This window comes from Planococcus citri, chromosome 1 (genome assembly GCF_950023065.1).
Source record: "Planococcus citri chromosome 1, ihPlaCitr1.1, whole genome shotgun sequence".
NCBI classification, from domain to species: domain Eukaryota; kingdom Metazoa; phylum Arthropoda; class Insecta; order Hemiptera; family Pseudococcidae; genus Planococcus; species Planococcus citri.
In genome coordinates this window covers 49,656,421-49,723,352 of record NC_088677.1, presented here as the reverse complement: position 1 = coordinate 49,723,352, position 66,932 = coordinate 49,656,421, and the positions used below count along the sequence as shown (strand labels likewise).

Genomic DNA, 66,932 nt, shown 5'->3' with positions numbered 1-66,932 from the left:
GATTTTGTTCTAGCAGATGTGAAATATATTCATCATATTTTATGAGTTTACGTAGGCATAGGTACTCTTTTATTTTTTAAAGGAGGGTTGCAATACTTATTATGGCACCTTTCAAGTTTGTTTCTGTAATAGATTTCAAGCAGTGAGCAATGATGAGCTTATGCAGTGATATTTCAGTGATTTTGTTTCACGAATGAGTCTCTCAGAGCTCTTCGAAGACGTGATGTATTTGGACCTTTAAAATACCTTTATTCCCACTCATCTCGAAAATGACCCTCAAATTGTGATGGTAGTTTGTGATAGAAATAAAATAAAAAGATTGTCACTCTACGTCCTTTTTTAAATGGTGATTTCTGTGACTTACCAATTTTTAATCTTGACTGATAACTATTGGTCTCTTCATACCATTCTGATAAGTTTTCTCAACTTGTTTACAAATAGGCTCATTGACCTTACCTGCAGTAATCGCGAAGTGTGTATTGGAAACTGCGACATTTTTCGACCTCATTTATATACGTAGAATGATATGAGAAACCCGCACCATTACGAAGTTCATAGGAAAAAAAAGACCAAAGAAAAAAAATTCTTAGAAAAGAAAATACATACATACACCGTGTGCATCGGGTGAAGTTCGAGAAAAAAGAGAACATGGGCAAATCTGGTTATTCCTATGTTTGGGAAGTTGAAAACGACGTATCTGCGCTGTCTGACGAGAATAATTGAATATATGCAATGTGTGTATGAGAGTGAATACGTATATCGTAATGTGCATTTACACGCATACTTACGTGTGCGCGGCGCGGTACGTCTATGGTCCACGCAGTACACAGTACACAGTACACAGTATACACACAATGTGAACCTTATAAACGGAGCTACCGCGCGCGCCGCCGTCGGAAGGCCTATGTCAAGCCAAGTAGTCAAGCTGGGTAAAAGTTGAACGAACTCTGGACTTACATAATATTCATCCTTCCATCGCAGGTTCCAACTTTCATTCACTATAGTATATACCTCTACGAGAACCTACGAGGCTACAACGACGACGACGACGACGACGACCAGCCGTTTTCAAGCGAGTAGAAATGGAGAAGCTATATTCAAGTTTGTAATGAGTAGGGCATTCCGTAGTTTAAAATGTGTATCCTGGTTCGTACACTACTTATCCCTATAGTATTCCGATTCGATTTATCATCCGATATGTAAATTTTTTATTAATTCGGTAGGTATCGATGGTCGGAAATTTACTCGTTATAAAACCGATTTGTTGGGTATTAAATTCTCCAAAGTATTACTTCCATAGGCCTATAGGTAATTAGGTATACCTACGTTTTTGTCGTTTTTTTTTTTTTTTTTTATTTGACAAATTGTCGCGAGCTTTAGAGAATTGTATCGAGTCAAATTGTCCTATCTTGCGTTTCAATTTTTGAAAGGAATGGCAGTTTAATTTTGTATCTCTGCTTCTTCAAAGGAAAACAGAGTTGAACTTTTAGAATGAACATGAAAATGAATACAGACGCATTTTTCAAGCTTTTTATCGCTGTTATTATTATTTTTTTAATTGCCCAAATTTCTAAGCTTGTAAACAAAATCAAACTTTGCGTTTAACTCGCGTGAATTACTGATCAAACTCCTAACAAAGAGCGTCGGACCGTTGCGATTGCGAACCAGCTTATTTTAATTTTTCATTTGTTGAAGTAGGTACCTAAGCAGGACATTTACGTCTTTTTTTAAAAAGAAAACTGAAAACAGTAGGTATTACTCCGCTCAAGTGATGATTTTTACAAGTTCTCAAAGGGTCCCAGGAATTTCAACCCTGCAAGTGCGTGGAAGATCAAAAAAATATTTTCAGTGAATGGGAAAAGTGTTAAAAAGTGTTCTGTATTATTAATTTAAAAGTAAGTAGAACTATATACATAAACTTTCATAATATAATACGAAAAAACCCCTAAAACTCTAATGTATCCAATATCCATACGGTTTCCATGATTTAAAGCCCTCCTGGCTTCAGTCTCTTCAAAAAATTACTTTTCATAACAAACTATAGGTATACTTAAACAGTAAAGTAAAGCCCATGACTTCTGTTTTTTTTTCAATAAATGAAGTATTTTTTCAAAAATACCACCAATGGGGGAAAATGAAACATTTGTGGCCTATGAGAGCCAATACTTCAGAGACCCGAGGAAAAATACCCCGCTCCCTGTCTATACATTCCAGATTATGAACTTCTTGAGAAATGAGAAGAGGAGGGGTGAAAATATGAAAAAATATCTCAAATGATGAAAAAAAAAGTTTGAATAGTTTTCTTGCAAGTACATACATTGTACATATATATCAATATCTACTTTTGCAACGTTATGGCACCATTTAGTTAAATGTCGTTGTGGCACCAGGTAGCAAGTGAAGAAAACTTAGTCATTTACGCGAGCGTTTTTCCGGCAATGGTTAATTCATTAATAAAAACCAACTGGCGCCTCTATATTATACGAGTATAGAGTTATGATTAAGTGTATAAGCAAGAGCGCCATCTAATCGAAACATGTTATAACGAATTTTTACAAATGAATACTTCGAAAATCAATGAGACCTGAAATGGTGCCACAACGTCTGTTGACTATATAATTTTACCAGTATATATAAGGGATTTTTAAATGTCGTTGTGGCACCAGTACAAAAATTTGCCTAAAGACCCCTGGCAGTGCCCTGATGACATTCCACACGATTTTAGATAAAAACGTTGTGGCACCATTTGGTGGTGCCACAACGTAAATTTTGGTGCCTGAACGTGTGTAAAGCATATAAAATGGTGCCACAAGTACATTAATTATGAGTACCTACATACATACATATGATTCGATTTGGAAAATGGTTTCTTTTTGTTTGTCGAAGTTCTTTATTGCAGTGGGTAGGTATAGGTACAGTTCGTAAATAATTAAAACTGATCTCCAACTAAGCAGGTATCCCAAAAAGCAAAAAAAAAAATTGTTAGGTTGGATTAAAACACTCCAAGAGTGCATGGGAAAGCTCATCGTCATGCAAAATTTTAGGTACTTACGAAGCTTAATTTTCTGATTTTTGATGAATTTTCAAAATTTCAAAAGGCTTATCCACCAAAAAAACAAAATTTTATCAACTTTAAGCGTCTTTTGGCAATGGATTTAGGAAAAACGTCGATAGATAATTCTGATCGTGAAGACCCCATTGCGAATATTTCTTATTTTTAAACGTTGGCACATGTTTTACAAGAATGATTTAAAAAATAATACCGATCTCTGATCAAAATAGAGCAATTTTCTCAGACACGTGAATAAGAAAAAAATTGGACATTTATTCTTTTAGCGAAGGGAGAAGCGATTTCCCACTAACTTGTAACCGCTGTCGTATGCCTGATGTCACTTTTTAAAAAACCACACACATACACAATAAGTACAACAAAAAGAACTTAACAATTGACAAATCAATCTTTGGTACAGACGCTAACGCCTCCGCTGACTAGTGAATGTAATTCTGCTAAAAAGCTTTCCCCTTCGATGAGTCTTTGCTACCAACGATCAATTTCTGGTTGATTTTATAAAAGCAGAGATATCAGTAGCGACACATCGAGATTTACAATGTTCCAAAATCTGAAAAAAAAAGTCAAAAAAAAAGAGAAAAACCCCCGCAAAATTTGCAAACAAATCCCCATATTAAGTGAGTATTTTTTTTTTATAACAAAAATCCGATCGTTGACGTGTATACTAATACATTTCTTAGAGACAACAGATGATAATTTACGACACAACTCAGACGCGGAAGTTTCTCACGACTGTGTCTTTTGTATATGTATTGTGCATTTTAAGAAAAAAAGATACCCGCCGCATTTGCATGTATTCAGATTTAGCAACATGCAATCGCTTCAGTTGTCTCCTTTTAGCTTCCTACTGCAAATGCTGCGAGCTCTTCGTTGAAAGGTCAGTAATTCGCGTGCTTATGCTCGAGTTCAAAAAACGTATTTTTCACACTGTCTTTTTTCTGTGCGGATAGCATACGCTTAATACAAGTGACACGATTATAATGAAATTCCCTCGAAGCCCCGCAGATACCAAACCAATACTTAGGTATACATATATGTTCAGCCTAGGTATATATAGACAGAATAAGCCTGTGAATTCGAAAGTGTAAGTTTTTCGCTTTTGTCAACATTTTGACAATTTTATTGCCAGCGATAGCGAATTTTCAATGCATCTTCCCAGAATGTTGTTGTACCTACTATACTCACGTCTCACTTGCGTAATTTGTTTACGCCAATGTTTTGTATAAAAATAAAAGTTTTCGCCACAGGTTTCCCTCAGATTCTCAGTATGATAGAAATGAAAAATGATCTTATTCTACCAATGCAATGCAAATACACGTTTACTATAACTAGGTATTTTAGCCAGAGTCTGTTGGTCGAGGGATGATGACGACTGATGTGTAACGTGGACAGTCGACGAATTAAACGTGCTGTTTCTCAATTTCATTTCACCAGAGACAAGAGAAGACAACGAACCAGCAACACGAGTTATAATCGCAATAACCGATAATACGAGTAGCTAAGCTTGATAAAATCGAATGATTTGGAATAATATTTACTGTGTAATCTCTCTTGGGATGCACCGTGCTGTAACTTTTTAGTGTAGGTAGGTATACTAAGGTTGTTGAACCTGTATGTTAATTCATCCAAAATATACCGTCATCGTTTTTCTATTCTATGCATCGAATTAGGCTATATTATGCGGTAATCGAATTCTTGTCTTCTAGTAACAGCTAACAGGTGCAATTCAAAGTATTAAAACTATAATTTGAAGCAAAAAAAAAAAAAATAGGCATAAATACTGTATCTATTCAACACTCATGTCAAGTAGTTACTAACTTTAAGAAACAGTAGAAACCTAAAAGGGCATAAGGATCAGGCACACTTGTCAGATGAGATATATAGGTAATTAGTAAATTACTCATCGTTAGAAAGGCATGAGCGAGAGTTTGGAGGATTTTCATAAATTTTGTTTCAAAAAGACGTAAGAAGAATCATTTTCTTTGAATCTTGACTATTTTTTAACTTTGCTTCGCCTATTCCTAACTTACTACAGTCCTATAGTTAGAATAAGTGCCACTGACGGTGGAAAGGTAGGTTACTGGCCCCTGGTCCACATTTTCTAGAGGGTCCGCTTTCTTAAAACAGTTTATAAACTTCATTTTCAGAAGAGCAAAATAGATAAGAATGCAATCGTCACTTTTGAAAATAAAATGAAAACTTCATGACTGAAGAGAAAATGAAAACCACATTTTGTTTTTGAAGGGAGAACCAATGCAAACTTCATTTTTAAATGCAAGCTTGATTTTAAAATGAAAATTCAACCTCCATTTTTGAAGGGAGAAATACACACAATTCTGATTTTTGAAGAAAACCTGATAACTTCATGTTTAAAGTGAAAATAGAAACTTCATTGAACAAAAGCTATATTAAACTTTGCTTTCAAAACAATTCTTTACAAGGGGAAGAATTTCTTTCAAAAATTGATAGTAGCGAAACAAAATTTGTTCTCGGATCTCATTGTCAGCTGAAAAACTTACGAAATTATCAATTTTTTTGGGAAAGGGACTTCTTCATACTAGGAAAACTTGTGAAAAATTCTATTTTGTGAACAACTCACTTTCAACCTCAAGTTGTAAAAAAAATAAACATATCTACGAGTACTTGACTTGCTTTAGAAGAGGGAGGGGATGTGCACAATTTTCAGGAGGTCCTTATTTTTTGCACCAAGCTTACATTGGCGCTCGGCGGCAATGGTCAAAATTGCCTAATTAAATGACCTGTATGAAAAATCAAATAAAAAAGATACGGGAATTCAATTCATTTAAACAAAAACTAGATACATACCATATAAGTAGGTACTTATGTATTAATTAATGAGGTCCAACTATGATAATTTGGAAACATTTTCATTTTGACGTAATATCGATAGGCTGGGAACCTCCTGTATTTTTTGGACAAAATGACTTCAAACATGAGAGCTTAGGTAAATGAAGCATTGATTTTTGCATCCCGTTAAATTATTCAATTTTATCATTAATTCGTGCAATTCTTATTTTATTTTGGAAAATTAAAAACTGTGTACTTAAGACTCATCATAAGTTTCTGTTTGGGCAGCTAAAAAATTTTTGATAGCTGTCTGTTTCCCTTTTTCTCATTTAGGTATGTTTTCTATATTTGCAATGTAAGATCAAAAAGTAGGTACCTACCTAATAGTTTTGAGTCAAGAAGCATAAAAAATCGCGACGTTGAAATTCTGATCAAAACTCTCACGATAATATGTACTTTTGCTTTTTTGACAAAAGTTTTGACTCAAAATCGTAAATGTCTCGTGTCTCCGCAACAATTCTTGATATTTTACTCGTATTTACTTACTTACCGATTTTTCAATTGACCAAACTTGATGGCGATCTGATTGCATTACGAATTTTCTATTCATTTGTAGTCAGAACTACCCAAACAAAGCAAACTGCCCGTTAAATTAAATATTGCCTGCCTTGGTAGGTAGCTATCGACATTCCTTACCCTTCTTAAGGATGAAAATCTCACCAAATTTATCGCATCATTAGACTGTAAACTCATAATTAATTATCCAAGTACTCGCCAAGATTACTGCATGTCACCTCATAAGCTTCGATAGGTAATTATAATACCTATCTACGCGTAAAAATCACATTTCGACATCACGTCGACGAACACAGTTTGTTACACGAAGATCTTTTCTATTCGTTATTCTCTAAGATGACCAACAACTTACACAACAGTTGGCGAGATCATTTTTCTTATTTTTTTTTAGGTACCCAAATTCTCCAGCACTTCCTAAAACATAATGTAAACAATAGTTATATTATGCAGTTTGACTTACGGCTACACTTGTCTCGTTCAATTAGGTGATCTTTACACAAAAATACTTCCTGGTTGCGAACAAAGCGGATAAAAAGAAAAGGCCACTTTTAAACGCTTGGTAGCATTTTTTAAAAAGACAACGCCATCGAAGAAGACTACTTGTTATAATATTCATGGATGGACTGCTGGACATACGCATAATATGAATGCTGTTTTTGTCTCGACGACCGACGCTGCAACAAAGGTCGCCAAAAGAAACGAATAAATCTCGTGTATTCTGCTGTGCGTTTTTTTTCGCACAATGCTTTTTTTTGTTGCATCACTCTTGAATATCTATCGAACTATCTCCGAGAAAACTACTGTGTTTTATGTAATATAATGAAAAAGAATAAAAGAAATTACGATTTATTGGCTCTTCGAAGGTGGTAGTTTTATGACCTTTTGTCGAAAGCCTGTATCAAGGAGAAAGACATCTAGATGTAGGATGTGACAAATTCGGGTATTATTTCTCCTCAGTGGTGGGCCTTTGCTCAGATGCAGGAAAACGTAACGTAAGTATTACACCACTGGCGAGAAGACGAAACACTTTGCAGCGACTAGCGAAATTAGCTCATCTATTTTTAAAGACGTTAGAAGACCATCGCCGAGATCGTGACATTATAATCTAAATTCGGCTCGAATCGAATACCTAGCTGCAGACCGTCAAATAACAGAAAATGATCGATAACGTTATTTTAATTTGAATAATGGTAAATCGGCGTGGAAAAACAAACGTTATAACCTAATTTAGCGCCGCGAATCTGAGACGATGAGCTAAAACAGGAAGAAATTTTCTCCGTCGATTTTCACGTGGAGAAGAAGAAGACGACGACGACGGCGACACCTGACGCTCCTGAGGCGTTAATTTTTTTTATTAAACTCACAAAAGATCCGTTGTGTAACTGTTCGACGACCGCTGTGCTCGCTGATCCACAAACGTCGTTCTTATTCGCTTTGCAACATTTATTAAAACTGAGCACGAGGAACAGAGTCTTTGCCTGGGCACGTCGACGTGGGCTTTTTGCTCGTTCGCCTCCGCTCCAGCTCCATTACAAAATGTACGTGCTATTATTCTCGCTGGCTGCTGGAGCTGGAAATTACGCCTCCGTTCACCGACGCGAGCGCCGCGCCGCCCATCGTCATCATCGCGATCGCGAAATCTAGATCACTGGAGCGAACTCGCGCTGCAAGGTAACGTTGCTGACGTCATTAAATAACAGTTCGTTCACCTTTTGTTCTCAGTCATCTTAGCAAAAGTTGATTTTTTTCCTTTCTCGATCCGCGTCGCGCGTCTTCAACGCGTTCGCTCATATGAGAGCTTCAAGAGTGAAAATGAAGCTTTGATTAGCCTCGCAAAACACATCAAGAAAGTACTTTCTGCGTTGGAATTTCTGATGTGTGATGGCGACAATGGGTTTATACGTCGTCGTCGCGTCGCGTCGCCTCGTTTGGTGCGTCGGCATCGCCGCCGCCTTCAAGTTCAACTTACCGTTTCTTTGTCGATTTTTCAACATTGGTGATTGGATCGTTTATCGTCGACTCGATGAGTAATTTTTTCCAAGACGATTACCTACTTTTTAGGCAGAGAAGACTCATTGATTAGAGAGTACCTACATGCAAAAAATGATTAGAAAAAAATCGTAATTTTTTTGTGACCTAGCCTTAAATTGGTATTGGTTTTATTTTATGAAAAGATGACGCATAAAAAGTTTCAACCCAAATGATGCATAATAACCCAGCATTCCAGCATTCGTGGGCTATCTTCGCACAAAACGAGGCAAATTAACGTGCAAGAGCCTAGAACATTTCAGTCGTCGCAGTCCGTTCAACAAATTATTCTAACAAGGAAATTACCTCAGCCATAAGACTCTAAAAATACAGAAAAATAATAACATTTTTCCAATAAGAGAACCTGTTAGTCAGTTTGTCTAACTTATGGTTTTACTCATTTCTTCAGTAAAGCATGAAAATCTCCTGGGTGGCTCAAAATAAAAAAAAAATGTGATCGGGCAGCTACAACTCTGAAAGTTCTGCATTTTTATCATTATACGTTTTGAGAAGATTCGTTTCTGACGTTTAGCAAGAGAACGTTTACTTTTTGAGCCCAAATAAAATCATACAACGGTCTATAATCACATGTTCCAAGATTTTTGTGCCATTTTTTGAAAAATTAGAGTCCCGGAAATTTCTCATTCATGTCGAAAGTGAGCCACGAAAACTCCATTGTAGTTGGAACATGCCACTTTAGATATTCCTAGAGTTGTAGCTGCTCATATTGCTAATCACACATTTTAATATTTTTTAAAGTAATTATTTCTTTTGTAAAATTTAACGGGGCCTTAGGAATCGCAATTTCTCATTCCAAACACTCCGGAATTTCACACACGTCTTTTTGAGAAATTTACTTTATTCCGCCCTCTTCATAAAATGCTATTTTAAGCTCTGATATTGAAATTGGGCCTCGAATAATAAATGTAGCATTCCGCTAGCAAAGGGCTCATATGGTAAAAACTGAGTTATTGCCATAGGGTAGCAATAAAATGTAAAACGTGGGAAATCGAATAGAACTGATCCGAGCTCGAAAAACGCAGAAATCGCTGAGAAAAGTCATTTTAAAAAACATTGGCTAAAAATGGCGTTTTTAGAAGTGATGGCCTGTCATTTAATTTTTTCATTACATAATTTACACAATTTTCAACTTTGAAAATCAATTCCTATGACCTCTTGGGTAAAAACATAAATAAATACTTACCTAAATAGATAATGAGCAAAATCGGTAACAAACTGAGTGCGACCAATACGTTCTCTTGTAAGATCAAAAGAATATCACTTGAAGAAGCTTCAAATTCCTTTAGTTCTTAAAGTTAACCAATTGTGAAATTTAAAATTTTTATCGAATAGTAAAACTGAAATTTTGTTGGAAAGTCTAATTTCTTTCAACTGGTGAAAAAGACACTTTTCAAGCAGTCATCACTTCGGATTCGCGATTCACCCCCTTTCCACTTTCTCCTTGCATCCTAGTTGATTCAAAATATCGAACTCATAAAAAATTTACTTAATTAAGTATACTTATTTCACTTTCAGGAACAATCCCAACGTGTTGAAAAAAAAAGTCTATGTTGAGAAATTTGCACCAAAAAATCATAAAAATTCCGGAAAATTTCAAACAAAAATATCATATAAAAAAATCACTAGGTATAGGTATCTACCTTTTACTCATCAATAAATATTTAGAAAATCGAAAAATATGTTCTCAAAATGCAAAAAAATTTTCATTTTTGAGAAAATAGATTTAATGCCTAAAATATACCACAATTGATGAAATCGAATTTTCTGGATGGATAAAAAAAACGAAACATAACAAAACCAAACAACAGTGTTAAATTTTCGAGACAGAAACCTGAAATTTGGCGGGTAGCCGATTTTCAATTTCAGGAATCAATTGATGATGATTTTGAGCTGATCAGGAACTTTTTGGGCATTTTTGTTTTGAAACAATAACCCATTTGCAAAGATATTTTTTGTAAAAATTGCAAAAATTTATCGACAAATTTTCATTTTAAAAATCCATTTGAGGTTTCCAGAAATGTCAGTTTTGGAGTCGACAACGCAAAAATAATTCCCAGCTTCTGATGAGCCCACGAATATGTTTCGCTTTTAAAATTGTAAATGTAAAAATTGACCAAAAATCCCTATTTGTAGGTAGGTTAAAAATTTCAGTTTTGGAGTCGATGTAAAAAAACATGATTTCGGAGTTTGGCGTGAAATTTTATTCCAATTTTAATTTATGTGCTTTTTTCGAAAGTGTATTTCATGTATTGCTAAAAAAAAATTTCGCAGTAAATGCAGATTTGTATAACGTTGTTCATATTTTTCTATCCCTATTAAGTAATGATAAAATCGAGAATTTTTGGGCATATACAATTTGGGCACAAGATAAGCAAGCACACCAGAGGGTCAGTAATGACACATACAAACTGGGCACATAAGAAAAAAAGAACGAAAGGAACACATACAAATTGGGCACATTAGAATGAGCGAACGAAATCGAAAAGAAGCCATACTATTTCGACACACTAGAAAATAATCAAATAGGTAAAATAGATAGGACATGTATCCACACATATGTTCTCAATAGATTTCATCCAAGATGTACAATTGTACATATGTAGGTACTCATCAACAAAGTAGGTACCTAGTACCTACTCTGCTAATTCATGTACTTACAATACTTACAAGGAAGGTGCCCCTGGTGACATTCACCGATTTCAACGATTTTTGCACCATTGAATAGAGGACATCGGACATAGCCTAACCCCAAATTTTCAGCTGCTGAAGTAGATATTTCAGTAATCCCAGGGGATTTTTCGATTTTCACTTGGCAATTTTGAAAAATTGCCCAGAAATTGTCGGCCCAGGTCGCATACCAAATCTTCTCGTATTATTTGGGCATTTTAATACATATCATGAGACTAGCCCGTGGTGAAATTTTCAGCTGCTGAAGTTGATATTTTTTGACTAATTTTTATTTCAAAATATGCAATTTGAAAATCGAAAAATCGCCCTGCACGGCCAAAATATCAACTTCAGCAGCAACAAATTTCACTGCGGGTTAGTGTCATCATATGTATTAAAATTCCCAAATAATATGGAAGTTTTCGATATGCGACCTGCGCCGGCTATTTTTGATCAATTTTTCAAAATTGCTACTCGGATTTATACTTACAAGATGTGAAAAATCGAAAAATCGCTCTCAAAAATCGTAATATCAACTTCAGCACCTGAAAATTAATTGTGGTTAGGCTAAATTTGATGTCCTCTATCTAATGGTGCAAGAATCTTTAAAATCGGTGAATGTCACCTGGGGCACCTCCCTTGTTAGGTACATAAAATTAAACTGACATCCATCCCTATTATCCGTATTAGAGTACTGTACCTACTACCTAAACTAGGTACCTACTTGCGTATTTATGCGCAGGTTAGGTGTGACAAATTTTTTCCATTCAAGTTTTTAAATAAAAGTTTTAAATGCGAGGTTCATTCTTTCCTGTGTGCCCAGTTTGTATGTGCTCTTTTCGTTCTTTTTTTTCTAGTGTGCCCAGTTTGTATGTGCCCAATTTGTATGTGTCATTAGAGGGCGATTTCTAGCAGTGTGCCCAGTTTGTATGCCAGGAGTGAGAATGTGCCCAAATTGTATATTATGCCCGAATTTTTAGGCCCTACTTTGTAATATTCGACCTTGGATCAGCAAATTATTATTTCACCTCTCTCGCAATCTAGATGTACGTACCTAGGTTGGTAAGCATATTATCAAAATTCAGCATACATTTTCTGTCACTGAAAAATTATCAGAATCTACCTTCCAGTGCATCTTCTTTGAATTGGAGTGTCGAGCGATACCTATAAAAATGTATACCAAATTTATGATATCCGAGGAATAATTCAATTTATGTTTTATCGACTAATATTTTTTGCTGAAATCGGCGATAGGCCATGCATACTGATTTCAAAGCTGGAAAATTGTCGATCAAAAGTAGGTATCTAATAGGTATGCTAGGCTAAAATTCTAGGCTAAAGAGTCCAATAAACCTAGACAAAAAGTAGCAGCATTGTAGCGTTATAATCATGATTTTAATTACAAAAGATTAGTTGTAATCGTGTCTCACAACTCTCGTACTGCTCTAAAGGTTCACGTCATCGGCATCGCTGGTACGCCGGTACCGTAGCACCCATGAACGCGACAAAGCAACGACCAAACTGCGAGTATTTTCATTTTACCTCTACTTTTACACGAAGAACGCTCACTTCCTATATTGCACAATCTATCAGTCTAGGGCAAGAGAAGCGAAGAGAGGTAGAGAAGGTGCAATCACCGAACTTGACTTGATGCTGTATACACGCTCTTGACCGCAAACAATCTTAGTTAAATAACGGGCCGGTTTTCGTCTTGGTAAAAAAATTCAATTAAAATGCATTCGCATTCCTATTGTTTATTTTAGTAAACGGTGTTTTTTTTTCGAGTTCATTCTAGATAGGCACTATTAGGAAGATGTTTTATTAGCGTGAGTGAGCTCGGCTGTAACATAAATAACACCGTTACACCCTATCAAAAGTAATCGGAATGAATTTGTCATTTTTATAATTATCACGTTTATGCCCGCATTTGAGTTGATATCGAGCTTCGGTTAATGCCATTTTCATCCTTTGAACAAAGCGTAGGTGCGATCAGCGATGTACATTATTTTGAATGTGACCTCTCTTTTCTATTAATTTTTCGACAACAGTGAGAATAGATCTTTGATGGAATTTTTCGTTTACCTATCTATAGAGAATGTATGAAATGGGCTATCTCACCCCCCCCCCCCAATCAAATTTTCGATAAGTGTGCGTACAAGAATAATGATTTAATTTTTAAAAACGCAAGAGTTTCTGAAGAAAAAATTGTTGGTTGATTTTTTTTGACCTTTTGATAGGTCATAAAGTAATAGGTCGTTCGTAAAATCTAGATCTGAGACTCAAATTACCTAAATATCACCTCAAATCTTTCTAACCCTCTCCCTCTGCGCTTCCTTTCTACTTCCCAAACGATACAATACAATATGTCATTTGCTCACCTGGTGATAAATATAGGTAATATTGAACCCAAAATGTTGCAGGAAATGGACCAGAAATAATGGAATTAACTAGTGAAGTAATGTTAACTGTTCTTTTCCTACTTTCAACTCAAGAATTACGGTTTTTCCTATACCTTTTTTTTTCGCCACAATCGTCTATATTGTCGGTGATACGAGTGTAACACATCTCTCTCGCAAGCTGAGTAAAATTGAGCGAAGCAGTTCAGGAGTATTCAGATCATTATTTCAACTGGACCGATTTTTTCCTGGATTTTGATTTTTGGAAGCTCCTATTAAAATGTATCTTCCTTCGCGTGAAAATGTTATGCTCAAAAAAATGACATTGAACCGCAAAAGGAACCAAAATAGTCCTTGATTTTATTAATTTCTGTACCAACGGTAATGAAAACCAGTAACCACAATGGGGACTCAGTGGATAGACTTCACAAAAATGGGGGGGGGGAGGTAAAGTTGTCGCAATGTTGCGATAAAATGTCCCCGTAACTTCATTTTAAGATATCATACTTACACTATTGAAGACAAATTAAAGCATAGCTGAAAATTTTTTCGTTAAAGGGACACAAACACATACGACTTTCACCAAAGCTTTATATATCACCGCGGGTATCACTTACGTTTTTTTTCCAAGTGCATGTAAAAAATATACGTGTTTCCCAATTAAAAAATATTTTCAACTACGCGTCGCAATAAGACGAAACGAACACTTATTTTTAAATCAACCAAACCGGTACAGTGCTCCATTTTGAAATCAACCAATCTATATTTACATTGGTCAACCTTGACTCGATACAACATTATAATTAGTTAACAGATGAGAAAGCGGAAAATAAGACATATTTAAATTCCCAACCAACAGTTACCAAACCACATTTTAAAGATTCTATTGACTCATTCGTGTTTATAATATCACCTATTCGTGATATAATTGTGACGTAGGTCAACGTATAGTGTGTTCGATGCGAGGGTTAGTTCAGTTTGGGTTTGGAGAAATTTTCACTTGTTGAATGTCAACGTGTTGGGTGCTACCTCGACGTTGGGTAGGTCATCTTTTGAAGACGGTTCTCAAAAGTTTGATTTTGTAGGTACCTATTTAGTGCGATGAAGGCAGCAATTGTGTAGCGTGAATGTGATCGTGATGATTTTAGATTAGATGATAAGCGGAGGGAGAGAGGTGGCATTTATCGATAAAGTCGGAATAAAAAAAAAAACTTCAATCATTAGATCTTCAATCTTCATGAATTTTGTTTCAAGTTTAATTAATGATACAGAATATTTGAGTAATATTTGAAGAGTCCACGGAAAGAACCAGGTAAGTCACTTTTTTTCAAAAATGAGTTTAGGGTTGAATTAAATTCACACTGAGGAGTAGAAAAATGTAGTCCATTTACATTTTGAAAAAAATCGATTTTTCGTGGTTAAAATGGCCTTTAAAAAAAAGAGGAGAAGAGAAAAATGAGCCGAGACCAAATCTGAGGCGACAGGAAGAAAATTTCAACATCGTCAACTATTTAGAATACAAAAATTTTTCATTATGTCATCATAATAATCGATTTTCATCGAATTCAAGTTGTTGCAAAACACTGATTTTTCGATTTTTTGCTTGATTTTTTCACGAAAACAGTGACTTTTCAAGTCGTGACTGGCTCATCTCTTCATTTTTTTCCTACAATGCCTCAAGTTGTGTTTGTGGGATGTTGTGTGATGTATTTCCAGTCATTACCTTGATGAAATTCAAATTCGCTACAAAATTGGAGCCTTCTGATACTTCAAAACGCCGTAACTCAGAAGTTTGAAAAAGTGACTTACCTGGTTCTTTCCCTGGACTCTTCATTTTCAAACGTCTTTTATACATATAACAATGATTCATGTTTTTGATAAAAATTCAGTTATTTTAAGATTCCTACTTTACTCATAGTCTTTATTATCACAGCTATTTTAAAACGTAAAATGAGAGAATTAATCAAAACGTTTCCTAAATTGTTGGCAGTTTTTCAAGACCTTTTTTCCAAAAAAGTCAATACTTTGAAAATTTTCAAACTTTTTGACAAAATTTTTTCAATTTACGTACAGTTTTATTGTAGAAAGGAAGACACGAAAATTGAATTTTGTTTTCATCCCTCTCTCGAAATATCGGCGAATAAATGAATCCAAATAAAATTTCAATCAAAAAAATACTTGTGAATTTTTACCGAAAAAAAAAATGCATCAAAGGGTCACATTTTCCAACTCCATAATGTGTTTTTCAGTTTGTATCCCTCTTTTCTTTACGCCAAGATATTTTTAGTAAATTTCCATCTCATTTCACCGAATTGACCTAGATAGCTGAAATTTGGTATGATATTGTGTACTTAGGTATCTTATTTTTAATTTAATCCCCGAAAACTACATAATATATAGTTTTGAAGCCTGTAGATGTTTGGAAATTGAAATACCTACACTGAATTTTACTCAATGAATTCGGAAAACTAAAATTTTTCATTCATACCCCAATTTCAACATGCTGAGTAGGTTCGACGTGGTTCCAAGAATCTCTAGTCATTCTTTGGGAATTTAAAACTTCTGTGAAAATTTCAATTTTCAAAAATTTGCTCGAGGCTTCAAAACTGGTCAAAACAGAAAATATCAAAAAGTAATGGACCATCAAAAAACGACAAAAATTTCACCCAAATGTCTCATTTGGGTGAAATTTTGCACAGACTGCTTAGATTATTGCAAAGTACCTATACCAAGAATTAATCGGAAATTCTCAAAATTGAATGATGATTTGTCAAAACTGCAGAAAGTGTGATAATACATACACTTGTCAAAATTGAACCAAAAAAAACAGTTTTTATTTTCAAAATTCAAAGAACGAATTAACATAGAAAATTTAAAAAAAAAAAAAAAAACTCAAATACCACAAAAATCCTTGTTTTTGATATTTTCGAATGATTTTCACATTTTTCAAAAAAGGTTTTGTGTACTTCCACGATACATAATGTCATTCAAAATTGAATTTTTAAAAAATGAAATGAAAATTTTTTCGAAAACATGAAAAAAAGTAGGTAGAAGCAATCTGAACAAATTTTCAAATTGATAAAATCCTAAAATCTTGTATAAAACTTGAATCATGTACCCTATCAGCGATCTGAGGGCATATTGATGATTCTAAATTTAACCCCTTGACTACATTATACAACTTACTGCATCGATATGTCCCCCTATAAAACACCATTTGGGCATAAATTCGCGGAAACATTTTCGTGACACCTTAAAATTAGCTATTTTTGTACTTTCAAGGACTTGTTGTAGACGTAAAAGGGACCACCGAACAAAAAAACGAACTCCACAGGGAGATTCAGCATCTCAAACTCTACAAATTGAGTGCTAGCCGTAAATTTTAAAAATCGATTTTGGAGCTTTAAACCTGAAAAAAGTGAATTTTTAGCTAAAATGGCCCCACGTGGCTCAGCCCCATGGTGCCGCGGGGGGCTAAAAATTTTTTTCGGATGGTTTCAACTCAAAAGGAACCACATATGTGAATTTCAGAAAATTCCGAGACCTATGTTTTTTTTCGACCCGCCCTAATACTTATGCACACTAAATTTTAGCTTTCCTTGATAGATTTGGTAAAATGTTGATTTTTTCTCATTTTTGGTTCGAAAATTTTCAAAAATTCACTAAAAGTCGAAAAATGCACTTACGCCTATGACATTTTGGCTGAGGATGTATTTTTGTGTGCTCGTCTGATTTAGCCTTTTCCGGTTCAAACAAATTTCCACCAATTGGAATACCTTCCTTGTTAGTAAACATTTGAGATTTTATGGCGACTGAAGATTTATTTCTTTTTGAAAATTCAAAATTTCAATAATTGTGTACCTAATATTTTTTAGCTTAAAAAACGCACATTTGAAGAAGTATTAACCTGAGGGAGAAGGCTTGAATGAACGGTTAGAACACCTTCATGCAATTTTCATCACATTACTTTTCATGATGGATTTTCATCAAGTTTCAAAAAATTAAAAAAAAAATTAAATCGTACGTATCCAAAAATAAATCCCAGGCCTTACAAAAACATCTCGCAAAATACTTTTTTATTCCCATATGAGACCAGAATAAAGCTCAGCATCGTATCAAAAAAAATGCCTAGCCTATCTGCACAGCTACACCTAAAAAACGATAGCCGGTATTACTTTCGGTGGCGGTAGCAGCGGAGTATGAAAGTGGTATATAAAAAATGAAATACCAAGGTGTCAACGCCTTATTGGTAAAATTTCATTCACAGGTCTCGAATTAGTTCACATGTTGAAAACGTTATTACACAACAATATGCTAATGAAAAACCGAAAGAGAAAAACGTGTTATTGTTTTCCCACTTGGAATACTTAGGCCTGCGCTAATGAAACTGTTAGAATTGGTGAATTTCATTTCTCGTACAATTCGATGCATAATTTTAGGTCATTGCAATCATTTTACCGTTGCGCGAGAGTAAGAAAAATTTTTCAACCAATAAACTCGATGATTAAAAAAAATTATTAAGTAGATCACCATCTCTCCCACCGCGTTGTTGGTCGGGCTCGAGCTCGAGCCCGACGACGGAAGAGATGTTCAAGTTGGAAAAAATAAAGGTAAATACGCGTAAGCCCAAGAGTAAGTACATAACGGAAAAGTGTATGGGACACTTACCACTTTTTATTTCGAATACACACACAAGAAAGGGTATAACGTTTCGATACTGGCCTACCACAAACACTCGTGTACAAGAAAAAGAGTGAATTTACCTTCGCTTATGTGGTAGTTCACTAACCTCCAGATACCGTTGTTCGATGTGCCAGGTACTCGCTAGAGTTCTCTTCGATCTGAAGGTTAAGTTGAAGGAAGCGTTTCTTCGATACACCTTCAGCGCTTGCTTAGTGTCAGTGTCATCACATTTCCATGTAACCTGTTCGAGTGGCGCGCGTGTTGACTGTGTGTCGGCTATGTGTCGATGTTGTATACGAAAATACGACATTTTTCCACGTTTGTTTTGAATTTTTTCGCCATTTTTCGCGTTATGTTTAGTGTACTGAATTCATTTAGTGATCTAGTTTAGTGCATTTATCAATATACTGATCGATCCAGTGTGGAACATTGTTAATTAACTGGAATACCCCTTCAGGATTAACCGAAGATAATTTTTTTTGGTGAGTTTTTGTTTTTGAATTTTGACTTTACTTTAGTGCTTATATAGGTACTTATCCGGTGTTTTGTTAAATATTCAGATACCTACTTGGTACGTAATTACAGGGAACCTTTCTCAACTTCTCAATTTATTTTAGGATTCAAAATTGCAATGATTGAAACTTCCTCATACTCGTATTCGAAACATTTTTGGAACATAACCATATCTACAAGTAGATACTTGATAATTTAATAACTAGATTACCAGTTCACACTATCAAAAAGACTCTTTTTTCACGCTACAGTTGCAGTAAAAGCTCGCATTTCCAAAATTGCTACTTTTTGTTCAAATTGTCAAGCCTTTGGATGAAAATGTTTGCTTTTTAGTAAAATTGATAAAGATTTTTATTCTTTCACTTTTTTTCAAAAATTAATCAACGAAAGTATCGCATTTTTAGCATTGCGGCCAAAAGCCAAAAAGTCTGGCTTTTTTGACATTGTCAAAAACGTTAAAAAGTCCTGCTTTTTGCTAAAATTTGTCTAGTCTTGCCTTTTTCTAAGATTGCTAAAGTCTCGCTTTTAGGCAAAAATTGTTTTTTTTTTCACCAGAAATGTGAAAATTTCAATTTGTAATGTTCAAATTTTTGTAAAGGGGGGGGGGTGATTTTTATGCATTCGTTTTGTAACTTTTTTGATCATCTTTTCAAGCATTTTTGGTTACTTGACTTACTTTTTTTTGTGGAAAGAAATCTCAGAGCACTTGCTTATAGTTATAGAAGATCCTGCAAGTACTCGCTTGACACCAACATACCCTAGCACCTACTCTTGACCGTGGCCTTCATTCTGAATATTTGTGAAGACGAAAATTAATTATAAATATCTACCTATGTTTTAATCATTCTCTAAAATTTCAAGCGCGATTTTAAAATCCCACGTGACCTTTAGAAACACATTTTCTGCTCACTTTGGCTCTTTTTTTTGAAATCTTATACCCAGGTATACGATTTTTTAAAAAAAGAAGCATTCCAAACATTTCGATATCACACTGAACATACATTCGTACGTGGTTCCTGATTGTTTGTTGATCTTTGATTTAGTGTGTTTGAAATTTCATTAATGATTCTAATTTATCTCTGAATGTGTCGCTTCTTCCTTTGCTTCCATTTTTTCCAATATAATCAGTGAAGTGATAAAAAAACAAAATCATTGTGATAACACTTTGGCATTATTAGTGCAAGCTGCTGATGACTTTTGTACTTCATAAGATTGCAAACCTCCCTCCATGATTGCGTATCGCGTAAAACTAACCTTTATTTTTTTAATTGCTTCTTCGAATTTGTTTTTTCGTTTGCTACGATCGAAAAGATAAGTGCAAAAGAACCGAGGGTCATTTTTCAAAATGTCTGTTGATATTATAATCTGACTATTCCTCATTTTGATGATTCTCTATTTCTACAAATTTAATTGGAATTATTGTACTAGTTCGATTCGTTTTCAGCCGTAAATATGTATTTAAAATCATTTTAATACAGCAAAGACGAAAGAAGTAAAAACTACATTCCTACATTTTCTTGAAAGATTTATGATACGATTAGGTATTATAATATTAAGCGAGGTATTCATAGTTCTTACTCAGATACTTGAAGATAAATTACACCCCTAAACTGGAGGGCATATCGATAATACATCGGTAAATAATTTATTAATACATCAGAACAGATTTCTATACAATTAGTACCTATATGCACTACATGTTTCAATAACTCCCCCTAATTCCACTCCCTCTGCTCTAAACCACTAACAACTTGTACTTACATAGATCTCAAAAGATTTTTTAAGACGATCCCGATTCTAAACACGCGAGCATTTTTTTCTCATCACCAAACCAAACGTCGATTCATTTCACTTGAAATGATAATGAAATATTTGTACAGCCCTTAACGGTACAAAAATCTACTCATAACTTTCCTTTTCCACCTGTCATTTGTAAAAATCCATCTTTTACGTTTCCGGGAGACTTGATAAGAGCTGGGAATTAAACCTCAACAAAAGCCAGTTATCTTTAAGGGTTCGAAAATACGATAGTAATTAAGTATTCAAAGGAAAGGTACCTACATCTCTTTGTGCGGGTTATTTGGGAAAAATTACTATGAACGAGTTGCACTAGGTATACCATATAATAACGGTATGGAGTATTTTTTAAAAGTCAAGTGACCTGGCCAGTCTTGGTCTGCGGTTACCACCAACGGTGCCTCTCAATCTTTTGAAATCACACAGATGGGAAATAAATACGAACATTTACCATTTAGTCACCTAGACTGAGATATCGAGTCGTCTTGTGAGGTTTTTCAAATTCAATCCTTTCGAAAGGAGTGAGAGTCTTCGATTAGAAAGTACATATTTAGCCTTTTTATGCATGTAAAGTAGGTATGAGAATGTTTCTTCTTTGTTTTTTTGCAATAGCTTGAAAGGGGTTTCTCTCTCTTGGGAAGATTTTTATAACGGTTTCAGATTATCTGATAAATTTGAAGTTTTATTCTCAAGTTGATGTTAAGTTTTCAGCATTAAGTTACATGGTGTTGACACATCTCTAGAGATGTAGGTATGCTATTAATAATAATACTTAGATACATAATTTTTAAAAATTATGAGAAAATATTGGAAAATACGATAGGTGGTTTTGGGATTGCATAAAGGTCTTGACATTGAAATTGCAGACATTTTTATGTACATACAAACATAAGTTTCTGGCATTTTTTTGTATTGCTACTACCACTGCTTAATATTTGGATCCTTTTGACTTTGCATTGATGTAAAAGTAGCAAATGGTATCGTTGGTCTTGGTAATAGGCACTTTTGGCATTTTTTGTTGCAATATTGATTTAGAACTATCGAAGTGACCATTTTGATATTTCTGGCACTATGATGCTTTAAAGCTCTTGACATGATCATTATTGCTTTTGAAAACCAAAATAGATTTTCTTTGTATTGACATTTTTTGACGTAATCAGGTACATATACCTAGGACCTACTTTGAAAACGCCAAAAAGACCATCTCGGTATTTTTTGTGCAGTATTACTTGAAAATTGTCAAAAAGTCAATTTTGACTTTTTTTGGTTCCATATTGTCTCAAAATTTTCGAAAAGTGTTTATTTCGGTACTGTCCATCAATCTCATCATATCAAAAATTTTCAGATCTTATGACTTCATTACATAAATGAACTCAATCAAGCCATAAAGGGAACTTTTCTTTCCTTGATTCTCGCATTGGTTTCCTTATAACTGCCCTTCTCCACCTTTACATGGTTTTTCGCTTGATTTTAACCATCTTCGAGCTTCTCAGATACAATTTTGACCTCTGCGATCGAGTTCAAAACCCTGTGCAATTTTGCTGCCATCTTCAACCACCTCCAATATAATCAATAAATCGTTCAAATGGCTACCCACGTTGCACAAAACACCTCGCCAAATTTTGATACTCGATTACACAGCCCACAAAGTTTTGGCTACCCGTGTGCCCAAGAAGAATGGCGATCAGTTGCAAATTCATAGGGGAACAAACGGCTGTACCGCTTATAGGGCAGTGAACTGCGGATCATTGTCTTGTACAAACGTTCACCTTCACCTAGATAATTATTGCTAGAAGTATCAGGCGTGTATGGATGTTGGCTTTCGACGAGCATTGCCAAGTATCGCAAGTAACTAGAGCTCGCTGCTTGCCAACGCTTCTAGAACGTTGCTGTCGGCAACGGCGGCGTTCATCTTGCTCGGGATCGAAGTGGAAGGAGCATTTGATCGCGCAATTTTCGTCGTGGCATTGACCTTAACTCTTATTCTGCCATACAACTACCGCTTCCTGTGCGGATGATGGCGTGCGCGTTATTTCTTCGAGGATTTCTTTCTTTCTTTGATTCTTTCTTTATACCTTATTGTTCGCTCCAAGTTCGATAATCTGGCTACCAAATTATGGATCAATTTACAGAATTTTTTCACAGAATTAAAAGGTATAGTCTACCTACGTCAATTGTAATTCCAAGAATATAGAAAAACAAATACTACTGTGTGATCTGTGTATTTAACGATAACATGGAATCGCAATTTATCACCGTCTTTCATTCAAATATTAATAAGGAGACGTACAAAATGTAAAGGATTCCTGGTCTATTGCGAGTCCTAGACGAAAGATCTGTATTCTAGGAATTTTATATTCAAAGGATGTTTTGTGCTGATAGGTCTACTTGAACTGATTCAGTGATCTGACAAGCAACTAATGAAACCAAAAGTGAATACCCAATTCATAACGCATTATTCCTACAGACTAGAAAGAGAATACAATGACGAGACATTCATTAGTATTCAGTACGCAAGTAAAAAAAAAAAAAAATTAAACCGAAACCTACATCTACGTGTAACTTTACGGAGCAAAGTGGTGAGATTTCTTAATACCTACTTCTTTCCACGAAATTTCTGCTGCAACAAAAGTATAACTACAAAAATATTTCATAGGCATAATATAATGATGAAGTTTGCGAAAACGAAAATATTCCGATACGAAGGAGAAGAATGCTCCGAGAGATGGCAGCCAGGCCTTAAGTGTCCATTGCCCTCAGTCGCTATAGCGTTCGGTTTCACGCCCAAAACTACTGGAAAGAAGGCGGTAGCGAAAAGCATTTCTACTACCTTGTTTTACCTTGGCTTGTCCGGTCGTTGAACCGAGGTCTTAGCGTTCTGCCTAGCAAGATCTTGTACGTACGACCAGTGCCGGCATCACTAATCTGTCTTCGTTTTTATTGTTTTCTCGGTTCGGTTTTTTTTCTGCCTCTTCCTCTTCTACAACTCTGTCTCTCATTCCTCCGAGTCTATCTTGTGTTGCCTCTCTTTCTTGGGTATAGGCTTAGGTATACCTACTCCTTTTTGTACTCGTATCTCGCTTCTTCACTCTATTCGTTATTTTACTCGGTTTTCCAAGCTCGCGTGAGATTGTAGAGTAGTGTATACTATTATTGATGTAATACGATTGTGAAAAATGCAATCGATTCTGCCCAGGCTCTGGCATTCGACCAGTGTTGCCAATTTAGCGATTTTCCCGCCATTCCTAGCGATTTTGAATATAGAAAACCGCCATAAATTGTCAATCTAGCGGCTAGCGGGAAGTCTAGCGTTTTTGACTTCATGACCACTTTTACCATTTCAACTCACTAATTCAGCATTTCAGCTAAAAAATATTGAAATTTTGAGAAAAAAAATCAATGAAATTCAATTTTTGTTAAACCCATCCACTCGATTTCATCTATTCTTAGGTAATTTTTGAATAATTTCACTGTTTTCCAGTTTTCAGTTATTTTTGTACAATTTTCAAATTTTAACAAAATGAATCTTCATCAGTTTTGTATTTTTTACATGGCTTGGGGTTATAAAAAATGATGAAAATCTAGCGGGAAGTCTAGCGATTTTGCTATAGGGAATTTAGCGGTTTTTAGCGGTTTTTTAGGATCAATCTGGCGGGATTTTTCAATATGACATTGGCAACACTGCATTCGACGACCAAGAACGCAGAGAATTCGCGTTCGCTGTCCGAGCTCCGAGAGCGGTCATTACCTTGAATTTTTAAAGCTTTTCAACGTTACGATAGCGGAAAAAATACCTACGTGGAAGAGCGATCGTTGAGCAACAGTGTGATTTACTTGCACGGGTTGGTGTTCATGATTTATTCCAACGGTTTTTGGAGATTTAATTGAAAGTAATGCTGCCCATGAGGCTAATTGCGTATATCAAGGTCAATGGCCTATTGATGCAACTCGGTTTGAAGAAAGAAGAGTGAATCTCATAATTCAACACCAAATTTTAGCGCATTTTCATTTGTTTTTTCAATTTTTTTCTCAATATGTACGAATAGAAAAGAGGAGTTTATTGTTTGTCAGAGTAATACACATCTTTCACAAGTTTGATTTTGTTACTTTTTTTTGTTTCAATTTCACGATACACAGCGGTCCAGGAGACCGCCTCCCCAAAATGTCTGAAATTCAGTGTTTAAAATGTTCGCCGATCGCAGAAAATATTATTAAAAGTTTACTTGCCGTAAAGTTCCTTAGAATACGGGCGTCCAAGCTAGAAAGCCCTTTTCTCAAAAATTAATGACTTGAACTATCAATACAACTCCATGTGCACTAATGGGCATTGGATTAGCTTTTAAATCAACCATTCAAAACAAGTATGAAGTAGGCTAACAGCTACGTTGATTTGAAAACTTTAGTTGCATTCTTCTTAGAACTATGATAATAATTATGATTTAACAATAAAGTCTCTGTTTAGAAAAATGTTTCAATTTTTAGTGAATATAAATTTAAAAAATTTTTTTTGTTCAATAATTAGTGTGGTTTTCAGGTAAATTTCACCTAACATTTTTTTATTTTTTTTTTCACCAAAACAGACTAGGTATGCAAGCGTTTATTTTTCAAATGAAGGTTTTCCATTTTTCTGAATTAGGTATGTAGCTCAATCCTTCGCCTTATAAATCTGACAAAAAAATCTCCATCTTCCCCAACTCTAAATGAATCTGATTTACGATACCTAACTTATCTCTCTTGTCAACGATCTCGTCTCTCTTTTTTCCCTTTTCTTTTCGAATACTTCCTAACGTAAACTTTACAAGATTTTTTAAAAACCAACATCTTTTTAATTCCACCAACGAACGGAGATACAAACAAAACGTACAGAGCACGATGGTGGATATATCATACGAGGTTGAGTCTCTCTCCACGTAGGTACATTATTACTATACTCGTATAGTTATCTGATATAAGTAATTATTCAAACCGGTTTTATTATTTTTTTTTTAGTAAATCTCCATTGGTCATTCTTGGTTCGTGGTCAAACACCTCAACATACGAGTAAATTATTTAACGAGCTATGTACCTCTACCTACTAGGATGAGCAGGGATCTATAATTACATTAACTTATAGGAATAAAGAAACAAGTAGGGAGAACGGAAGAGAAAAATTAAAAGTGATGAGATTATGGAAATGTGGGCCTTGTTTTTGATAACAAAATTCATCGGTAAATACGTCGAATGGGATTATTTCGTGAAAAAGTAATACGTATACGTACGGAGGAATAAATAAGGAAACCAAACAATTGTTATGAATTTTCAAAACATTATTCGTTGATTTGAAAAACAATTCTGATACGGTTACTTTTGGTAAACCAAGTGACGATGGCGAAAAAGTAAGGGAAAAACGTCTTATATTGTGTTTACGGTATTACGTAATTTACCAAAGTGTACGAATAATGTTGTGACTGTGGAAATACATACATGTCTATGCGAAATATTCATGGAAATGAAAATATGTATTACCCAAGCTAAGAACGTTTGCTAACGTAAACATTTTTCATAACGGTAAACGTCCGCCTTGTCCGACGACTCGAACCATATATTATAGTCTCCATAATAATTGTGGTAGAATTAGACGAAATGTAAACTAAAAAATCAAATCAAATCAAAACGTTTAGATGTAAGTACTCTGAAAAAATGTACACTTGCCGTAGCCTAGATTTACGCCTATTCCTATTACATACATTCAGCTAAACCGATAAAACAATAGGCTAAAGACTAAAGATAAAATTCTTAAATCACAGCAAACCAAAGTACTGAGGTGACGAATCCTTCTCCCAAAAAAACACTCGCACTATTAAATTCGGCTGGTTCGAGGGCCGAAGTCCCGTTAGGAACAGGTAAAGAACAGGTGTGAAACATACAGCAACGTTTAACTCCTACAGAAAGAACAAGTTGATAGCATATTTCCATTCTTCGCCTTGTAACGGGGTTTTTATCAAATACACTCTTTGTCTGCTTTATCGTTTTATTCGGCGGTACCGTTATTCTTAAAGGGGCAACACTCGGATTCTGTAGAGGTTGAGGTACCCAATACCTTACTAGAGAAATACGAGAACTTTTTATATCTATAACATGCGTATGTGTAATTGTGTACACCACAGGTATATGACTTGTATTAAAATATACAATAGTGGCAATATTTGACCTTCGGTTTCCTTTCACATGCATTTTACTAGTATTTTGATCGATATGAATCCTGGTCTCTGGTTCCCCTATTCATTCTTCAGGTGGAGATCTTGTACGGATCCCAAGACTCAAACTAAGGTTTGTTTTCCTTCTCTGTCTGAATGTCTTGCGAGACAACGAAACTCCTTCCAAGTATTTTATTATGTTGTTGATTTAATGCGAATCGTTTTTGAAATGTTTAATCACGCGTTTGTTATTTTTTTTTAGCTAGACGTATGATTTTTTGGATTTTTTTATGCTTACGGATTAACATACTTGAGTCATTAACCCAAAAAAATTTTAAAAGCGAGAATAAACTGTTAGGTGTTTTTAATAACAAAAAAATTGAGGTTAAATATTCGACTAGTGAGTTGGTAATTTCCAAAAAAATTATGTGTACTTGAATAAAAATTGTTCGAATGACAAAAGTCGCGTAGGTAATACATGGAAACGTCATCATGTCCTAAATTATATCAAGTATGAAATCATAATTCACTTCTAATACTTACTCATGTTTGTGAAAATTCACAATGTAAAATCTCATAAAAGTTTGAATAAAATAGGCATAAAATATGTTTAATCAGGTAGGTTTTGTTGTGTAATGTGTAGATTAGGTTGCGATTCCATTTAGGATGCTATAAATACATACTTATATCGCAATTATCGAAAAAATAGTTAACCCGTGTTAGATCGATTGGAATTTTTGATCTCTAGTACATGTCTATTCTGCTCCTTACAGATATCTACCTATATTCTTTCTACCCAAAGCCACTGTTGAAAAATATCCAAAAGTCCACAAACTCCAACCATGTTCCAACGATCGTGAAAATTTCATACCTAAACAACCCATTCACCGACAAACACCAAACACCCTTTTATAAACCCTCTCGTTTTCCATTACAGTAGAAATGAAAGCCTTTATTGCAATGTAAGATTGTATAAACTTGACCATTTCGCGTAAAAAGCATTTTTACTGCACTACCTGAAATATATCGAAAAAGAAACCCTTTTATAGCCTCGAAGTAGCATTAAAACCGTTATCAAATACACTGTCTTTTGAAACGAAAAAAAAATTCACCGACTTACAAGTGATCTATCTATAGTTATTCGGCATTTCAAGTACAAAACAGCAAAAAAAAATCGAGGAGAGGACAGACAAGACGGTGTATTACAATCAATCACTTTGCGCAAACACAATACCAAAATTCTGCCACAGTCCAGTTCTAGTTGTAATAAAAGAAAAGGACAAAAAACCTAATAGTTTTTTCGGTTGTGCATTCTTTTTTGTCGTCTGCACGCAGCCTTGAAAATAATTCATCAATAGAAAGGGAAAGGTACACAGACGTCGGTTGCCTTTGACCTTTGTTTAGTGGTTTTTTTCCACCCTCGTACATTATCAATCTTTTTTTTACGCGACGGTTTTATGATGGCAGAACGTGTCTGAAGAATGTACTCGAGGATTTTTTGGGAGACGTCTGCAAAAAGTACATTAATTTCACTTTTTTTTTTTGCTTCATTTACTTTGTAAAGTCCAAGACGTCAGAAGAGAGATGTGTGTTCTGGGATTGTATTTATGGTGATTCATTTACATGAAGTCATCATTACGCCTTCGAAGAAATCTGTCTAAGTTGGCACTTGTTGCGAATATTAAAATTCTAATGGTGATTTTTCATTCGCAGTGATTAATGCGGTATGTGTTTGAATTTTTCCCACCTATTTTAGAGTGTTTGCTGACAAAAGAATTTTTTCGTGTCTCCAAAACAAGACAGCTCTTAGGTTTATTTCGTATTTACCTATTTGGATTACCACAGATTATTGAGTAACGAGTAGAACCAACTGTTTGATAATCATCGTATTGTTGAAAGAAAAAAAAAACATCGATAATTTGGAAAACAATCGAGTTGTTTATGAAGCGAAAAAAAACTAGGCCAGCTATTGATTGACGAAGTTTGGTTTTTTTTTTCGGTGTAAAAAAGAACGAGCGTGTTGGAACGGAGAAATGACTTATCGAATTATGTCCATAGGACAGGATGAAGAGAGTTGACGAAGATGCCACGCTTATTCAAAACGGTTTACAGAGAGCTAACGTGTCAAGTTTATGTTTTCTTTACATCGGAAGTATTACTTTGTTGATAGTTTACACGTCAATGTCTGGCGAAATTACGTGAAATTGGAATTTATTCGAAGATAAGAATAAATACGACCGACCGAGTGCTCGATTTAGAAAAACCCAGACACTAGGTGTCAAAAACAAAACAAAATCTTCAAAAAAAAAATCAAAAATTGAAATATTTCTCGACATTCTTTCTCTTACCATTGAATGGATTTTGAACTTTCAATCTCTGGTTGGATATTTGGCCAGGAAATGAATGTAAGTGTAAGACAAGTTGCCTATCTTGGCACGAATAAGGTGCAGACGAAATAAGTATTACGGAAAACGAACGCATCGTCGCGAGCTAATATAAAGGTCATCGTTCGCTATGTTATTCGCCATCTTCATACCTGTTTCCATTTCACCAAGTACGCAAACAACATTTATTATCGTTATAATTTCTGCTCCGGCAACAATATGAAATTAAATTTCGTTTCCTGTCTTATTTTAAACGGATCAGCGGGCAGGAGGGGAGATTTTTGCACATGGTTTTCTTTAAACAGGCAGAAAAGCTGTTTGAAAAAATTAAAAGTAAATCTTTGATAATTTGAGTGGACGAAAAGTGAACTTAATTTGTACACGAGTTCGGTTGATTAGAGAAATGAGTCAGATGGATGAGGATTCAGAACAAGAATATATTTTGAAAGAATAGAGGATATCGAGTCTTTATTATTACAAATAACAGGCTTCCAGAATGAGGAGACTTTCAAAACTCCTATTGCTGCATTTTTAGAATCATACCTTGTACCAAGAAGTCCACAAAAGTTACAAAAAGGAACGTAAAATACATATAACTTACTCAACTAGTAGATCTAAAATCAAAACACTTCAATTAAGAATGAAAAATGATTTTACGTACTTTTGTTTTAAAATATGTCATTCAAGATTGTACAGAGACAGAGAAGGAAGAAAAAAGAAATCTTGCTCCAGATTCCAAGCCTTTTAAAAATGAAATGAGGTATAAGTATAATACATACCTACAAAAATTTCACTTTTTTTCTATCAAAACATTTCCATTTGAGAGTTTGAGAGGGTGGGTGGATCTTACTCTAGATTCCCTCTTTTTCTAAAAAAGATACGTGTGTGGTTTTTTTAGTCACATTTTCTAGTGAAACAGATGTTCAAAATTTTTACATAAGTAGGTGCTACCTACCTACCTGTGAAAAAAAAATTGGAGAAAATCAATCATAAGTTTCCCTTGAAATTAAAAAAATTGTCAAATCACCAAGAGGTTCACAAAGATTTGAATTAAATTAAAAATATTGTATCCATAACTTTTTTTTAATCATAAAATTAAACTTAGGTATATTTGTACTCGATTACATATTTTATGTAGGTACATACTTATTCTGTAATTTTAAAAAAAAAGTGAACAGAAATTTAATTCAATTTGCTATTGATCAGTATCTATTCCAATGTGGTAGGGGTGAGGGAGGGTAAAGAACCCAAATTCTAGCCTACAAAATACTGAATCAGATTTGACTCAAATTTTGTTAATCTATTCTCAAATCGTCACCTTAAATCTTTCAACTATCGAAACAAAAAATATAAAATCCATTCCAACACCTGCATATACCTTCCTCCCTGAATAAAAACACAACTTCTCATTCGGGGAAAACGTCCTCACTCCCTCGTAAGCTCCGAATCTCGTTTCCAACTCAAACTCGCTCCGAAAAACAATTAAAATCAAATTTTCCATCTCTCGGTATTCTTGGAAAACAGGAAGCGTTACCGCTGCGTTGATGAATAAGAAAAAAATTAAAACTTAAGGTCGCCGTAGGAAGGTTCCTTGTCGTGGAAGTACACCATTTATAATATGCACGAGAGAGAAAGAGAGAGAGTGAGTGAGAGAGAGAACGTCGCGATACCGAGTTCATTGACCGACATACTAAACAAACGGGAATAACGGTATAACCGTTCCTCGTTCTTCGTCCCTGCTCTATCAACCATATAACACTTTACTTCGAATGCTTCGGTAACGGGTTAAGAATCTAAGACGATGCAGAATCAGTGTTGCCTTGTAGGCTGTGTTTGTGTTTGCTGTTACTTTTTGGCTGTACAGAGAGTGTACGGTAGCTTCGTCATATAATGCTATGCCATGACATACATATTTCATTGCCAATGTTACCTACCCTGGAATTGTTTTCGCGGTTCTCTGATTTACTTACTTTTAACATAAATGAGAGACCTAAGAGACCACCGACTATACTATCGCATACTTTAATAATTTGTTATTTTTTATTATTTTTTTTTCTTCCTCGCGTCTTTGATTATTACATTAAAATGGTAGGTACTATTTTAATGCGATAAAAATGAGCGTGCATTTACATTGCTTCCCATACAATTTTTATGCATCTGATCTACGCATCTTTGATGATTTGATTTCTCATGGTTAGCGGTATAACAGTAAGAAAATTCCACGCGTGGTAAAGTCTACATATATGTATTTTACACGTGAATAGTTACAGTTTTCTTCTTCCACATATACCTATGAGAATAGCTGTGTATCACTAATGGAAATACAATAGCTTATAAACAGGAAGGAAAACCCATCCATAAGAAGATGGTTAGGCAGGTGACTGATTCTGGAAAAATTGAGGAAAAACTCCGTTACAGAAGTTGATCATACTCGTAGAAAGGGGAAACGAAGAAGAGAAATCCTATAGAAGAAGAAATTCCTGGTTTGATTGTTTTGTCGATGTAATTTTTTTGATATTTTTCAAATGCTGTGGTGAAGAAGAACTCCAAATTTTGAAATTCAAGAACTTTTTTATACCTAATTTACCTTATTGATCATTTTTCATTTTTGATGAAAACTGAAACGTTGCTTTACCAAATCAAAAAAATTCTTTAAAATTAAGTCGATTGAAAAAATTTCAAAAATCGAGTTTTGCTGGAAGAAATGCGGAAGGTTTGATTTAAATCTCAACATTTTCAGACCAAGTCATTGTCCAAAACAATAGTCAATGAACGATTTTATACCGCCTATTTTTTCAAAAAGAGAAGAAAATTAATAAAATCCGTATATAATCTCTCGAACTTGAAAAATAAAAATCGAGCCCGAACCAGCACAAATTCCAATCTCCTATCATTCTGATTCTGGGGACATAATGAACTCCGTGAAACTTGAAATAGGTAATTCATACGTGGAGCTCGAAAGAAACCCAACGCAGAGATTCTACCCGCAAGTGAGTAGTTCAACATCGAATCAAGAGAGCAATAACCGCGTGTTTCGGTGAAGTGGCAACACTGCATGGAAGTGCTCTCAATTCCTTCCTAGTTGATTTAGCCATCTAAGGAATTCACTCATTCTGGAAAGTGTATAATCATACGAGTAATTATTTTGAACTACAACTTTTGTATTCATTTTCATCGGTGATAGAGAATTTTTTTCGATTTGAAAAGAAATCAAATGAAAACATTGATGCAACGTAAGTTGCGCACAACGTAATCATAAAACGAATGCTTTAGCTTTACTATGCTAATCAGTGAATTTGGAGCACCAAGTTCATTGGTTGTAATTTTTTAAAGACGTTAAATAAAAACTAAAAACATAGGGAAAGTGATTTTTTGAAAATTTTCTGTTGTATTTATTAAATTTGTTTGAAGAAATTCAGCTTCTGGAACCAATGATTGCGATACATAAGTACTCGTATTATTGCTTTAAAAACGTATCCAGCACCTTTCATCATGAAAGAATATCTCATTTAGGTAGTTCTCCGATTTTTAATTTTTTTCAACCCCCCCCCCCCCCACAGAATAACTTTTTAAAATACATTTCAGAATATCATTTTGAAAATGAACATTGTAAAATGAAAAAAATTGGAGAGCAACGTAAATAAATAGACAATTTCCTCTTGTTTTTCCCCCTGAAAAATTTGCATTTAAAGATTATCGTTCGGCCAATCAATCGAAATTAAAAGCGAAAACACCAAAAAATATCATTTTGCAATGTTGAAAAAGTCACTCAAAATTTTTAGATCTCCAAGAATTTGTTTTCAACACCGTGGAGTCCTCACAAAAATACTCATTTGAGTAACCGAACAATGATGTTACGTATAATAAACTCCACTACTCTGATAACATGTGGATACTCATCTCCTTCGTATAAAAAAGGAGGATCATGAGCACAATACGCTAAAATACGTAAACCCACGCTCGAGACTAACCTGGGAAATATAATCTCGGTTCCTAAACGCCGGAATAAATAAAATTTTATAATGTTGGTATTTTAACGGTTACATCACCACGAAAACATTGTACCGGTGTGATGAAGCATGCACCGAACTGGATACTCTCGGATGACGAACTTGTTACGCTATCATGAGATGAGAATGAGGACACACCGGAGAAGAGAAAGGATCTGTGTGTAGATCGAGCCAATCGAATTTTCGTTATTTCCTCGTATAGGTACATAGTTAGTAATTGTTTTTGAATAACTCGAATGTGTGTAGATATAATGTAGGTATATTTAGTTCAGTGGTGCACGTTGCACACGAGGCCTCACTGCCTCAGCTCAAGTCCAGGCCCAAACCTATAGGCCTAGGCCTAGACCTAGACCTAGGCATATACGCAGACTAGACACACACACATCGGCTGCAGATTATCCGATTTCTTTTACAACTTCCTCGGGTGACCGAACGTCCTGAATCCGTTCGCGAAGACTTTTTGTACGTCGCGACGTTGCCAGCTCGTGGCTCGTCGCTTACACCGGTTCCACGTACGTTTCTTACACGGTGGCGCGGCGCGCTATGTTGGAGCCTGACTGACCTAGTGAACTTGTGGTCCGATTCGCTGATTCTATACGCACCACTCTTGCGGCGTGTGCGAATCGCACCCGCATGCATTAATTTAATACGTTCTCATTTTCGATTGTAATCAAATCATCAATTACCCAAAAATAACGGTTAACTGCGCGTCGTTTCTTTGACGAACGTCAAAAAAAACTCATCGCTATTGTTTTTTCTTTCTTTTTTCTAATTAACGCGGTTTTCCATCCTCTCTTCCGATTTCCGAATGCCGAGCGGTAGCTTCGATTGCCTCAGCCATGCCAGGAGGAGCCGGTTCCACTATCGAAATCGTTCCCATAAACACCTATCGTGTCGCGTGTCGATGTCGCCTTCCCAATGCATTTTCGTCTTATTGGCAACGTTCTTTTCTGAAAATGCCTACCCAATAACCGCATACGATATATGTCCGGCATACCGTTACGTTTGAAAAGTTGCCTATCCTAAACCCCTCGAAGGGAACCATATCGTCGCACGTCTATCTCGGTACTTCCGCAGTCCGCGTACAGGATGGTGGTACCCTGCCGACGCCGCGTTCAAAAATATCCTTCTCGATGAGCTTTAAATAAGAATTTTTCTTTCGCCAGAGAAAGTTGCGTTGCCCTTGTTTCCCTCTCCCGCCTTACTATGCACAAATATTCTCGTCTTCGCTGTTCTATTATCGATCAATTACACAATTGCTTTTATTCTTATTCCAAGTTGAAAGTTCTGGTATTTACGTAAGCTTGCGCATATAAATGAACAAAAAAATAAGATAAACGTATGCGATTATAGTATGTGTATAGTATACGGTGCCCTACATTAGTGCATTGCAGTAATGCATTGATAAGATAATAATTTTCATGGTCATCGTTATATGTATTATATATATTTTTTCAAATTATCTTAATTTTTCCTCGTTGAATAGGTATACGTAGTATAGCATAATTTATGAAAGGATTACGCCAGAGTAATTTGCAACGAATAAACAAAAGTTAATTCGAATATTTAACATATCTTTCGTCAGCTTTCTTCTAAACGATTGCAATTTCAAATAGGAAATTATTTCATCGGGTGAACGATTATTTTTTACTAGGTACAATATCAAGGTTTCGTTGATTTTTCAATCGAATTGAATAAGTTTCAGTTTTATAGACGAAAGTGTACAACGGTTTAGAGCAAGTTTAACGAAAGTTCAGTATAATTTTTCCACTATTTGTCTCTTCCTTCTATGCGACCGGTATATGTAGATAGTGCGATACATATAGGAAAACGTATGCTAATTGATCGATATCGAAAGTCTATTGGTCGTATGAATTTCAAAATAGTCGAAGGTAAAAGAGGTAAATTTGTCACTGAGATCACATCTATGAAATTTTCTTTGATAGGGTCACCTTTACAGCTATGTACTTAACGGGTTTGTTGTATCACTGGATTTGTAAGCCTTGATTGAGAAAAAATTAATTGATGATGAGTTGTATTTGAAGGGTTAAAATATTGGTGAGAAGCAGGTGTGTCAATTATACGTCGAATTGCCTCTTACTTTTCAATTAGAAATCGTTATTGAATATTCGCAGTACCTACCTAACTTATATGTATTTAGAAATAATAATTTGAGACTTTTTTCGCTGCTCAAACTTCTTTTTGATGCCAAATGTGACTAATTTGCATTTTTTTCAAATTTTCAAAGGTACGAAGATGTGTATTCAACGAAATTATAAAAATTGAAAAAGTGCTTCATTTTTCTTGAAAATTCCTTGAAAATTCACTTTTCCTTTCAACTTATTGTTCAGAAATGTAAAAATTTGGATGAAAAAACCTAAACCTGGGACTACAAAATACATTATTCATTTTTCAAAAAAAAAAATGCATACCCAAAGTCCTGAAAAAGCTATTTTGAAAAAAAAACTGAGCACAAGTCCATTGTACATAGGTATCTACTATCTAGCGTACACTAATTACATTTTTTGGACAAAACAACTTCAGAAACTGATTCGAGAGGTCAAATGTATTCTGACACCGAACTCGATCGTTTTGTAAAATTTTAATTTTTGAGTCAAATTTAATCCAAAAAACTCGATATTTTTGATAATTCGTTTAATTTTTACTCAGATTTAAAAATTTGGAGGTACAAAAAATTGAACATCCTCTTTAAGTCAATAGCCTTTGCATATCTAAATGGTATACTACATTTTAAAATTCCAATAGTTATACAATCGCAGATGATAAGACTGTACGATATATGCAAGGGATCGTTTTCAATCTTTAAAATGCAATAACTTCGTACTTGAAAAAGTGGACTGACCCGGTTCTTTCCGAGGACCTTTCATTTGTATTTCGAAACAAAATTATTCACAATAAAGTAGGTACCATAGCAAATCAAAGTCAACAAGTGACAAAAAAAAAACAATCGGAAAATGGGAAACTTTATTTCTTCGTTGAACTCATCTCTATTACCTATAAATGAAGGTACTAATATTTCGAAATTTTTGGTCAACTTTCGCTCGAATTTTAACAGTTTTTAATTCGAATTGCATTCGTACGAAGTGCATCATCGAATAATTGAAATGCACGATAGATTTTGACCATTCGTATTCGTCTCTTCCCCTTCGCCTTTGTCTCTGCAAAATGCAACTCTGGCTGTAAAACACGGTCACATACGCGTCCGTTGTCTAAAAACTAGACAAATTCTATTATTAAGTTTTGAAAGCGCAAATTTAAAAAACCTTGTCCATTAGGCCGCTTCGTATAGTATTTCCTTATTACGCGGTACGGTACGCGACGGTGACGCCGACGATGATCGCGTCGACCTATAGAGCGCGCATGCGGAAATGCATCTTCATATCGTTTCAGTGCATTTAAGCAGAAGCGCATTCGCCCTCTTCGCTCTGCCCCCTGCAACGATGCCCCTGCAGTCGCAATGCTTTTTACAACGTTTCGCCACCGCGTGGAATAGAAAAACCGAAAGCTCTGTTGGGGTAGGTCGGAAAATGAAGCAGCGTTCAAAACAGTTTGCACGTTACTTTTCGAATTGTAAGGACGTTCAAAAATAATATACCACGTATAAACCATTTTTCAAGTCGCTGAAATTTTCCAGTGAATTTTTTTCCGGTTTGGTTTCCCGCATCGTAGCGAATTTTATCCGATTAGACGAATCGAACGCGGTGAATTTTTTTCTTTTACTTTTTGTCTTACGTCGGATTCGATCCTTTCGTGACGGTGAGATTTCAAGGTCGCTTCATCAACGGCGTGATTGGTTTATTTGACGAAAATATAATATTGTAAGTATATTTTTATCGTGTTTTACACCTATCCCTGCTTTTCTTTTACTTTTTTTCATTTTCCTTGTTTTTGTTTTTTGCGGGTGAATTTTAATACAATTTTTGAATCAATTTCCTCGGATGATTCTGAACTCTGCACTTTTTTATCTTTTGTAAAGATGATTGAAAAGTGCATCAATCATATTAAATACGTCTTCTAAAACTCGAGGAAGTTGACAAATAATGATTTGTTATTGACGTTGATTGAAACCAAATTAGGACCTCCGGAATAAATTTGTAAAATTGATCAGCCTGCCATTATTTTACTCAGTTAATAAATTCAAAATTTGCAAAAAAAAAACTCGAAAATGAATTCGATTAATTTGACCCATGTCTTCACGCTTTCATTTTCATTTCAAAAATTTCCCACCTGAATGTGAAATCGGACAATGCAGAAACAATCAACTAGAACTGGGATGGCATAGATAAGTACGCGGCAACTTTTCTCCCTCCCTTTTCTCTTCTTCCCCTGTTGGCCATTTGAATTTTAGTAGAAATAGGTTCCAAAGTAAAATAACTTTCAATTTTTTTCCCTCTTGTTGTTTTTTCGATTACCTACAAATCACAAAACACGAAGTTTAATTCGTAGAAATTTTGAAAAGGAAAATTTTAATTTGCATTTGTGCCGAGTTCTATAGACTCTCCTTCGGCGCCCCCGTTTAACCTTAATCAGCAATTCAATGATCCGCGTTAATGAAAATTTTTTCCCCATCGAAGTAAAATAGGAAAAACTAAATTGGCAGCCATGTTAATTTTTTTGTGTGTTTAAAAATAACGCTTGCGCAGTTATATTTGAAGTGTGCGCTCCATCGGTTAGCCAAGATTTTTAATCAGCTTTTATTGCAATGCAGGTTGCATCCGAATGCTTTTGAATTTTCACTCAGCAGGTAAATTTTTCTTGCAGAATTCTTTGAACGTAATTTTTTATTCGAAATACGCATTTTAAATTGATTTGCTTATACGTGTGCAAGTACCTACCTCTGTTTTGTTTTAATTGCGACGTTTTTTTTTGGTTTTGTTTTGTTTTCTTTATTTTTTGTATTTCGGTGCATGAGTAATACGTACATAGGTTAATCGTTGAAAATACGTATTAGCTTGGCTTTTAATTAGAAAAAAAATTTTGTCGTTGAAATTTCGTCTTTTTACGATGCATTTCGTCGATTTACGTTTAATTTACCTACTATAAACTTACGAAGTTACCTATGAATTAATTTGGCGTGATCATTAATTGCTTACTTAATTTTAATTAGTATAGGTAACTTGATTAGTTTTAGATTAATTTTTGATTTCGTAAAATGCTCGTTGCTTTCGTACAATTTGCTGAATTACTCGTTTGATATTTCACTATTGTAAATTGGTAACCAACTTGGTATTGCGTTTGGTTGTTAATTTCCAGAGTGTTGATTTTTCAAAACTCAATAAGTACCTATTTGCTTACTTTTGAAATCTTCATTATAGGTATTATTAACCTCTTTCCAATTCCAAATGATTCCCTTAATATAAAAGAAAAAATTATTCAAAGGTAAATGTATTATGAAATGGATAGGAAAGCTTGGATCAGGAATTTGTTTAATAAAAAAAAGTATTCTGGTCGATTGATTTTTTTTCATCGAATCCGAAGAAACCTTGTGAATTTTTCCAATCAATTTTTCAAACTATTCGATGCATTTTAAGCATTCAGGGCATGAAAAAATAATTACATTTTTCCTACCGCGAACTCGATCCCGCAGTCCTTAACCATTACGAGAGGGTGGATGAGTAAAAAAAAAAAGTAAAAATCCTTTCAAGGACAAATAACGAGGTCGTAAGTTGTGCTCGCGCATGTAGTAAAAGTGCACCCTGGATATTTTCGTTCGACGATAGTTTTCAAACAATTGCAAGCTGCTTTTTGTAATCATTATTTGGAGAATTTGACCTAAATTTCGAGATAATCTTTCGACTCGGGGAAAAATTCAACCAAAGCTGCGATGTATTTGAAACACGGCGGATTACGATACGATCGCTGATTGTTGGTAGAATTTCGGGTTTGGGTTGGACTTATCGCTTATCTACCCATATCTATTCTGCTGTTTATCTTTATCATCAATATTCGATTCAAACTATAGTTACTTATCGTGTTTGGTTCGATGAATCAAAAAATTATAATACCTATCAATAACCGTAGGTAAAGGTGTTTCGAGTTGATTAATTAGCATAATTTAGCATTACTCGTAAAATAATTTGTCGAACATACAATGTCATTAGACGGAAATCTGAAGTGGCCTTATGATCACAGGGCGGGCAGGCAGGCAGGAGTTAGCGAGGCGTTGTTTAATAATATTGAATAATGCGTATGCTCTTGAAAATCGTATCGCGTACATGTGACATTTCTTCGAGAGATATATATCGTCGTTTTGCGATCGCGATACATTATAATTATGTAATTTTAAATAACGTCGCTTCTCAGTCGGTTACTCTCGTCCGCAGTTTATATAGAGATACTTACGCTATTTTATATTATTTATAATACGTGCGAGTGTGTGCATGACTGCAGAATGTAGATACGTTCGTCTGTCATCTTCATCGTCGTCTTATTCGTTGGACATTTGTAAATTATAGCCTCGTTCGTATGTATGAATTATTTCCATCAAAAATAAATTTTACAAGTATCACGCTGTACGGACATAATAACACAGAAAGCGCATTTCCTCAACATCATCAACCGTTCGTGATACTGACCTTGTTAAAAAATTATATAATCAATGAAACCTCACTTTGTTAACCGAGTCATTACGATAATGCACTAACATGCGATTCTTTACTAAATGGCGTACGGTAAGTCTTTTTAAAAAAAACAACACTTTTTTGATACCGTGTATTGAAATTGAAGCATACGCTGCTGTGTCAACGTACCTATGTCATGTCATAACGTTTTCAGTAGAAGTAACTTTACACTTTAATCAAGATGATTTTTTCTACACCTTTCCCTATTTGCAAGTAATACAGTTCATCGACCCCCCCCTTTCCCCCGGGAAATCCAAAATAGGCATACCTACTCCTACAGGCTACAAGTTTGAGATTCTGCCGTCTTCAGTCAAATTCATTAGAAGAGAGAATGCCTATTAAAGTGAATAACTTACTTTGTAATGATCAGAAGTGATGATCGTCAATCAAAAGAACATTTTTCCAACCTAACATATCTATCTACTCATGGGGAAAATATACATAGGTATAGTATATGTATTGGGTCTGATGTCTACCCAGAGGAAAGTGATCAGATCTGATTACAAATTTGTTTAGACCTGTGTTATCCAATTGGCAATTTGATGCGACCCGATACTGTAATAATTATATCCAGTCGGAGTTAAATCTATAACGTTTGGATCTTATAAGATGTGATCAGATCCAATCATTTTCCCTGTGGTAATGTAACATTACATGAGAAAAAACATTGGGTTCAATGTTACACCTCCAAATGGATTATTTGATCAGTTAGTCACCTTAATCTGCGACCATCGCTTTCTGACTATTTTCTGTTTGTTTTATGTAGGTGCCTACTTTTAATAGAAATAGGTAGTTCAGTTGGTGAATTCTTGAATTGAGCTTTACCTAATCTAATGTTTAAATTGCTCATTATTTTAATCCTTTTTTAGTTAGGTATCTGATGAAAGAGAGACTCAAAATGCTTTGATTATGATCACAATCGGTAATTCATGTTATGATGTGAACGGTAGATAACAAAAGAAGTTGAGGATCTGAAGAAAGATCAGAAAAAGGATCCGCATCAACAACTGGGCACGTTATCCGTGATCCAAATCATTTTCTGAATATAGAATCCATGATCTGTAGATATACAAAAATATAGTATGATCCTTGATTCGGATCATTTTTTGGCACGAAATATGCTGATGCTGGCAGGTTACATGATTGATAAATGATAACTTTAATAGAGTAGGTACCAGAATCTAATAGTAGTAGTTGTAGAACCGATTCACAGATTGATAGCGTTTGCGCAGAACCTACCTATGTATGTATTATGTTTTGGAAAGAGGCATGCTTTGCGCAATATTATGCGCACTTCGCTAATGCTATCTTGGAAGATGAGAATACACATAAGGTGCTTTGAAATCTAAATTTTGCCCTCCACTTTTTTTTTCGCACGGTAACACAAAAAATATTTACTTACTGTTGGTTACAAATTTATTAATCTTTCTTCTGATGAGAAAAGTAAGTGAGCTTTTCTCGAGTTGAATTATTTTTGAACAAATATGAATTTTCGCTATCCCATTTTCATCAAATCAATTTTTTGCATTATTTTCAAAAAAATTTTATGCGGTTTAGAGGAAATTTTCATCATCCTGTAAACTCTAAATCCTTATTGAATTGAATATTATAAAACGAGCGTGCAGAAAATTTAAATCTAGCATGCGATACTCCTGTTCCTATTCTATGTGCCAGCTGCAATTGCAATTTGCAGCGTTAAGTATATCGTCGCCGAATCGCCGATATTACAATAGTACACGATGATAAAACACACCTACGCGTTATGAATTTGAACGAAAGTCGACGAAAATAATTTTACTTTCGCCCAGCTCTACAAGGTTTCCAGAGTGAAATTTCCGTTTTGAAGCTACGCGGTACATATTATCGTAGGTTTTCCTTGGATTTCATCGATTTTGAGGCAGTAAGTTGTGCACCGCTGAAACTCTCCGCGTTCTTCTTTCAGCCCACAAACCAAACGGGTCGCAGTTGCATTAAAACCAGCGCAAACATTGGTGATGAGACGAGCAGAGGGGCCGGGTCGTTATTTTTTTTCCGAGCATCGACGAGAACTGCACAAAATAAATTGAATTTTTGCGTAATATCCTGCCATATATGTACTTTATGACGATGATGGTTTGCCTTTTTGATACCTACGTACTCGTATGAGAGAGGAGAGTGTGAGTTACTCATCGTGTGTATACGAAACATGTGCATTGTTACTCGTACGTTGCGTATTTGCCGCAAATTCGACATGTCGATGTCGGTGTGCTTGAGGAAGATGAATTCATCAACCTTGATCGAGTTGGCTAACCGTGTAACAGCGACCTTTTGGCATCCAACCAATCCCATGTACCATATCGTCTGTGACGTGAGAGTGTGAGGTGCTTTATGCACGATGCACATCAGACTCTCTTTACGTTAGATTTCAAATCACAATCGTGCATTACGAGTAATTCGCCATTACCGAGTTAATCGATGCAATAAACGTATAAATCGATAGCCTATATAATTAATGGAAAATATTACCTACCATTTCTAAAATATACTTAAATCGTTTTATTAGTTACTTAATCTCAACTCCCAATACTTATGTAATATGATTTCATTTCCAACGACGACGACGAATTATTACTCGCTGAAAATTTCCCCCAAGTTTTCATAAAGAGGTTCCCAAAAGGAGGCACCTCGAATTAATAACGAAAATTTTACTTTCAACGATATTCTAATGGGAATTTATTTTTTCTGTTTACAGATTCTTATGTATCATTCGAATGATTTTTTATGCCCGCACTGACGCAGCAATATACCATGAGACAGGTAAGAAGACTTTAACCCATATATTTTACGCACCCACCATCCAACTATCGTGGCCCACTGCTCAACGAGCGAGCGTAACTTACAACGCAAACCGTTCGTACTTCGTAATTACGCGCAACAAAATTTTTTATCTATAACGAGAAAAAAATTCTCTTCGCGATGCATTGTCGTTCATGATGATAAAGAAAAAAAACCGCAACACATATACACGCACATGATATCGAAGCGTGTTACGTCTATCAGTAAATAAATAAAAAGAATGATCCTGACCTTCCTTCACTTGAAAAATATTAAGTTTTCTATATTGCGTTCATTTCGCGCCACATTTATGTCGGTTGTTGCGTCACGCACACAAATTCAAACCTACACGCACTCGATTTTAAAAACTTTACGAATGCTTTTATACTCGTAGTATAGCCAACCAACGACGTAGTTGTTACGTAGGCGATGCACTTTCGTCTGACGTCCTCCTTGCGTCGCCGTTGCCGGCCCTGCGTCGAAAGCTTCGCATGCTGGAGTATACTCGTAAGTGTGAGCTTTACACCTCCGGCAATTGATTTAATTACTTTTTGATACGATACGTTACCTTCCTCGACTCTCGTCTTCCTCCTCTCGTCATTATTTTGGCGATTTGATGAGAGAAAACGAAAAAGATGAGACGTGAAGAAGTGATTAAATTATTAGTTGGAACAAAAAATTGATGACTTTGGATTTTGCTGATTTTCCAATATAATCTCGGGGGAGGGGGGGTTCCTAAAATTGCGCCATTTTCGAAACAAATAATCCTCATCGCATTTCTTCTTGTTGAACGCGAAAAATGAATGTGTTGCTCATCTATAAAATTGAAGGGGATTCTTATAGTCAAAAATCTGTTCAGAATAAGGATGAAATTTCCATATGACTCGGAAAGGTGGGTCGGTAGTCCTAAATTAGCGCAGTTTTGAGTTTTGTCTTTCATGTTCACAAAGACAAGAGTTTTTCAAATGAGAAGGAAAATACAAATGGAAGGTGAAGGAAATGAAAATAGGAGCCTAAGTGAAGAAAAAAAGGTTTAGCTCTTTCCCCCAAGTGACCTAGGATGGGTATATTTCAATTTAATAATGCATACATTTACGTACGCGGTACGAGTGAATAAAGTTTGATAAATTGATAATGAATCATACTTGCATTTAGTAAGTATTTTATATGTATGAAATTTTTCTCTATAAATAAATGCGAGCCATTTGATATGAATTTTGAAATAAGGTTACCGTATCAAACTCAAACTGTAGGTACGTATAATAAATACCTACTGCAACTAATGTAGAGCATCTGTCGACCTTCGGTTAGAAATTATGATAACAGTATGAAAGTCACTAAGTATTTATGTAGTGCTCGAAGTGCATCTGAATGCATTTTGCTTACGTGATGAAAATGATTCCTTATTGAATGATTGATAAAAACAATAAGCTTCATATATGAACATGAAGAATGAAGAGAAAGTCAGTAAGGCGTGTGATGCAATCGACACTGCTTTAAAAGTGCTCCATTTAGTTAAAAATTTATTAAGTAGAAACAGTGACTTGCTTTTTAAAAACTAAAATTTTCCAAAATCATTTTATAAAGTTTCATTACCTATACTTCCTATAAAATAAAAAAATTAGAAAAATGGATGCTTGAAACATTTTTTTTTTGAATTTTAGGCATCATTGTGTAGTTTCATGTTTAAAAAAGTTGAACTTGATCTCGTAAAGTTGCTTCAATATGAAACTTCGATCCCCCTTCTCTCCCCCACTCCTACTAATTTTCATCGGCCTTAAACCATAATGGCTCGATCACTTTGAATTTTTTTAAATCTTGATTCCATTCTATCGTCGAATAAAACAAAAGCTGTACATTTGTCTCTGGTAATTAATGAGTGGCGAATAGAGAGATGAAAGGATTAAAAACAATGTAATATTTTTCATAATTCGTGGATAAAACGTACGTACATATTTTTGTGACGATCTAACGTATTGAATGATGCACAATTTTATCCGGCACCAAGATAGGCAATTTTCAAACCACATTGGTAAGTTGCACGCGACAATATACCCAAATCGCGTTTATGCGCACAATAGAGTGCAAAATACAAAAAGAGCAGAGATAAAAAAAAACAACAAAATCACTCCGAGCCATCGGTTTTAATTTGGCTTCCTCAATTAGAAAACAATATAGCATAAAATACACTTGTTGTTGGTAGATAGAGATAGCCCTGGTGCAGCTTGGTTATTGCCGAAAGGGAGAGGATATGTGTGAAGCGATACACAATAAGTTGTGCTGACTAAAGTCACCGAGAGTGAAAAATTTAGGTCACTAGAGCTACGAGAATACATAAGACCGTTGGTGGGGGGCACATGCAAGGAGTACGGCTGCGTTATTGATTAACGAGAGATAATATGTCTATCTGGTGCGGCGAACAAAAATTTGAGTATCCCTTGCATGCCGAAGTTTTCAGTGATAACATTTCGAACGCAACTATATGCATCGCTTCCGTCTTGTACCCGAATCCCTTCGTACCTCTCTTTACGTTTTGAATCGATAAATTTGCGTCTCGACCAATATAATGTTTCTTGCGCGGCGACGAATTTTCAGTGACGTAAATACCTACTATGTGCAGTATGCACGGTCCAACTCCACCAAAGTTTTGTAATGCGCAATTGAAAATTTTTTTCGCTGGTCGTGCACGCTGCACGAGGCTGATTTCATTAAAATATGCATTATTATTAGTTACTTACTGAATTTTTTTTTATTAATTTTGTTCACAGGGAGTGATAATGCGCCTAAACCGAGGCGAGCCGGAAGGCGACGGCTTGAACATGACCAACGTGAAAGAAGAAGAATTTGAGAAATTAGTCAATTATATAGCTCCAGATTTACCAACGAATTCAAATTGTCCTAATAAAGCTGAAAACTCGTTACCTAGAAATTTAGAACTCAGACCTTCGAGGGCTATTACCGATGTAAGTACCGATTCGGCTCTCAGCACTGACGAAATTATTAATAGCGGTTTTATTTCATTAACGTGGGATGCGTTAATAAAGAGTGCACAGCAAGGGCGCCGATGAGAGAGTGTTTTTATTTTAAAAAATCATCGGAAGCCAACGAAAAAATGCACCTTAAAATATCGATTATCTTGAAAACCCTTTCATCTCGCCCAACGTATTTGTAAGTTGTGCACCGACAATTTTTCGTAAATTTTCTGCCGCTCTGGCGAGCATGAAATCTACACTACGTTTGTGTGTATATTTAACCAGAGAAATCGCTATCTTTTTTTCACGTTTCAAAAGAGCACCCAGTTCAACGAACACTTTCGTCGAGCTCGAAAATGTTGTACACTCAAATATTCAGCCCTCTATCATCCCGTCGGGGTGGATGAACTTTTATCAATATAGCGCTCGCTAATGGACGAAAAATCACCCTGAGATGCTCCGCTCGAGTTTGTGTAGCACTTAAAATTTTTCTCTTTTTTATCATCATCAAGGAAAGTTGTTTTTATACTTATACTCGTCGGAAGTGTTGGAAAAAACGCTAAATTTTTCCAGATTTTTCTTTCAATTAGTGCTCGCTTTGAGCAGGGTTCTGAGCCAGTATAGTGAGAAAGCTGTACTGTATTTTAATATACCTAACTTTTTGAAATAAAAATCTACATGGTTTCGAAGAAACAGATACAAACAATTAAAAGTTTTATTGTTTTTTTTCTTATTTAATTTTTTTTAATTAAACATTTTTTACTGATCAAAATTGTTGTTTCCGGAGGAATTTTATCGAACATTTTTTATTTAAAAATTTTAGATTTTGGGAATTTTCAATTTACCCTAACGAGAGGTTAACATTGTTTTATTCAATTTAAAAAAAAAGAATTTAGGTAGGTATACTTGAAAATTAGACTTGCAAAATAAAGTTACAGATTGTATAAAATTATGAAATACCTAGTAAAGGATTTTTTTAAAAAGTAGTTAAACTTCAATTGGCAATTGACGATTGAAAAATTGTATTCGTATAAAATCATGCGACTCTTTAGCGATCTTCATTTTTTTCTTTCAAAGTAGGTAGGTACGTATGATAGGTGAATGCAGATACACTCGTACTTACATCTCGTTTCTTAACTTCACGAGGTTTTCAAACTTGGCTGCATTGAAAAATAAATTTATCTTCAATGAGATCCGTAGTCGTAGTATTTTTATGGGCAATACATCCCACGTTAACCATATTTTACGAGGAATGTCTGTAAAGTGAATTTTCTTTCCTAAATTTTATTTGTCTGGCCAAATTGCATTCGAGGAAGTTATAAAATTGTAAACCTTTGAAAGTATTTTCTTTATTGCGTCTTTCACGAAAAATATCTAGATATTATGTACCTTATTATTTTAGATGTCTAACGAACGGATTTTTTTTTTTCAAACAGGCTTTGGGTGTTTGGAGTACAGCGATAATTCCTAGAGGAACTCGCTTCGGTCCACTGGTTGGCGAACTTCATTCAAAAGATGCCGTCCTGACGAATGTGAATAGGAAATATTTCTGGAGGGTAAATATATGCAATTTATTTATTTGATTATTTGTATTTACTACCTATAAACTTCGCATGCTTCTATATTTTTCTTTGGTCATTGTGTGTACAGCATGACGTAGATTTACTTACTATCGTATAATTTAATTTGCCAGTAATATAATCGCCAAAGACGAAAAAATTCTTACCTACGTAGAAAATTTTCAACTTACTACCTTCTTCGAAATGCTTTATACTGGTGGAGGTAACACGTACTTCTAGTCTGCCCTTTTAATTTATTAATATTCATTTTTGTTTGTTCTCATTGAAAATGGATTGTTCGTTGAAATCAACAATAGATTCAAATCAAAATGAATTCGTTTCTACGATCTAATCAGGTATAAAACGTCGACCGTTCATTTATTTAACTACCTACCTGTACCTACCGTAATGTTTTAACGAACAACTTTATACGTATTTCATACTTCACCTTTTAATATTGTCGATATTTCTAGACAAACACTTCGGCAAATGATTACCTATCTTCTTTTACTATTTTTTCTATTTCTTCTGTTCTTCGCTTTATTTTTATAAAATCTTCTTCTGTTACTTCAATGCGCAGCTTGTTTATTTTACTCATTTCACTACTTATAATGTTGGTACAGTAGTATGTACAGGGTGCGCAGAAATATCTAGTACCATACTCCAATGAAAGTTTTTTGTTAAAAATGTAGATTGGCAACGTGAAATAGATGCATATTGTATATGATTGATTGGAATGTTATAACTTCAGTCCAACAATCAATCATGCGCTATTCTATTATCATTATTATTATTATAATTATTCATTGTGGCCAACCAAAACATTTGGGACAAAACTTTTTTGAGGGTACCTTACCTACTTACTACCTACTCAATATTTCTGCGCACCCTGTAGGTTCAATGCATTTGAATGAAATTTAGAAATTGAATTTTTTATGAGTAAGCAGCACTGCCTTGGATCGGTATAGGAAAATAATATTTTATGAGATTTGCCCTCAGACAGAACGCGTATGAAGAGGAGTAAAAAGCTATGAATGAAAGAATAAATTTCAAAGAATTAGTTTTGCATGCTTTTTACCCTGTATAAGCAATCTTAAAATACGTACTCGTATTAATTTGCATGATTATCTTTCAATTTTTAGTTATAGTATTTTTTAAGAACGTATAGGTAGGCACGAATATTTATTTTGTACCGAAGGGAAAAGACATAAACTGATCTTCCATCTTTCTTGATACAACACCTACCTAATTATTCTTAGATAAGTAGATACTTATGATTTACAATGAAAATTGAATGAAAAATTTATTTTGATTGCGTTGAAAATAAAGCTTTGGAAAATGCCACTCGCTATCACGCTACGATTGAAATCCAAAGGCATCTAAAGAAAAATACGAAGCAATTAGGATTATTATATCAGTACACCTTAATTAATGAGCATTTTTTTCCACAGGTGTATAAAGATAACGAATTATACTATTACATTGATGGTTATGATGTATCTAAATCAAACTGGATGAGATATGTGAATCCGGCCTACTCATCGGAGGCACAAAACCTGATAGCATACCAATATGAGGTACTTATACATGAAAGCTCGATGAATTTGAATGATCATTGAAACTCTATTGTAGTAATTTGAGAAATTAATCGTCTTTTTTTCTGTGTTGCAGTCGAATATTTATTTTTACACTATTAGAACAATTCCTAAAGATGAAGAATTATTGGTGTGGTATTGCAAAGAATTTGCCGAAAGACTGAAATATCCGTTGACCGGAGAACTGATGCTGCAGCAGATTAGAAGTACGTATCATCATAGCTGAATAATCATTTATAAGTAATTAAGTATCGTCTACGCTGAGCAATTTTTTATCAGTATTTTTTCCAACTCCATAATGAGGCATTGAAAAAAATACATTCACTTAAAATCAGCAAAAGAACGTTTACGGTTTACTTATTAATTTTTTCAAATATACCTATAAGAAGCCAGATAAAATGGGGAAAAGCCTGAGAATTTAACGATAAGGGTCACCTGTATTTATTATCACATTTTTCGGGAAGGGAAAGAGAAATTGATAAGGGTATTTAATTGATATACCTATTTTATTTGTATAATATGTAGGTATTTTGAAACCGAGTCGAATATTGACAAAAAAAACTTTTATTGCAGGGCAAACGATAAGCATGCAACCACAAACGATAGTCAGTCCGCCAATACAAGTACCAGTACAGACGTGCAGATCGCCTCGTTCGGAATACGTGCCTCAAGTTGTACAAACGACAATAGAAGTGGCCGAAGACACCAAGGATATTGATAGGTTACCTGTACAAAGCGGAGAATTAGTAACATCGAAAGATTGTCAAAACGGATACGATCAACTGAATTCGGTTCGTTCGGACGAAGGTTACCATAGTCATGGATTTCATGATGAATCACTGACACCACCGTACGGATGCGTTGATTCAGACGACAGTGATAATTATATTTTAGATTTCAGGTAACTTGAGCATATTATTCGCATACATCTGCTACAAAATTACAAATACCTACTTAGGTACTTAAATGATGCTAATTAAATTTTATTTTGTTGCGTTGTTTACAGCAAGAAACAAACTCGACCTAGCGAAACAGAAGATCACGACAGTACAGTAATGGAAACGGACGAGCAAGTCTTAGATCGAAACGAATATAGAAAAGTTAAGATAAAAATGTCGAAAGCTTCGTCCTACTGTACAAATCGCACAGCTACGCATTTAACCAAGGAATTATCGCCGGAAAACAAAGAAAATAATTTTCCGCAAGTGATCACCGTGGTACCGCATCCTAAAACAAGCGTCGAAGAAGACATGACGAATTTACGACTGCAGTCGCAATCACCTCCGTTGTCGCCGACCGAAAAAGCATACTCGTACAAGAAGTCGCAAAGGTACGGATGTGCGCCGGTCAGTCCGGATTCGACGGCTCAGCCGGAAACGCATTGTTCGTTATCTCCAAATACGATAACGCTTGTTCCTCAAAGATCTCCACCGCCTTCGCCACCGTATCAACCAGAAGAACCTTCTTATCAGTCACATTCCCCTCAAGTTATTTATACTTCATACCAAATAAACGTGCAGCAAACCGGCGTTCAACCACCGACTTCGTATTCGCCACCTACGTCGTCTAATTTGCAGTACCAATACCCACCTCCTTCATTTGGTATCAATTTGTCGACACCGTTGCATCATATTTTAACTCCTGTACCACCCGTTCATCATCCGTTACCGTCTCAACATTCCTGTTCGTCACCGGGATCCATGTCGCCGGATGAAGGACCTTGTCATAGTCCAACCAACTCCAGAGGATATAAATCGCTGCCGTATCCCTTGAAAAAGAAAGATGGCAAGATTAACTATGAATGCAATATTTGTATGAAGACCTTTGGACAACTGTCTAATTTAAAAGTGCATTTAAGAACACATTCGGGTGAACGACCATTTCAATGTAATACTTGCTCAAAAACTTTCACGCAGCTGGCCCATCTGCAGAAACATCATTTAGTTCATACGGGTGAGTTGGATGTGAATTTTTAATTTTAGTTCTACTCTATAAGGTACTATGTATTACAAAAAATCATAAACCGTACACTTGATTTTTGTTTTACATACGCATTACAATTATTGTTAATTAACATTTTTCGGAAATTTTGAGAATCAGTTACCTACGTTAGCGAATTATCCGTATACCTAGTATACAAAATCACTCAATGATATAAGCACGTGTCGTGTCAAGCTACTAATCAAGCACGTGCTTATGTTTTGATTTTACTTCAGTGTTACCTCTTTCAACAACTTCAATTGTTCAATATTTCAAAATTTATTTCATTTCAAAATTTCACGTTCAATTAGTTCATTTTAGTCGATAATTGAAACTTATTATTCTAAAACACGATCTTTTATGTTTACAGGTGAGAAACCACATCAATGTGATACTTGCCATAAACGATTTAGCTCTACGTCAAATTTGAAAACACACAGGAGGCTTCACTCGGGTCAAAAACCATTCGCATGCGACCTATGTCATGCGAAATTTACTCAATTAGTCCATCTGAAATTGCATAAAAGGCTACATACCAATGAAAGACCTTACATTTGTACGACATGTGGAAAGAAATACATCAGTCATAGCGGATTGAGGTATGTATTTTCAATTTCAACTCTATTCGGCTAATTAACAAAGTCTTTCTTCGAATGTACCTATTTTAATCTAATGTCTCTTTTCTTTTATAGAACTCATTGGAAGACTACATCTTGTCGGCCTTCAAGTATTCAGCAACAACAAGAAGTTCCATATTGAAGTTCAACGAGGTATTGATAAATGTACGAAGGATCTCACTATTAGCTGTGAGAATACGATAAGTTTCGTGAATTATTTTTTTTACTTGGTTGAATTATCTCCTATTTAATTGAATCGACGATTGAATCGCGCTCAAAAATGTCAAGACTATTGTTCTCAATTGCATACAAGGTTTTAAAACATGTTAGGATTTAATTTATGACGCTTTTATTTATGCTATAAAATTATTGTTGATAACGTGTGTAACCCTTTGTTTGTTTTTTCTTTCCTTAGAGCTATTTCTTTTTGTTTTCCTTTTTATTTTGTTAATATTGTAACATAGTAGGATTTTCTCCGATTATTTATTTTGCTGTATCCTGTAACGGTTTATGGTTAAAAATTGCGATGTTCCTCTTATTGGTAATAAAATAATTTTTAGAAAATTTCAAAGTAGATAATCTACTGTATATAAGTTTAATTTATCTAAGTTATTTAACGTTTATGATCTCAATCAACGTTTGTTTTTCTTCCCATTTATATTATTGAACCCAAAACGACAACATCATGTATGATATTAGAAGAAGGAATAACAGAGTATGTGTAAATTGTAAAGTATTCGTGTACAAAAGAGTAAGGAAAAAATGTAAAAAAAGAACAAAATTCACATGTGTGTATTTTCCACAATGAATGATAATTTAATGGAAAATGTGTACATAATACCTTGTAAGAAGAGTGTTACGAAAAGGTATATCTAAAAAAATTGACGTTAGCTGATTTTCATTTCGAACGCCAAAAGTAACTGTAAGGTAAAGTTTCAAAACCAAAAAAAAAAAAAAAAAAAAAAAAACGGATTTAACCAATATTTGCAATTATTATTTATGAATGATAAGTAAACCCCTCTAAAAAAAATTACACATGAGTTTCCGTCCCGAAAAGGGGATTTAAAACTAGGTATTGAAAAGATGCCTATTGCCTACCTATTTTTCTCTTCAATTTTAATTACGCGAATTTTTTTTTAAAGTTTTTGCCCTTCTTTTCAATATTTGATGCCCAAAAATGAGTTTAATAATGAAAAAAAACAGACGTTTCTTAATTTTCTTAATTTATGAGACTGCTCTTAATTGTTTAGTATATCTTCACAAAAGATATTTGCAATAATTAAATTGGTTTGTCCAGTCATTTGACTGTGCTATTTCCATCGTTTTGATTTGACTATTTCTTAGATGAATCAGCTGGCGTTCGAATTGAGATTGATTGCATTATTTGTTCAAATGTTTTGTGTGGTTTACACTTTTCATGAAAATTGCAATAAAGCTATTGAAAAATTAATCAAAATGAACAAATTTATCAAAATTATATTAAAGTATGAAATGTAAGAACTCGTGTTCTTGTTATCGTCTTTATTCGCTTTTACAAAAACCTAAAGTGTACTCCACTTAAAAAAATCGTCAGCTTTGAACAATGACTGCTTGAAATATCCCCCCGGTTAATTTAACGATGCATTTTTAATTTATTTTTATTTATTTACGTACTACGTGTACTATAAAATTGAAAATTTACAAACTTTCTAGTTATTAAAAATTGTATGTTCTTTTAAAGGCTGATGTAATTTAATGTTGATGCAATAAAAAAGTAGTTATGAATTTTGCTGTATTTTATGTTTTTACTGAGAAGAAATCCAATCAATGAAGATTCAAGCAAGAGATTTTTTTGTGTTTCTTGGGATCGTTGAAATTGAGAAGTAAAATGCTGTCATAAAACAAGGACTTGTACTGTACAATCGTGTTTTGAATATCATAGGTTTCTAATTCCAGTATCTGTGACTGTGATCTTTGAAAAACATGTTAAAACAATGCTGCATTGTACAATTATTGGACTCATGCTTGCTTGACAGTTGACACTTTTCAGGGTTCTGTAATCATACAATTTGAAAATACTCAACTTCGGAAAAAACAAAAAATATGTATACCTACTTTACTAGGAAACTTTTCTAAAGAAGTACGAGAATATGTCATACTTTTATCCCTTCAATCTTCAAGATAGGCAACTTGTTTTGTTTGTCTGGTCATTAATTAGCGATTGGTCGGGCATCTTGCATTTTTCAATTCAAATTTTTTTATATAATTCACTAAAAATCATATTAATTTTTTAATTGATCATTGGAGTGAAACGCCAATCCTCTTGCGGAAAATTAAGTAGAGGTAAGTTATTGTTAATCCTTCATACCAGAATGTTGTTTTCCAATTGTTTAGTTTCATGAATGAAAAATGAATTTTCAGTAAATTCAGCTCAATTAAACATTTTCAACGATTTCAGTAATCAATATTTCAACTTTTTACAACTATACTAGTCAAGGGTTTCACTTTTCGTAATTTTCAACGAAGACTCGCAAAAATAATCACAACAAAAAAAATTACAAAAAAAGTTCAATGAAGTGTCGTCTTTATTGTAGCTTTACAATAGTCTCTAATATACAACTCGTCAGGTTTGAATAATAAATGCTAAAAATATTTTGCTAATTATTTCAGTAATGCTATTGAAACTCATCTCATTTTGCTTACGTCAACTTTCTAACTATGGAAAATAGTATGTTTTCTCACAAGTTGATACAATCAAAATTTCAAAAGGCATCTATCAAGTATTTTACATTTTTTCAAAGAAGTAAAAACTAATCGCTAGAAGATTCAGAACTCGAGCGTTTCTTGTGTTTTTTATGCTTTTTCTTTTTTTTCTTATGTTTCTCTTTCTTTCTTTTTTTCTTCGAGTGTTTTTCCCTTTCATCCTTTTCACTATCGGATTTTTTTCGTTTATGTGGATTCTTTTCTATCGATTTTAGCTTTTCTTGAAGTTCTTTTTCACGCAGCTGTATCAGAGGTGTTATGTACTCTTCATCTTCACTGCTTGTACTGCTAACGTCGAGAACAACATCTTTATTCGGATCTACTTTAATGAAGTTTCTGCATTGATATGTCAGATGCCCAGGATATCCGCACTTCTTACATGCAGCTCGAGGATCTTTGTTCTGAGGTATAAGCCGGTTCACCAATTCTGGATCCATTCCTGCTTTAAAGCCAACATACGCACGACGAAGTGATTTTAGAATATTGTGACAATTCGACGAGATAAAGTTCAGTTTTCATGTTAATTTAACAATCAACACTTCAAGTGTGATATACCTAGTAGAATTAGAATGAAACACTTACGTATCAGCAGATTTTCAGATCAATTTATAGTTGCTTACGAATCGAATTGGCAATTCTCATGGTACACCATTCATCGTGCAGAATAGAATTTTCGAAGGACATCCAAACGCAGAATGAAAAAAATCTGGATTATATTTATTCGCCAACGAACTACTATTTTTTCTACGACATTTTCGGCTCAAATTTTCAAATTTACTTTTGATTTGATTGTAGCTTGTTTACGTTGATCGTTCGTTTCTTCATGGATAGATAATGATATAATGATAATGAATTGATTAAAAAATTTCACTAGCTCACTCTATGTTTACATGTTCAAAACGTTGTTTTATCTAGTTTTATCCAAGAAATTGAAAGCTATGAATCCTTGCAAATTCATATCAACGGTTATTGTGCGCTTATTTTGATTGAAAAAACAAAAGATGAAAAAATTGATGTGAAAAAATTTAAATAGTGAAAATAATTAGTTTGTGTAAATGTGTATGAATGATAATTAAGGATCATTATGTGTATCGCGATCGTATATTATTATGATGTAGTTATTTGTCGATGTGAACCCGAAATATGCTGCGATTGAATCCAAAAGCGCTCTATAAAATCAACAACAATCCTTTTGGAAGGAGTAAACAAGTAAGAAAACGATAACTTCAGTAATGATTATTTAATTAATTTCAGTATCGAATGATACCATCGACACATAACGATTATCTTATTATGTAACTGATTGCGAAATAGTCATTCAGCTTTTATCATGTACTTTTAGGAATATGATATCTACTATGGAGATATACTCGGAACCGGAGGATTTTCCACCGTATATCACGCAAAATGTCGACGAACCGGCGAAAATGTTGCTATTAAAGAGGTATAAATTCGAGTCCTTTCCAATTCCTTGATTTCTTCATTGTTTTTGTTTGAATTTTTAAAATCAGATTAGTAAAGATGTCATACTCAAAGAAGGTTTACTCGAAAGAGTTACGCAAGAGATAAATATTCAAGCTGAATTGGATCATTCTGCTGTATTGAAGTTGTATACTACCTTCGAAGATGCAGACCATATATACATTGTTTTAGAATTGTGTTCTAATGGCGAACTACGTAAATATGTGCCGATGCTTTCGGAAAAAGAAGGTAATTGTAATGAAAAAATTATTATTCATGATGGTGGAAAATGTTACGATATTCTAATTTTTTTCTACTTTTCAGTTAGAAAATTCATGAAACAGATTGTCGATGGATTAATTTATTTACACGGTAAAAACATCGTTCATCGAGATATTAAATTATCTAATGTTCTTTTAAATGGAGATATGGAAATAGTAAGTACCCAATTTCAACATTGTTCTGATATTCTTTTCTTAGAAATATTAATCGTATGCGTTTTCCCTCAGAAAATCGCTGATTTCGGACTAGCCACAAAATTATCACATCCGGATGAGAGACATATGACTATGTGTGGAACGCCGAATTATATTTCTCCTGAGGTTAGTTTGACTTCGGCACTCGTCCAATTCCGACCGTAAAATAGTACATATTTAATTATTTTTCAAATGTTCAGGTTGTATCCCGTAAAACTCACGGATTCGAAGTAGATTTATGGGGCCTTGGAATCCTGCTGTATACTTTATTAGTTGGTCGACCTCCGTTTGAAACCGATACCGTGAAGAGTACTCTGAGCAGGGTGGTTGCCGGTGATTACTACGTGAGCAAAGGATATACTTTTTTGAATGTCGCTTTAAAAAATTCTACAATTTTATTCGATTTTCAGATGCCTTCACATTTATCTCAGCCAGCTAAGAATTTAATTAGTTGTTTGCTGCAGAAAAATCCGTACAATAGAATGCATTTGCATGAAGTTTTGCTGCACCCATTTTTCACTGAGGATGACTCCCTTACAAGACAAGTACGTATGTAGTTTAAACTCATGGTTTCGTCGATGAACTCGAAAGTAATTGTATTTATTTTATAGAAATGGATAAGCAGTGATAGCGGTTTCGATACTGGTACAGTATCTTCGTCGAACAACATATCTTCAAAATTTCACTCGCTTGATCGTAAACTACATTCGCACCATTCAGACGGATATTATTCTTATGAAACGCCAAAGCTTCCGAAACGTAGCAGGTATTTTTGTAAAGCATTTCTTATCGTTGTTTCGTTCGATCGGAAAATCTCATTCGAATTTCAATTGCAGGTCTCAAGAAAAAAAAATTCCGGAATCGAGCAACGAAATGACCGGAGTACTCATCGATAAAATGACTAATTTTGACAAGCGTCTTTATCAACACTGCAATAGTAATTTATATTCTAACGAAGACATTTCTAAAAATCAACCCGACTGTGTAAAAAATAACAAAAACGATTATCAATCGGAACTCACGACGCCGAATCGTAAACCGAGTTGTCAGATGTTTTGCGAAAATGAAATCCTAAACAGACAAAATTGTAATTGTTTGGAGTGTAAATATAAAATAGACAACCGGCGAGATAATTCCAAACATTCAAACCCGTGTCAGTATTCGACCCATAGTTACTGCCCCAGCGATAAACCAAATTCGGAATGTAATTGTAAACTAGCGTCATCAAATTTTCGAGACAACAATCAGAATCACATACGGACATCCTTGGCTGAATCGGTTTTCACTGCCGATACCGTTAAAGTTACTCCGTTTTGTACAGAAAGACTTAAATCAACTCGACATCGTAGTAAGAACGTGATTTTATCGATTTTGGATAATGGCGAAGTTTGCATCGAATTTTTACGCAATAAATCCAAGAAAGAAGTTGTCGCTGAAGTGTGCCGAATTACGAAAGATGGTTTAAAAGTAAATTATATTTTTTCTTTCCCAAAGTTTCAAATGCTTTGGTGAATTAATTATTTTATGCAATTTTTTTCTACAGATGTCAGTTTATTATCCTAACAAAGGGCGGGGTGTGCCACCTTCAGATAGTCCACCTCCAATGCCTTTAAACGGAGCAGATGCTGTTTTTAATTGTGAAACGTTATCCAAAGATAATTGGAAAAAATATACGTATGCTGCTCGATTTGTTGAAATGGTTCAGACGAAGACTCCCAAAATAACTTTATATACTGAAAAGGCGAAATGTGTTCTCATGGAAAATAAACCCGATCCAGATTTTGAAATAATTTACTACGAAGGTTTGTAATTTTGTTCTTATCTTTTTATTACTGATTCAATTCAGACGCATTTTAATACGCCACTATTTTCGTTCCTTAGGAGCTAAAATTACAAAATCAAGAAAAGGTATAAAACTTACCGATAATAATGGTATAATATGTGTTCTCAATGATACCGGTCAAGAACATGCCATAAATTCTTGTCAAAAGGAGCATTATTTGTATTTCAAACAGGTATTTCATAAAAACTTTATTACGATTGTATCTTGAACGATGATTAATTCAACCCATTGCTACTTTTCCAGTGCTATGACCATTGTCGTGTGATTGAAGAAAAACTGGCGTCAACGTGTTCATCAACGGATACTTTTTTCAAAGTTTTCCCGGCAATTTTGGGTAAAAAACCGGCTATTAAAGAGAAAGATTCCTCTTGGGACGGCTGTAGTGAATCTCCTAATTTATTTCATAGTACAAAATATACGACGTAAAGTGTAATTTTGAATTTTATGTAATTCTGTATAATTTATTTCTTTTCTTATTTTGATGAAGTATTCAGCTCAGTATTTCAAACTCGGGTTACCAAAGAATATTCCTTTATTTGTGTATATGGTATATGCAATTGTATTAAAAACAAATCAAATTTGTCTCAACATTTTTGTATTAAATGTACTGTGAATTTTTTAGTTTCGTGTTCATTTGAAATTTAAATTGACCACATAATCATCTTAATGTTGGTGCACCATGCACAAATTCTTTTTGAAAACAAAAGAATAGAACAATTTCATTTCATTTGAGAATTTTACCGCGCGAAATTTAAAAATTCAAATGGACCAATCAAACGATCGTATCATTTATTTCGACCAATGAAAAAGAAGTTAGTTTTGGTTAGCAGCGCTCCGAATGTCAGAGAATGACTTAAAGTTGTATGATAATTGATAACGTCATTCATTATCAGATAACTCAGGTTCATCAAAAGTTTTCTAAAGGATGGTGAAGTGTAACATTTCAAATTATGAGAAACAATTACTCGTGTTTTGAATAATTATTTGATGTGTTCTTTCAGTGGCAAATCTCTTTTTATATTCCGAGCTTTAATTCTTTAGCCAACATGCCGGAAATTCATTGTTAGAATGATCTTCGTTCTTGTTTCCTTGAACTGTGTAAGTATGAGTAAAATTTGTTTTCTTTTCTTTCGTAATACTTATTGTTCATGTGTTCGAAAGGAACAACTGACTAATACTAAGAATAATCATTTTAGGATATATTTACCTGAAGCACAATAATAGTGAGTATATAACAATCGACCGAAGTATTGCATCAGATCAGACAGAATGGAGGCTTTGATTCCGGTCATTAATAAACTTCAAGACGTGTTCAATACCGTCGGTTCCGATGCCATACAGTTACCTCAGATCGTCGTAGTTGGTTCCCAAAGTTCTGGTAAAAGTTCTGTAATTGAAAGCTTAGTGGGCAGATCGTTCCTACCCAGAGGTACAGGTATCGTAACCAGAAGACCGTTAGTTCTGCAGCTGGTATATTGTACTAAAGAAGATCGCGAAAAACGATCATCGGAAAATGGAATCATAACCGCTGAAGAATGGGGGACTTTTTTACACACGAAGAATAAAATTTTCACGAATTTCGATGAAATACGCAAAGAAATTGAAAACGAAACTGACCGGATGGCAGGAGATAATAAAGGCATATCTTCGGAGCCAATAACGCTCAAAATATATTCTCCCAGGGTCTTGAATTTAACTTTGGTAGATTTACCCGGGTTGACAAAGGTTCCTGTCGGTGACCAGCCGGAAGATATCGAAGCACAAATCAAATCGCTAATTTTAAAGTATATAAGTAATCCGAATTCCATTATTTTAGCCGTTACTACTGCCAATACCGATATGGCCACTAGTGAAAGCTTGAAGTTTGCCAAAGACGTAGATGCTGATGGTAGAAGAACGTTAGCGGTTATCACCAAGTTGGATTTGATGGATGCCGGTACAGATGCCGTGGAAATTTTATGTGGCAGAGTGATTCCAGTTAAACTTGGTATCATCGGAGTGGTTAACAGATCTCAACAAGATATCATGAATAATAAATCAATAGAGGATTCTTTGAAGGATGAAGCTGCTTATCTGCAGCGTAAATATCCCACCTTGGCTAATCGTAATGGAACACTTTATTTAGCCAAAACATTAAATAGACTGTTAATGAGACATATTCGAGATTGTTTGCCGGATTTAAAAACCAGAGTTAACGTAATGGTTTCTCAATTTCAAACATTACTCAATTCTTACGGCGATGACGTAACGGATAAAAGTCAAACTCTGCTGCAAATCATCACGAAATTTGCATCGGCCTATTGTTCCACTATAGAAGGTACGGCTAAAAATATAGAAACGACCGAGTTATGCGGAGGTGCTAGAATTTGTTATATTTTTCATGAGACTTTCGGCAAAGCGTTGAATTCTATTCATCCTTTGACCGGTATATCTAAAATGGATATTTTAACCGCCATCAGAAACGCTACCGGTCCTCGTCCGGCTCTTTTTGTACCGGAAGTATCATTCGAGCTTTTGGTAAAAAGACAGATTCGTAGATTGGAAGAACCTTCGCTTCGGTGCGTTGAATTGGTGCACGAGGAAATGCAACGTATGATTCAACATTGCGGCGTCGAATCGCAACAAGAAATGTTACGATTTCCCAAATTGCACGAGAAAATTATCGACGTCGTAACGCAACTACTTCGCCGCAGATTGCCAGCTACAAATGCTATGGTTGAAAATATAGTCGCTATCGAGTTGGCGTATATCAACACTAAACATCCTGATTTTCACAAAGAAGCTGCTATCGTTGCTTCTCTGGAAAATCCTATTGAAAATCATGTCTCCGAAAATAATCGTAAATTATCCGAAAGGGAACAGCGAGATTGCGATGTTATCGAACGTTTAATCAAATCATATTTCTATATCGTTCGAAAATCCATACAAGACAGTATACCCAAAGCGGTAATGCATTTTTTGGTCAACTTCATCAAAGATAATTTACAATCGGAGCTGGTAACTCATCTGTATAAATCTGAACGAGCCGACGAACTACTTAATGAATCCGAGCATGTTGCTCAACGTCGTAAAGAAGCTGCAGATATGTTGAAAGCTTTACAGAAAGCTAATGTGATTATTAGTGAAATCAGAGAAACGCATATGTGGTAATTTTTATTGGTAGTTTATCTAGCTAGGAAAAGTATTCTTGTAGTTTTTATCTGGATGACTTGTGATTATTATATTATTATTATTATTATTAGAAGTTTTCAACAGACGATAGATATTTCACGAGCTTAATGGGAAGCGTTTGTTTATTTGTGTAATTATTGATACCTAGTTTATTTACTGTTTTCAAAAAATATTCGTATACTTAGTATTTCTTCGAAGAAAGATATTTATCAAAGGTGCTGCTTTGTCTTCGTTATCATTACAAAGATTCATTATTATGTACATATTTTGTTTTGTCGTACTGTTCGTGTGATGAAATATCGATAGTTTTCTTTTATTCTGTTTTTACATTATACTTCACGAAAAATTTTTGTTATCGTGGTTTTTAGAATATTCTATTGAATACCTAACTATGTGATTTTCTTTTGATTCGCAGTAAACATTTTCTTTCAAATAATTCACTTTGTTTTTTAATTTTTCAGCTGTTTTGTGTTATTTTTCTTTTTAGTTTTTTAAATTTTAATTATTAAATTCAACGAAAGAATTTTCAAAGGAAAAACATAAGCCCCTTTTTTTCAACCAACTTCGAAATCAAAATGCATTGAATGAAATTAATTGGAAAAATAATTAATTATTTTAGGAAAGTTTCGAATTAGGTAGATATATACAGAACAGGCGAAATATTTCATTACATCTATTGTCTCATCTCTGCTGATCTCGAGCATAATGATTCGTCTCAATCATATTATTCATCAATCATCAAAATTTCAGTTCGAAACTTACAAAAGCCTCGAGGGGAAAAAAATAAAATGGAAAAAGTTGAGATTTTAGTTCCTCCAACGTCCTAGAAGAGCGCTACTTAATGTTAATTGAATTAAGAGAGGGAAAATTGGGGGGAAAACAAAAGAAATTGATCAAGATCAAAAACAGAAGTGATAATAATTTCTAATTGAAATGTGACTGAATTTTCCTGTAAAGTGTAAAATTTTAATGCGAGATGATGCGCTAATTAATTTAGCTACATACATTTTATGCCAATACAATGTTACATGAATTTGCTTTGCATAGTGAATTGATATTTTAGAACGAAAATGCTTATAGTTTGCTTCCAATTGTAGCATTTTTTTCATTTTGCATCCTTATTACGTAAGTATTTTTCAATTTCTGAATCATTTCATAATCGAGTTGCATAAATTCATAGTCTACGTATTCAAAAAAATTTAATTGTAATTCAAAGGCTGTTTTACATACCCAGGTTGTGTTACATATGTGTTTGAGCGCATGTTCGTTCAGCCCTTACATATTGGCAATTGCATCAGAAATATACTGAATTATAATTTAATTCATTTGTTACAGATAACGCAAGTTTTCCATTATAAAGCATTTGACAACAACCGGCCGTAAGCATGGAAGCCTTAATTCCGGTTATTAACAAATTACAAGATGTGTTCAATACAGTTGGTTCAGATGCCATACAGTTACCTCAATGTGTGGTTGTTGGTACTCAAAGTTCCGGTAAAAGTTCGGTGATTGAAAGTCTCGTTGGTAGATCTTTCTTGCCTCGAGGCACTGGAATTGTTACCCGTAGACCTCTAATATTACAACTAAATTATTGCCCTAAAGACGACAGAGATAAAAGATCAGCCGAAGCTGGCACTTTGAACGTAGACGAATGGGGATCTTTTTTACACACGAAGAATAAAATTTATACAGATTTCGATGAAATACGTAAAGAAATTGAAGCCGAAACTGATCGTATGGCCGGATCTAATAAAGGAATTTGTCCGGAGCCTATAATTTTGAAAATATATTCACCTACGGTATTGAATCTCACATTGGTTGATTTGCCAGGATTAACCAAAGTTCCAGTCGGTGATCAACCGGAAGATATCGAGTCGCAAATTAAATCATTACTTATCAAATACATCAGTAATCCTAATTCGATTATTTTGGCGGTAGTTACAGCCAATACGGATATGGCTACTAGTGAAAGTTTGAAAATAGCCAAAGACGTAGATGTAGATGGTAGAAGAACGCTAGCAGTAGTTACTAAACTAGATCTTATGGATGCCGGTACAGATGCTATAGAAATACTGTGCGGTAGAGTTATACCAGTCAAGTTGGGTATAATCGGAGTTGTGAATCGATCTCAGCAAGATATTATGAATAATAAATCTATCACCGATGCGTTGAAAGATGAAGCTGCATTCCTTCAGAGGAAGTATCCTACGTTGGCTAATCGCAACGGAACTCCTTATCTAGCGAAAAGTCTAAATCGGCTTTTAATGAGACACATTCGCGATTGCTTACCAGATCTGAAAACTAGAGTCAATGTCATGGTATCGCAATTTCAAACTCTTCTCAGCTCGTACGGTGACGACGTATCAGATAAAAGCCAAACCTTGTTGCAGATCATCACAAAATTCGCCTCAGCTTATTGTTCTACTATCGAAGGTACCTCGAGAAACATAGAAACGACCGAATTATGCGGCGGAGCTAGGATATGTTTTATATTTCACGAGACCTTTGGCCGAGCTTTAGATTCCATCGATCCTTTAGCCGGTCTTACTAAAATGGATATTTTGACCGCTATTAGAAACGCTACCGGTCCTCGTCCGGCTCTTTTCGTACCCGAAGTATCATTCGAGCTTTTGGTCAAGCGTCAAATTCGTCGGCTGGAAGAACCATCGCTCAGGTGCGTCGAATTAGCTCACGAAGAAATGCAACGTATTATTCAACATTGCGGCGTCGAGTCGCAACAAGAAATGCTACGATTTCCTAAGCTTCACGAGAAGATAATCGACGTTGTTACTCATCTTCTACGTCGTCGATTGCCGCCAACTAACTCCATGGTGGAGAACTTGGTCGCCATCGAATTAGCTTACATTAATACGAAACATCCTGATTTTCACAAAGATGCCGCTGTCGTGTCTTCGATCATGAAAGCAGCTTCCAACGAAGATGATCATTATTCGCGTCATAATATTCATCGTCAAACTAACGGTTTGCCTGTTGAACAGGAATCGATGGCTGATAAGAAAAATTGGCTTATGAGATCTAGCAAAAGCGATGGCTCAGGTAAAGACGAATCCTCGACCAATTCGCCTCAGATGACTCCTCAACATGTTACAAGTCCTCAAAAACCCATCAACCTGTTACCCGAAGTTCCAACTCAGACCAGTCGTAAATTATCCGACAAAGAACAGCGTGATTGCGACGTCATCGAACGTTTAATTAAATCGTACTTTTATATCGTTCGAAAAGCTATTCAAGATAGCGTACCTAAAGCTGTTATGCATTTCTTAGTCAACTACATTAAAGATAATCTACAATCAGAGTTGGTTACTCATCTCTATAAGTCTGATCACGCTGAAGAGCTACTAAATGAATCAGAACACATAGCTCAACGTCGTAAAGAAGCCGCCGATATGTTGAAAGCTTTGCAAAAGGCTAATTTAATCATTAGCGAGATTAGAGAAACTCACATGTGGTAGAATATCTCAAGTGTTCGCGTAGTCGATAAGTGATGCGTTTTGTATTAAATTTTTATCTATGCTTACGACGTATTAGTTATAGTGTTATTATTTTATGAATAGTTTGGCTTGTATTGTTTTTCAGTTGCTTTTGAACAAAATCGCGCCTAAATTGATCGCCGGATAGCAAAGCTAGTCATTTGTTGAAACCGAATGCACTTTGTTCTTTTTAATTCTTTGAAGAGTTCTGTTCTCTTTATTAATGCATTTTTTCACGATGAAATTTTCACGATTATTTTTATTCATCGAATTTTCGTTTTTTAAACTTTGTTTTACTTATGTTTTAAAAAGAACTCTTTGTAGGATAATAAAAAAGTTTATTTTAAATTAGCTCTTTCTCATTTTTTTAAATGTACAATATTAGAACTTGAAAATTGATTTTGATGATATGGTATGTTGTATAGAGAGAATTTATTAAGATGCAAATCAACGTAGGAATGATATCGTATTAATCTATTAGGTATGTATTCAAATCGTGTTTTCAGAACCTATTCATTCAGTGATGTTCAGTCATTGTTAACTCGTACTTTGATGAAAATCCGTGAAAAAAAAACTATTTTCAATTTCATTTCCCTGAAATTGAAATAAATGATATATTTTATTTTGAGTTGATATTGTAATTGTAATAGCGACAATTTCCGTCGAGAAATGAATTCCTGGACCTGCAAAAGTACTAGTAAGCAATTCGAAACACATCAGCAAATTATTTCACAAACTAACCACATCCACAAGGGTATCACAGTGTCACACGTGCCATTTAAGATAATTGCGCGTCTATATACAAATTCCCCAATTTTAGCCACGGTACTCAAAATTAAAGATTGTATTTTTTTCGCGGTGTCGGGCATCCCGCGATCAAAAAAGCTGGGGCACTGGAAATCATCATAGATGGCGACATGGCGTTCAGCGTGCCCCATTTTTTCATTACCTAGCCAAAATGCTTAAGGCACAGAGGTTACAGGATTGGATTTTGAACAACCAATAAGATCAGAAAGTCCAAATTTTATTTTGACTGATTTTTAATGGCAAAGATTTGCAACCTGAATAACGCACAGACGGTAAATTTCGTCATTCTTGTGTTATTTCGGTTGCATATCTTCACAATAATAAGGAGCAACATTGAATTTTTTTAATTCATGTCTTCTGCTTTTGCGTTAATAAAGAGCAGTATTCATAGACGTTACTTAGGAATCACTTGGCTAGGTGGTGAATTTTGATTTAATTTTTCTCATAACGAATAAAAATTTCATATTTTTAAAATAATGAATCAATACTTCGGAGTCCAATCTCTCAGTCTAATAATAATAAAAAAATTTCTTCGAAGTTCACTACTTCGCCAAGTGATCCCTAACGTTTATGAATACAGCCCTAAAAGCTAATTTGTGGTAAGATGTATCAATTATTTCTAATTAGGAATCGCTGTTTTAAAAAATGTTACTTCTTCTACCCCATACTGATGAGACATGAAAATCAAAGATAATAAATTTTCCACTCCGTCCTTGATCCTTCATGATCCTCCGCTCTGGTAAAAAGGTACTTGAATTTGAATTTGTTATTCAATAGGAACTCAATTTTAAAGCTTATTGAACCTGATTTGATAAAGTATCCCTAATACTTACTTTTTGGGAAAGTAAAACTGATAAAGAAATTACCTCATTCGAATGTTACTGGAATTTAGCACGGAGGTCAGCTAACAAAAACAGATCGATGAAGCTCCGATTTGACTGTATGTGTTCCATAAAACATCCTCTATCACTCACCACCACCCACTAAATAGATACAACTTGGCTGGATGGTTACTAAGGGTTTAACGGTAATTTTCATTATTTTTTGTATCGTTAAAACCGTTAAGGTTTCTACCTGGTAATAAATTTCCATTGTAAACGACTCGTGATTATCTCGGATACCTACCTAAGGAAAAAAACACAGTCAACCCAGCTTCAAGCTCTTTTTTTAAAGTAATGTAGCTCCTATTGCGAGCCATGCACTTCGATTAAATTTTCTGAAAAAAGGACAAGTGCCAAGTAGAATATTCGGTACGATTTGATAGATTTCCGGCGTTTTAGCGCATACCTAATTGCTAGATATATATGTTAGGTACCAAGTCCGAAATTGTACAATTCGGGGTTGGTACAGCCAATTTTGTACCATCTCCGAAGTGTCCGGACCAAGCGTGAATATTATTTTTTCATCGGACTTGGTTTGTACCATGCCCGGAGGGTCCGGACAAAGTGTTCGACTTGGTACAATTTGTGTTGTGCAAAGTCCGAAGTGTAGTTTTATAATGAATGAATTCGAATATTATATCCCTTTATTCCAAAGGAAATTTAAAGATGACTCTAAAATACACCTCAGCAAAATTTTCGGGTGCTGAAATTCATTTGTTGATTTTTGGGGAATTTTTAAAGATTCAAATATTG

The 66,932-nt window shown here is 34.7% G+C and overlaps 5 protein-coding genes across 8 annotated transcripts; 4 read left to right on the top strand and 1 right to left on the bottom strand.

The window, feature by feature from the left end:
• Window positions 1-18,486: 18,486 nt before the first annotated feature.
• On the top strand, window positions 18,487-53,071 carry LOC135832481 (PR domain zinc finger protein 1-like). Of its 4 annotated transcripts, XM_065345749.1 has the most exons (12): window positions 36,623-36,968; window positions 37,859-37,894; window positions 42,502-42,566; window positions 45,353-45,547; window positions 46,993-47,112; window positions 47,433-47,471; window positions 48,567-48,692; window positions 48,787-48,916; window positions 49,284-49,611; window positions 49,717-50,663; window positions 51,061-51,289; window positions 51,383-53,071. In XM_065345749.1, exons 3-12 carry the CDS (start codon window positions 42,531-42,533, stop codon window positions 51,447-51,449), a joined length of 2,217 nt encoding a protein of 738 aa, XP_065201821.1. In that variant the 5' UTR covers window positions 36,623-36,968; window positions 37,859-37,894; window positions 42,502-42,530; the 3' UTR covers window positions 51,450-53,071. The 4 variants fall into 4 exon arrangements, with proteins under 4 accessions (XP_065201822.1, XP_065201821.1, XP_065201820.1 ...); XM_065345750.1 differs by lacking the exons at window positions 36,623-36,968; window positions 37,859-37,894 and adding an exon at window positions 18,487-18,731; XM_065345748.1 differs by lacking the exon at window positions 37,859-37,894.
• Window positions 53,072-54,096: 1,025 nt separating this feature from the next.
• Window positions 54,097-54,486, bottom strand: LOC135835256 (protein SREK1IP1-like). Its single transcript, XM_065349433.1, has one exon. It carries the CDS (start codon window positions 54,484-54,486, stop codon window positions 54,097-54,099), a length of 390 nt encoding a protein of 129 aa, XP_065205505.1.
• Window positions 54,487-54,999: 513 nt separating this feature from the next.
• On the top strand, window positions 55,000-58,412 carry SAK (Sak kinase). Its single transcript, XM_065345753.1, has 12 exons — window positions 55,000-55,258; window positions 55,392-55,493; window positions 55,561-55,759; window positions 55,835-55,947; window positions 56,020-56,112; window positions 56,187-56,330; window positions 56,397-56,531; window positions 56,598-56,752; window positions 56,823-57,453; window positions 57,530-57,788; window positions 57,868-58,001; window positions 58,073-58,412. Exons 1-12 carry the CDS (start codon window positions 55,193-55,195, stop codon window positions 58,253-58,255), a joined length of 2,214 nt encoding a protein of 737 aa, XP_065201825.1. The 5' UTR covers window positions 55,000-55,192; the 3' UTR covers window positions 58,256-58,412.
• A 282-nt stretch (window positions 58,413-58,694) lies between these two features.
• On the top strand, window positions 58,695-61,438 carry LOC135832484 (dynamin-1-like protein). The gene is made up of 2 exons (XM_065345755.1): window positions 58,695-58,925; window positions 59,026-61,438. The coding sequence occupies exon 2, from the start codon at window positions 59,099-59,101 to the stop codon at window positions 60,977-60,979; it is 1,881 nt and encodes a 626-aa protein (XP_065201827.1). The 5' UTR covers window positions 58,695-58,925; window positions 59,026-59,098; the 3' UTR covers window positions 60,980-61,438.
• A 443-nt stretch (window positions 61,439-61,881) lies between these two features.
• Window positions 61,882-64,842, top strand: LOC135832483 (dynamin-1-like protein). The gene is made up of 2 exons (XM_065345754.1): window positions 61,882-62,125; window positions 62,336-64,842. The coding sequence occupies exon 2, from the start codon at window positions 62,386-62,388 to the stop codon at window positions 64,471-64,473; it is 2,088 nt and encodes a 695-aa protein (XP_065201826.1). The 5' UTR covers window positions 61,882-62,125; window positions 62,336-62,385; the 3' UTR covers window positions 64,474-64,842.
• The last annotated feature ends 2,090 nt before the right edge of the window (window positions 64,843-66,932 follow it).

Excerpts from the sequence above, each read along its gene's own strand:
- LOC135835256 (XM_065349433.1), bottom strand. The coding sequence starts at position 54,486 with ATGGATCCAGAATTGGTGAACCGGCTTATACCTCAGAACAAAGATCCT.
- SAK (XM_065345753.1), top strand. The coding sequence starts at position 55,193 with ATGCTGCGATTGAATCCAAAAGCGCTCTATAAAATCAACAACAATCCT. Across the intron at positions 56,331-56,396 it reads TGGTTGCCGGTGATTACTAC|ATGCCTTCACATTTATCTCA; the intron begins GTGAGCAAAGGA and ends TTCGATTTTCAG. Across the intron at positions 56,532-56,597 it reads ATGACTCCCTTACAAGACAA|AAATGGATAAGCAGTGATAG; the intron begins GTACGTATGTAG and ends TTTATTTTATAG.
- LOC135832483 (XM_065345754.1), top strand. The coding sequence starts at position 62,386 with ATGGAAGCCTTAATTCCGGTTATTAACAAATTACAAGATGTGTTCAAT.
- LOC135832484 (XM_065345755.1), top strand. The coding sequence starts at position 59,099 with ATGGAGGCTTTGATTCCGGTCATTAATAAACTTCAAGACGTGTTCAAT.
- LOC135832481 (XM_065345750.1), top strand. The coding sequence starts at position 42,531 with ATGCCCGCACTGACGCAGCAATATACCATGAGACAG. Across the intron at positions 42,567-45,352 it reads AGCAATATACCATGAGACAG|GGAGTGATAATGCGCCTAAA; the intron begins GTAAGAAGACTT and ends TTTTGTTCACAG. Across the intron at positions 47,113-47,432 it reads ATAGGAAATATTTCTGGAGG|ATTCAAATCAAAATGAATTC; the intron begins GTAAATATATGC and ends AATCAACAATAG.